We start from the raw sequence: 72,089 nt of genomic DNA on the forward strand, positions 1-72,089 counted from the left end.
GAAAGCACTCCCTAGGAGCACACTTAGGGCCAGTTCACACCACTTGCGGTGCCATTGAAAACCATATAACCTACTATCAATGCGTTTTTGATGCAGAGAAAAAACGCACTGTACCGCATGTGGTGTGAGTTGACCCTAAGAAAAAAGAGGGGAGAAAAATGCACTAAAAATACAATTCAATAAAGAAGGAATAGGAGGGCCCTGCTGGTAGAGCTTACAATCCAAAGGGGGGCATTTTTTATTCTTTGTCCTCTGACCCTGTCCACTGGGTCGTCCTCACACGGGCAAAAGATTCAGCGTACTTTGCTTTACACCATCTAGGGGGGCTGGACTGTCTTTTCCTGGTTTTTGTAGAATTGATTTGGTGTAAGAAAAAAACTTGTTGTGAATGCGTTCCATATTTTTTTTATGCTCTGCCTAACACAGAACACAAATAAAATCAAGGTTTTCAGCACTATTTATACCCTATGATATTAAACATGGTCAACTTAGGGAGAGGGTACCATTTTTTTTTTTTCTTCTATACGTCCCAAACTGATTGTATAATAAGCTTCTATCGAGGAATAATGTCTGTGAAGTAAAAAGTTGATTATAAGATACAAAAAAATAAGGCAAATCACCGTTTGTAAATCAGGAGATGCATATTGGGAGCAAGCCGTTTTCAAAGACCATACTAGACTGTTTACTGGCTGGTGGGCGGGGTCTGTGCTCCAAAAATGCTTCCGGTTGGCTGGTGGGCGGGGTATGTTTTTTTGGCTGGGCCGCTAACTTCCATACAGCGATTTGCCCTCACACAATATGCTTTATTCTTATTAAAATCAAATTTTCATTTCACAGACATTATTCCTCAGGAAGACGGTCATTTATAGAATGAGTTTGGAATGTATAGATAAAAATATTACAATTCTACCCCCTCCCTAAGTTCAAAATTTATTTTGGTCTGGGCCGGCCATTTTTCTGACAATTTAAAATCAGTTTAGGGATTTTTTGGCTAGAAAATGACTTAAACCCCCCCAAAGAATATATATTTCTTTTTAGCAGAGACCCTAGAGAATAAGCTCAGCTCAGTTAAAAAAAAAAAAGTGTTCAGTCATCGGTTGCTATGACTTCAACTGGTCAGTAATAAATCTGTGATGCTTCGGCGCCATCTATTGGTTTGTTATGAATTCAACCGGTCAGTAATACATCTGTACTACCTCTAGCGCCATCTATTGGTTTATTACTGCAGGAGGTTAATAACTGTGACCCTTTAGCGCAATCCATTAGTTTATTACTTAAGCGGGTCAGCAATAAATCTGTACCTTTAGCGCCATCTATTGGTTTGCTAATAATGCCGCAGTTCAATAATACATCCGTGACCCTTCATTGCCATCTATTGGTTTAATATAACTTCAGCCCGTCAGTATTACATTTGTGCTCCCTTCAGCGCCATCTATTGGTTTTCTATTACTGCTGCAGTTCAACAATAAATCTGTGACCCTTTAGCGCCATCTATAGGTTTGTTAGGACTTCAGCCAGGGCCAGTCATAAATCTGTACTACCTTTAGCGCCATCTATTGGTTTACTATTGCCAGGCTTCATACACATTTTTACCAATAAAATTCCATGACTTTTTATGACTTCAAGTAAATATTCATGACCTAATGTTTTATGAAATGTCTATGTATACATGTTAAATAAGAAGAAAATCCATGTTACACCCAGCATATTTTTACTAAAATAAATGACAAGCTTTGTAGTGTACAGTAGCTGAAACTGCGTTACCCCCATAGACTGTAAAAAAGGTTACCCCACGCAGAGAACGTCACGTGACGGATCACGCAAAAGTTAACTATTGTAATTTAACCAATATAATAATATAATTTAACCAACTATAATCGAATACATGTGAGGTGGTTGCTAGACTGAAAAACCGGCAAACACTCACCCAGCGCTTAAATTCCAATAGATGTTTCGCAAATATGAACTCTCAAAATTAATAATAAAAACAATACCTATTAATACTGTTTCAAAAATTGAACAGCCGCTGTGCAAATTCAAACATGTAATAAAATGTAATCAACACTATTGTGCTCAAAGATACACCTCAGTATTAATAACATTCATCAGCGCTTAAAGAGGTTGTAAACTCATTTAACATTTTTTTTTTCACAACCTGAAAGAGAAACACATAATGAGCTAGTATTCATCGCATACTAGCTCATTATGAAATACTTACCTTAGAACGAGCCCCCGCCGTGCCGCCCGCTTACCTGTATGACGGGCGACATGTTCAGTCGCCCGTCTTCCGGGATCGCGGCATCTGGCCATCTGATTGGCCGGCACCGCAATTACGTCACTCCCGCGCATGCGCGTGGGAGCCTACGGTCACGGCACGGGGCTCTGAAGGAACGCACCAGCGGCCGCTCCTTCAGAGCGCATGCGCCAGTGACGTCACTGGCTGCATGTAAGGTAAATATCTCCTAAACGATGCATGTTTAGGAGATATTTACAGTACCTATAGGTAAGCCTTATCATAGGCTTACCTATAGGTAAAAGTGTCAGAGGAGGGTTTACTTCCTCTTTAAAGTCCCTAAACAAACTGCAAAATCTCTTTTCCTGACAGACTCCATGGCAGCACACGTATGGGTAGGCTCCGCCTCCTCTCCTACCCTATAGGACCCCACTCCCATAAATTTTTGCTCCAAGCCAGGAGCCGTGTTCCTTTTTTGTCCTCCTTCCGCAAGAGAAGTCTTACCTTATAGGATGCGTTTTCTTACATACCTGGTGGCGTGTGGCTTTCCTGGATGATGCCTTTCTACCTTAGTCCAGCAATCTCAGTACTACTGGGTGGACCCGGGCAATTTGAAATGATGCCGGAAGATGCCATAAATCCTGAATGAGAGGTGGGCTGCATCGCTTGGCCAAACGTCCTTGCTACTAGCGGGAGGCCCTTATGCCCTGACGCACACGCTAGTCTCCGGTTGAGGAGCGTTCCAGGTCCTTCTGTCGGTATTGGTGGTAATGTATTGCTTACTTTATACTTTATATCGTTTTGCTTCCTGGTTAGTATGGCGGCTGGAGCGCTCCTGCGTTCCAGGCCGTCGCTCTCGGCTCCTCCCCCTGCCTCCTGATTCCCAGTTGGGTGTTCATTGCGAGGCTTGGTTCCTAAGTGGTCTGCGCATGTGCGCACGCCACTTCCGGTCCTCCATGGCGCGGTGGCGTCGGGGGGGGCGTGGCTTTACGGCTCCCGGGAAATTTAAACAGCTGATGGAGCTGTCATTCTTGGGATGTCTGTGGGCTTTTGCGGCGGCCTCCCCACGCTGTGTCTCTGCCTGTGTTTGGTAAGTCCTGTGCTGGGTCAGTCCTGCTTGAATGGGGGAGGGGAAAGGCGGCTATGGGAAGGTAAGATTGAGTTCTTACATCCTTCCTATTGCAGGTTATCTCGCTGTGATTTGCAATGGATGCCTCACCGCCCCCCGGTGGCCAGTCCCTGCGCAACAGGTGAGCTTTAGCTTTTAACTCTCGCTTGTCTGCCAGCTGGCTTACTGTAGCCTGAGCTTTTCTTTCCTTTGTTTTCAGCCCTTTTAGGTCTGACCAACGTCCTGCATCGGGATCAAAGGATAGATCACCTTCAGGCCATCACCATGCATCATCCAAATCCAGGCACCATAGATCCAGGTCTAGGTCTAGGCGCCATGATGATTGTCCAAGCCGGTCTTCCCGACATGCTGACCGCCCCGCACACAAATCTTGCTGGGGTTGTAGGGCTGTAGTCCCTGAGGATAGATCCTTGTGTGATGCCTGCTATTCTCGGGCAATCAAGGAAAAACAAGTCCCAGATCCACCAGTGGAAACCCTGGTCAGACGGATCGTGCAAGAATCCTTAAGGGATTGGGATTCCAACCGGCTGTCTGGGCATACAACCGATACTCCTGTTCTCCCTCAGAGGGAAGACGTAGAGCCAGGCACTTCCCAGCCGAGTCGCTTCTCGGATTCCTCTGAAAGTGAGGATGACCTAGAAGACCAAAGTTCAGGTTTTGATTTTGCCATGATCTCTCCGCTAGTAAGAGCGGTAAAAGAGGCGTTAAAATGGGAAGAGCCAGCAGACTCCCCAGCAAAACAGAAGAAATACTTTAAACATCTCAAGAAAGAACGGGATCATTTCCCTTTTCTGAATGAGCTGGGGGAAATCATTACAGACGAATGGCATGGAGTTGAGAGAAAGAATTCCTTATCGTCCAAATTTTCCAGGTTATATCCTTTTAAGACCGACAAGGTGAAGCATCTTGATTCTGCACCTACAATAGACGCAGCCTTGATGAGGCTAGTCAAACACGTTACCCTACCTTTGGAAGATTCCGTCTCATTTAAAGATGGTCTGGATAGACGAATTGATACGGATCTCAAAAAGATCTATCTGTTAGCTGGTATGACCTGCAAGCCAGCCCTAGCCCTTGCAGCCACATCCAAAGCTATGGAGGCTTGGGTAGATAACGTGGAGACCACACTGAAAGGTGTCTCAGAAGAAGCAGCCAGAAGCTCGGCTGTGTATGAACTAAGGTTGGCAACGGCCTTTTTGGGAGAGGCTTCCATTGATATCATTCGCCTGGTGGCGCGGGTCATGCTCTCTTCTGTCACGGCCAAACGTGCTTTATGGTTACGTCCCTGGCTGGCCGATCCTGCTTCCAAACAAGCCTGGTGCAGGATTCCGTTTGAGGGTGCGTCCCTTTTTGGCAACAAGCTGGACAGTGCCATTACCCGTGCCACTGGTGGTAAATCAGGTTTCCTCCCTCAGGATCGCCGTTTGTTTGACCGCAGAAGATTTCAGCACAAACCAAGTTCGGATCGATCCAGAGAAGCTCGATCTTACAGGCCTGGACGTGAGTTCAGAAAGAATTGGAAAAGATCTCAACCTACAGGTCAGAAGTTCAACAAGGGAACACCTTCTAGTGGTCGGGAGACCACAAAGTCTTTTTGATATCAGGCCTGCTCAAGCGTTGCGAGTAGGCGCTCGTCTACGTCAGTTTGCGCACGTTTGGGCAGCCTTGATTACGGACCAGTGGACCGTCAAGACTGTGTCTCATGGTCACGTTTGGTCTTTCGAAGAAACTCCAATTCTGCGGTTCATCCCTACGGCTCTACCTCGCGTGGAAGAAAAGAAGTCAATTCTTCTGTCATACGTAGATTCCCTGATCTCTCAAGGTGCTGTCATCCCAGTTCCGGCCGAAGAAAGGTTTCAAGGCCTTTATTCACCTCTATTCATGGTGCTAAAGAAAAACGGTTCTTGGAGACCGGTCATAGACCTGACTCATCTGAACTCTTTCATAAAGAAAGAGAGGTTCAGGATGGAGACACTCTTCACTATCCGCCAAGTGGTGCAACCAGAAGATTGGATGATCTCCATAGATCTAAAAGATGCCTATTTCCATGTCCCAGTGGCAGCAGAACTACAAAAGTTTCTTCGCTTTGCCGTGGGTCAAGTGCATCTCCAGTTTACCTGTCTCCCTTTCGGGCTTACCACCTCACCTCGAGTCTTTTCAAAGGTCTTACTGGCTATTGTAGCTCTGATCAGATCGAAAGGGATCCGACTGTTTCACTACTTAGACGATCTGCTTCTTCTTTCTCAAGACCAAGCACAGATTCTGCAACACAGATCTCAGGTAATCTCCACCCTTCAAGAATTCGGGTGGCTCTTGAATCTGGAGAAAAGCCATCTGGATCCGTCAAAATCCTTGATCTTCCTGGGGGCACTCTTCAACACCTCCAGAGGCACCATCTCTCTTCCAGTGGAGAAGATTCCGGTGATCCGCAGCAGAATACAACCGGCAATGTCAACTCCTTATCTTCGGGCATCACAGTGTCTGAAAATAATAGGGACCATGGTCTCCACGGCCCCCATGGTCAAGTGGGCACAGTGGAGGATGAGGCCCTTTCAAATCGGTTTCCTCCGCCAATGGAGCTCTGGGAATCCAGACACTCCTGTACGGATAACATCCTCTATGAGGGCGAGTCTGTCTTGGTGGCTACAACGGGAAAATCTCCTGAATTGTCATTCGATCGTTCCCGTTCCTTGGATCGTTGTGACATCGGATGCCAGCCAGACGGGCTGGGGTGCGCACTGCCTGTCAGAGGTGGCCCAGGGCAGGTGGGACTTTCCCACCCTCGGGTTGGTCTCAAATGTCCTGGAGCTTCGGGCAGCTTTTCGTGCCATCATGGCTTTCCGTCACTTGGTGAAAGGGTCCTCGGTCCTTCTACGGCTAGACAATACGACGGCAGTCGCATATATCAAGAGGCAAGGGGGCACCCGCAGTTCCTCCCTTCTGGAAGAAGTGAAACCGATCATGGCATGGGCCCAACGGAATCTTGCCAATCTATCAGCTGCTTATCTTCCAGGAGTCCAGAACGTTCAGGCAGATTTTCTGTCAAGAACCAATCTAGACAACAACGAATGGTCTCTTCATCCAGAAACCTTCAAGTGGGTCATCTCTCTGGGGATTCTTCCGGAAGTAGACCTGTTTGCCTCTCCAAACAATGCCAAACTGACGAAATTCTACTCGAGATGGCGTTATCCCCAAGCCTACGGGGTAGATGCTCTGACGGACCACTGGAAGTTCCACAAAGCATATGCTTTTCCCCCGGTCCCAGTGATATTCAAGTTCCTGCAGAGACTCAGGAGAGAGAGGGTAGAAATCATAGCAATTCTTCCGTTTTGGCCAAGGAGGCCCTGGTTTCCTCTGCTGCTCCAACTGAGCTTTCGGGATCCTGTTCCCCTGCCATTCAGGTCGGACCTTCTATCTCAGGGTCCAGTGCTGCATCCATGCCCAGCGCAGTTACATCTCATGGCATGGTCCTTGAGAGGGAAAGACTAAAGGCTCTTGGCTGTCCAAGTGCGGCAATGTCCACAATGATGAGTGCCAGGAGACCGGGCACCAACAAAGTCTACGAGAGGATCTGGTCTAAGTTTGAGGATTACATGTCTAATGAATCCGATTTCATCACTAATCCTAAGATCCATCACATTCTGGGGTTCCTCCAGACAGGCTTAGACCTATCTCTGGCTGTTGGCTCTCTCAGAGTACAGATCTCAGCAATCTCTGCCTTCACGGGGACCTCATGGGCAAAACATCCTCTGGTCCGGCAGTTTTTCAGAGGTGCGTCAAGAATGAGACCTCCCAGGAAACCCAGGTTCCCCAAATGGGACCTTCCACTAGTCCTTGAGTTTCTCTCAACAACAGTTTTGGAACATGGAGATTCCTTCTTCCTTAAGAATCTGTCTATGAAGACGGCCTTTTTAGTAGCCATCACATCGGCTAAACGTGTCTCTGAAATTAGTGACCTAGGTTGCAAAGAACCTTTTCTGACATTTTTTCCTGATCGGGTTGTCCTGGTCCCTATGCTAGGGTCCAATCCGAAGGTAAATTCAGTTTTTCATGTCAACCAAGAGATTGTTTTACCTACATTCAAGTCTCAAGATGACCAGAGTACCCATCCGTTGGATGTGGGCGAAGTCCTTCAAACATACTTGAAGTTCACAGCTTCCTTTCGCAAGTCAGACTATCTATTTGTTCTCTTTTATGGAAAGAACAGAGGCAAGAGGGCTTCTTCCAGAACAATTTCTAGCTGGATAGTTCAGACCATCCAGTGGGCATATAGAGCCAAGGGACTGGCTCCTCCGGAAGTGGTGACGGCTCATTCCACCAGAGGGATTTCTACGTCTTGGGCGGCTTCCCTTCATGTTGCACCAGATGTCATTTGCAGAGCGGCCTCATGGTCCTCAATTAACACTTTCATGTCACACTATTGTGTTGAACCTGCTTCTTTATCCTCAGTTGATTTTGGTTTAAAAATTTTGTCTGTTGACGGTGCAAATTAAACCTATTTCTGTTTGACCAGCAGTTGCCCACCCGGGTGTGTATGGCTAGTTATTTCCCATACGTGTGCTGCCATGGAGTCTGTCAGGAAAACGGAAAATTTATATCAATACTTACCGTAATTTTCCTTTCCTGATAGAACTCCATGGCAGCAGGAGTTCCCTCCCATCTGCTGGAGTAGTCTATATATGGAACACGGCTCCTGGCTTGGAGCAAAAATTTATGGGAGTGGGGTCCTATAGGGTAGGAGAGGAGGCGGAGCCTACCCATACGTGTGCTGCCATGGAGTTCTATCAGGAAAGGAAAATTACGGTAAGTATTGATATAAATTTTCCGTTATTGCAACCTGAGAAGATAATTTCAGTGCATAAATCCTGATAGTATCTGTCCATACAAATATACAATACTCGGTATATAAACTTTGTTTGTGTGTCCTTTAGGGTTAATCATTGCACAATAAACGGTTAAGCCAAGAATTCCCGGTGCTCAAAGTTCCTAATGGACTGCAAAACACCTCCACTACACCGTCTGTGCTCTCCCCGTGACAATGGCCACTCACTGAATGCTACCAGGAATCTGCGCTTAATTTAATCTGCTTTTCTCTCCTCTCCACTTCAAAATCCTCCTCCTCTATTCCTGTAAATGGCTGGAATCTCCCACACAAGATGGCACTCACATAGATAGTGGATATACATCTGTCAGTTCTCAGCCATATCATGTGACCAATATATAGGCGGGGAATGAAAACAAATAAGGGGTGCCGATAGTGCAGTATTGTTTTAAATAATTTTATCACATATAGTACACTCCCCTTCCCCTTATAAAAACTACTCACAATACAAATAAGGCATGCATATAGCGTTATGTGTACCGGACACTGCTGTAAATCAATAAAATGATTTACATCTGCTACACTGAATGGTGCCTTTCTCTCAAATTTCCATGACTTTTCCAAAACTTTCTGGGCTTAAGTATTTTCCAAAACGTATCCAGGCTTGGAAATTGCCATTGTAAAATTCCATAACTTTTCCAGGTTTTTCATGACCGTACGAACCCTGTGTAAAGCATCACCCTAATGATACTCCCCTCCCCAACACAGCCACTGGGGGGAGCTGCAGAGCCACTTCACTGATCATGTGACAGGGCTCAGGCAATATGATTGGGCGCTAGACCCAAGCCCTGTCACATGGTCCATCATTCCAGAAAGTACCGGGCATTGTCATCAGCTGTGGTAGAGGTGGTAAAGTGAGTAACAGTGGCTCAGGAAAAGACAGTGACACTGTCCTGTACCTGGCATTCTCTACACCCCACATCCACTATAATTCCCCCCCCCATCCTTTATAATACCCTCTATAATCCCCCCCTATACGCCCCTCATCCTCCATAATCCCCCCCCCAAACGCCCCTCATCCTCCATAATTCCCCCCCCCTATACGCCCCTCATCCTCCATAATCCCCCCCCCCATACGCCCCTCATCCTCCATAATTCTCCCCCCCATACGCCCCTCATCCTCCATAATTCCCCCCCCCCATACGCCCCTCATCCTCCATAATTCTCCCCCCCATACGCCCCTCATCCTCCATAATTCCCCCCCCCCATACACCCCTCATCCTCCATAATTCCCCCCCATACACCCCTCATCCTCATTTTTTAACATTTCAGGCCAATTTGTTTTCTGCTACATATTTTTGGTAAAAAAAAAAAAAAATCGCAATTAGCGTATTTTGATTGGTTTGCGCGAAATATTTTGCGTCTACTAACTACAGGAAAGATTTATGTCATTTTAATTGTTTTTTTTTTTTTTTTTTACTAGTAATGGCGGCAATCTGCTATTTTTTGCGGGACTTCGACATTGCGGCGGACAAATCGGACCTCTAACTGATATATTTGACACTTTTTGGGGGACCAGTGACATTACTACAGTAATCAGTGCTAAAAATATGCACTGTTACTGTAATAATGACACTGGCAGGGAAGGGGTTAACAGTATAGGTGATCAAGGGGTTAAATGTGTACCTAGGGGCGTGTTTCTAACTTTTGGGGGCGTGGCTTGTGGAATGACCATAGAGACCTGTGATCCTATATAGGAGGATCACAGGGGCTCTATTATCATTCCAGGGAGAACGGTCAGCTGTGTTTACAACAGCTGACCGTTCTTCTCTCTCAGCGGGGAACGATTGCGGGTGTCAAGCGGCAATCTGAGCCACCTACCAGGACTGGCCCAGGACATTGTGCTGCCTGGGTCCGAGAATGAAATGCTGCCCCCCCCTCCCAAAAAAAAAAAAAAATTCACGCCCTCCAAGAGGCCCCCATATTCTATAGGACTATGAAAGCAGTCAGAGGAGTGTGAGTGTGTACGGAGTGACAGCAGGAGCAGGACAGAGCAGTAGACACTGGGCAGATGAGCTCACCAGGCTTTCTACTGTCTATAGTGCCACAGTGCCCTGCAGGGCTGCGGGCATGGTACAGGAGAATGCAGTGCTGCGGGAATGGTACAGAAGAATGCAGGGCTGCGGGCATGGTACAGGAGAATGCGGGGCTGCGGGCATGGTACAGGAGAATGCAGGGCTGCGGGCATGGTACAGGAGAATGCAGTGCTGCGGGCATGGTACAGGAGAATGCAGTGCTGCGGGCATGGTACAGGAGAATGCAGGGCTGCGGGCATGGTACAGGAGAATGCAGGGCTGCGGGCATGGTACAGGAGAATGCGGGGCTGTAGGCATGGTACAGGAGAATGCAGGACTGCGGGCAGGGAAGAGGAGAATGCAGGGCTGCGGGCATGGTACAGGAGAATGCAGAGCTGCGGGCATGGTACAGGAGAATGCAGTGCTGCGGGCATGGTACAGGAGAATGCAGTGCTGCGGGCATGGTACAGAAGAATGCAGGGCTGCGGGCATGGTACAGGAGAATGCGGGGCTGCGGGCATGGTACAGGAGAATGCAGGGCTGCGGGCATGGTACAGGAGAATGCAGTGCTGCGGGCATGGTACAGGAGAATGCAGGGCTGCTGGCATGGTACAGGAGAATGCAGGGCTGCGGGCATGGTACAGGAGAATGCAGGGCTGCGGGCATGGTACAGGAGAATGCGGGGCTGTAGGCATGGTACAGGAGAATGCAGGGCTGCGGGCAGGGAACAGGAGAATGCAGGGCTGCGGGCATGGTACAGGAGAATGCGGAGCTGCGGGCATGGTACAGGAGAATGCAGTGCTGCGGGCATGGTACAGAAGAATGCAGGGCTGCGGGCATGGTACAGGAGAATGCAGTGCTGCGGGAACGGAACAGAAGAATGCAGGGCTGCGGGCATGGTACAGGAGAATGCAAGGCTGCGGGCATGGTACAGGAGAATGCGGGGCTGCGGGCATGGTACAGGAGAATGCGGGGCTGCGGGCATGGTGCATGAGAATGCGGGGCTGCGGGCATGGTGCATGAAAATGCAGGGCTGCGGTGCACTCTCTGCCACTGTCTGTGTGTCTGACTCTCTGACCTAAGTCAAGCAGGCTGCTCGCCTCATCATCATGAGTTTGATCACATGGCTGGCGCGGCGCGTGTCTGTCATGTTGTCACGTGTTGTTTGTTGTTGTGTCGGGACTGGACAGTGGCGGCCGCATTGCACGTCATCAGTGTGGAGGGAGGGATCATCATCGGCTTCGGCGCGCCCGTGAGTCATCATCACCAGTCGGCAGTCGCAGCCTCCCTCCACTCACTCAGCCACCAGTCATTTCCCAGCCGCTGAGCCGCCCCGTCCCCGTGACCGTCGGCGCGGTGACGTAATGCCGCTCACAGCGGCTGACGTCACGCGTGACGCGGGTAATATCGGACGAACGGACGGACTGTCACAGTCCAATGTTTAAAGCGGCGCTGCGGCTGCGCCGGCCATTAAAGCGGCGCTGCGGCTGCGCCGGCCATTAAAGCTGCCCCAGGGCTGGTAGGCCAGTCCGGCCCTGGCAAAACCGCCGCTGGGACCACCCTTATGTTCACATATTGCGGTTAGATTGCTGCACTTTTTTGCCGCGCTCTATGGCCAGTCTTGGGAAAAGGCCCACTGGCAACGAGGGTGAGGATGCAAAAGTGCACCCCCCTCCCCCAGCTCCCTAATTCAGGAAAACAAAAAAGGGAACAAAGGAACAATAAAATAGGGGCTCCCTTACACCAGAAGCTGCATCCAGGCATGCGCATTGACGAACGGCGCTCTTAGCTCAGCCCACTATTTTCAATGGGCCTAAAATGGGCAAAAATAGCGCAGACACGATTCCTAAAATCTCGCTTCACCAAACCACACAGTACTGCGGTACCCTGCATTTTTCCAGGCTGCAAACACATGCATGTTTACCAGATGAGTCGGTTGACTATTAGGGATTAATGGCACCCCCAGGCATCTGCAGAAGACAGCGCATTTTGTTTTTTGTTTTTGAGCGTGGTGTGGGAAAAGATGCAATCTCATGCATTCCCACACCTGGTGTGATCCAGGCCTAAGAAGAGTCTAACTCCTCCCTGTACATTACCACTTATGGAGCACCCCACGCAGATGTACTGCGGCAGGGCGGCGCTCCTGCGCCAAATCGTGTACCTGTACGTGACTTCGTGTGCAGGGTGTGGATCACGCACCACAGGCAACCTGCTCCCACTGTAGCCAATCAGCGGCTCCGGTGGACGTGATGTCCACTGGGACCCGCCGATCGTTCACAGGAGAGGAAGAACAGCGGTCTGTCAAAGGGCAAGATGGAGATCTTGTGTTTCTGCTAAGCAGTTCCTCCAGTTAAGCACCTCCCCTGCAGTTAGAAAGCACTCCCTAGGAGCACACTTAGGGCCAGTTCACACCACTTGCGGTGCCATTGAAAACCATATAACCTACTATCAATGCGTTTTTGATGCAGAGAAAAAACGCACTGTACCGCATGTGGTGTGAGTTGACCCTAAGAAAAAAGAGGGGAGAAAAATGCACTAAAAATACAATTCAATAAAGAAGGAATAGGAGGGCCCTGCTGGTAGAGCTTACAATCCAAAGGGGGGCATTTTTTATTCTTTGTCCTCTGACCCTGTCCACTGGGTCGTCCTCACACGGGCAAAAGATTCAGCGTACTTTGCTTTACACCATCTAGGGGGGCTGGACTGTCTTTTCCTGGTTTTTGTAGAATTGATTTGGTGTAAGAAAAAAACTTGTTGTGAATGCGTTCCATATTTTTTTTATGCTCTGCCTAACACAGAACACAAATAAAATCAAGGTTTTCAGCACTATTTATACCCTATGATATTAAACATGGTCAACTTAGGGAGAGGGTACCATTTTTTTTTTTTCTTCTATACGTCCCAAACTGATTGTATAATAAGCTTCTATCGAGGAATAATGTCTGTGAAGTAAAAAGTTGATTATAAGATACAAAAAAATAAGGCAAATCACCGTTTGTAAATCAGGAGATGCATATTGGGAGCAAGCCGTTTTCAAAGACCATACTAGACTGTTTACTGGCTGGTGGGCGGGGTCTGTGCTCCAAAAATGCTTCCGGTTGGCTGGTGGGCGGGGTATGTTTTTTTGGCTGGGCCGCTAACTTCCATACAGCGATTTGCCCTCACACAATATGCTTTATTCTTATTAAAATCAAATTTTCATTTCACAGACATTATTCCTCAGGAAGACGGTCATTTATAGAATGAGTTTGGAATGTATAGATGAAAATATTACAATTCTACCCCCTCCCTAAGTTCAAAATTTATTTTGGTCTGGGCTGGCCATTTTTCTGACAATTTAAAATCAGTTTAGGGATTTTTTGGCTAGAAAATGACTTAAACCCCCCCAAAGAATATATATTTCTTTTTAGCAGAGACCCTAGAGAATAAGCTCAGCTCAGTTAAAAAAAAAAAAGTGTTCAGTCATCGGTTGCTATGACTTCAACTGGTCAGTAATAAATCTGTGATGCTTCGGCGCCATCTATTGGTTTGTTATGAATTCAACCGGTCAGTAATACATCTGTACTACCTCTAGCGCCATCTATTGGTTTATTACTGCAGGAGGTTAATAACTGTGACCCTTTAGCGCAATCCATTAGTTTATTACTTAAGCGGGTCAGCAATAAATCTGTACCTTTAGCGCCATCTATTGGTTTGCTAATAATGCCGCAGTTCAATAATACATCCGTGACCCTTCATTGCCATCTATTGGTTTAATATAACTTCAGCCCGTCAGTATTACATTTGTGCTCCCTTCAGCGCCATCTATTGGTTTTCTATTACTGCTGCAGTTCAACAATAAATCTGTGACCCTTTAGCGCCATCTATAGGTTTGTTAGGACTTCAGCCAGGGCCAGTCATAAATCTGTACTACCTTTAGCGCCATCTATTGGTTTACTATTGCCAGGCTTCATACACATTTTTACCAATAAAATTCCATGACTTTTTATGACTTCAAGTAAATATTCATGACCTAATGTTTTATGAAATGTCTATGTATACATGTTAAATAAGAAGAAAATCCATGTTACACCCAGCATATTTTTACTAAAATAAATGACAAGCTTTGTAGTGTACAGTAGCTGAAACTGCGTTACCCCCATAGACTGTAAAAAAGGTTACCCCACGCAGAGAACGTCACGTGACGGATCACGCAAAAGTTAACTATTGTAATTTAACCAATATAATAATATAATTTAACCAACTATAATCGAATACATGTGAGGTGGTTGCTAGACTGAAAAACCGGCAAACACTCACCCAGCGCTTAAATTCCAATAGATGTTTCGCAAATATGAACTCTCAAAATTAATAATAAAAACAATACCTATTAATACTGTTTCAAAAATTGAACAGCCGCTGTGCAAATTCAAACATGTAATAAAATGTAATCAACACTATTGTGCTCAAAGATACACCTCAGTATTAATAACATTCATCAGCGCTTAAAGAGGTTGTAAACTCATTTAACATTTTTTTTTTCACAACCTGAAAGAGAAACACATAATGAGCTAGTATGCATCGCATACTAGCTCATTATGAAATACTTACCTTAGAACGAGCCCCCGCCGTGCCGCCCGCTTACCTGTATGACGGGCGACATGTTCAGTCGCCCGTCTTCCGGGATCGCGGCATCTGGCCATCTGATTGGCCGGCACCGCAATTACGTCACTCCCGCGCATGCGCGTGGGAGCCTACGGTCACGGCACGGGGCTCTGAAGGAACGCACCAGCGGCCGCTCCTTCAGAGCGCATGCGCCAGTGACGTCACTGGCTGCATGTAAGGTAAATATCTCCTAAACGATGCATGTTTAGGAGATATTTACAGTACCTATAGGTAAGCCTTATCATAGGCTTACCTATAGGTAAAAGTGTCAGAGGAGGGTTTACTTCCTCTTTAAAGTCCCTAAACAAACTGCAAAATCTCTTATTGCAACCTGAGAAGATAATTTCAGTGCATAAATCCTGATAGTATCTGTCCATACAAATATACAATACTCGGTATATAAACTTTGTTTGTGTGTCCTTTAGGGTTAATCATTGCACAATAAACGGTTAAGCCAAGAATTCCCGGTGCTCAAAGTTCCTAATGGACTGCAAAACACCTCCACTACACCGTCTGTGCTCTCCCCGTGACAATGGCCACTCACTGAATGCTACCAGGAATCTGCGCTTAATTTAATCTGCTTTTCTCTCCTCTCCACTTCAAAATCCTCCTCCTCTATTCCTGTAAATGGCTGGAATCTCCCACACAAGATGGCACTCACATAGATAGTGGATATACATCTGTCAGTTCTCAGCCATATCATGTGACCAATATATAGGCGGGGAATGAAAACAAATAAGGGGTGCCGATAGTGCAGTATTGTTTTAAATAATTTTATCACATATAGTACACTCCCCTTCCCCTTATAAAAACTACTCACAATACAAATAAGGCATGCATATAGCGTTATGTGTACCGGACACTGCTGTAAATCAATAAAATGATTTACATCTGCTACACTGAATGGTGCCTTTCTCTCAAATTTCCATGACTTTTCCAAAACTTTCTGGGCTTAAGTATTTTCCAAAACGTATCCAGGCTTGGAAATTGCCATTGTAAAATTCCATAACTTTTCCAGGTTTTTCATGACCGTACGAACCCTGTGTAAAGCATCACCCTAATGATACTCCCCTCCCCAACACAGCCACTGGGGGGAGCTGCAGAGCCACTTCACTGATCATGTGACAGGGCTCAGGCAATATGATTGGGCGCTAGACCCAAGCCCTGTCACATGGTCCATCATTCCAGAAAGTACCGGGCATTGTCATCAGCTGTGGTAGAGGTGGTAAAGTGAGTAACAGTGGCTCAGGAAAAGACAGTGACACTGTCCTGTACCTGGCATTCTCTACACCCCACATCCACTATAATTCCCCCCCCCATCCTTTATAATACCCTCTATAATCCCCCCCTATACGCCCCTCATCCTCCATAATCCCCCCCCCAAACGCCCCTCATCCTCCATAATTCCCCCCCCCTATACGCCCCTCATCCTCCATAATTCCCCCCCATACACCCCTCATCCTCATTTTTTAACATTTCAGGCCAATTTGTTTTCTGCTACATATTTTTGGTAAAAAAAAAAAAAAATCGCAATTAGCGTATTTTGATTGGTTTGCGCGAAATATTTTGCGTCTACTAACTACAGGAAAGATTTATGTCATTTTAATTGTTTTTTTTTTTTTTTTTTACTAGTAATGGCGGCAATCTGCTATTTTTTGCGGGACTTCGACATTGCGGTGGACAAATCGGACCTCTAACTGATATATTTGACACTTTTTGGGGGACCAGTGACATTACTACAGTAATCAGTGCTAAAAATATGCACTGTTACTGTAATAATGACACTGGCAGGGAAGGGGTTAACAGTATAGGTGATCAAGGGGTTAAATGTGTACCTAGGGGCGTGTTTCTAACTTTTGGGGGCGTGGCTTGTGGAATGACCATAGAGACCTGTGATCCTATATAGGAGGATCACAGGGGCTCTATTATCATTCCAGGGAGAACGGTCAGCTGTGTTTACAACAGCTGACCGTTCTTCTCTCTCAGCGGGGAACGATTGCGGGTGTCAAGCGGCAATCTGAGCCACCTACCAGGACTGGCCCAGGACATTGTGCTGCCTGGGTCCGAGAATGAAATGCTGCCCCCCCCTCCCAAAAAAAAAAAAAAATTCACGCCCTCCAAGAGGCCCCCATATTCTATAGGACTATGAAAGCAGTCAGAGGAGTGTGAGTGTGTACGGAGTGACAGCAGGAGCAGGACAGAGCAGTAGACACTGGGCAGATGAGCTCACCAGGCTTTCTACTGTCTATAGTGCCACAGTGCCCTGCAGGGCTGCGGGCATGGTACAGGAGAATGCAGTGCTGCGGGAATGGTACAGAAGAATGCAGGGCTGCGGGCATGGTACAGGAGAATGCGGGGCTGCGGGCATGGTACAGGAGAATGCAGGGCTGCGGGCATGGTACAGGAGAATGCAGTGCTGCGGGCATGGTACAGGAGAATGCAGTGCTGCGGGCATGGTACAGGAGAATGCAGGGCTGCGGGCATGGTACAGGAGAATGCAGGGCTGCGGGCATGGTACAGGAGAATGCGGGGCTGTAGGCATGGTACAGGAGAATGCAGGACTGCGGGCAGGGAAGAGGAGAATGCAGGGCTGCGGGCATGGTACAGGAGAATGCAGAGCTGCGGGCATGGTACAGGAGAATGCAGTGCTGCGGGCATGGTACAGGAGAATGCAGTGCTGCGGGCATGGTACAGAAGAATGCAGGGCTGCGGGCATGGTACAGGAGAATGCGGGGCTGCGGGCATGGTACAGGAGAATGCAGGGCTGCGGGCATGGTACAGGAGAATGCAGTGCTGCGGGCATGGTACAGGAGAATGCAGGGCTGCGGGCATGGTACAGGAGAATGCAGGGCTGCGGGCATGGTACAGGAGAATGCAGGGCTGCGGGCATGGTACAGGAGAATGCGGGGCTGTAGGCATGGTACAGGAGAATGCAGGGCTGCGGGCAGGGAACAGGAGAATGCAGGGCTGCGGGCATGGTACAGGAGAATGCGGAGCTGCGGGCATGGTACAGGAGAATGCAGTGCTGCGGGCATGGTACAGAAGAATGCAGGGCTGCGGGCATGGTACAGGAGAATGCAGTGCTGCGGGAACGGAACAGAAGAATGCAGGGCTGCGGGCATGGTACAGGAGAATGCAAGGCTGCGGGCATGGTACAGGAGAATGCGGGGCTGCGGGCATGGTACAGGAGAATGCGGGGCTGCGGGCATGGTACAGGAGAATGCGGGGCTGCGGGCATGGTGCATGAGAATGCGGGGCTGCGGGCATGGTGCATGAAAATGCAGGGCTGCGGTGCACTCTCTGCCACTGTCTGTGTGTCTGACTCTCTGACCTAAGTCAAGCAGGCTGCTCGCCTCATCATCATGAGTTTGATCACATGGCTGGCGCGGCGCGTGTCTGTCATGTTGTCACGTGTTGTTTGTTGTTGTGTCGGGACTGGACAGTGGCGGCCGCATTGCACGTCATCAGTGTGGAGGGAGGGATCATCATCGGCTTCGGCGCGCCCGTGAGTCATCATCACCAGTCGGCAGTCGCAGCCTCCCTCCACTCACTCAGCCACCAGTCATTTCCCAGCCGCTGAGCCGCCCCGTCCCCGTGACCGTCGGCGCGGTGACGTAATGCCGCTCACAGCGGCTGACGTCACGCGTGACGCGGGTAATATCGGACGAACGGACGGACTGTCACAGTCCAATGTTTAAAGCGGCGCTGCGGCTGCGTCGGCCATTAAAGCTGCCCCAGGGCTGGTAGGCCAGTCCGGCCCTGGCAAAACCGCCGCTGGGACCACCCTTATGTTCACATATTGCGGTTAGATTGCTGCACTTTTTTGCCGCGCTCTATGGCCAGTCTTGGGAAAAGGCCCACTGGCAACGAGGGTGAGGATGCAAAAGTGCACCCCCCTCCCCCAGCTCCCTAATTCAGGAAAACAAAAAAGGGAACAAAGGAACAATAAAATAGGGGCTCCCTTACACCAGAAGCTGCATCCAGGCATGCGCATTGACGAACGGCGCTCTTAGCTCAGCCCACTATTTTCAATGGGCCTAAAATGGGCAAAAATAGCGCAGACACGATTCCTAAAATCTCGCTTCACCAAACCACACAGTACTGCGGTACCCTGCATTTTTCCAGGCTGCAAACACATGCATGTTTACCAGATGAGTCGGTTGACTATTAGGGATTAATGGCACCCCCAGGCATCTGCAGAAGACAGCGCATTTTGTTTTTTGTTTTTGAGCGTGGTGTGGGAAAAGATGCAATCTCATGCATTCCCACACCTGGTGTGATCCAGGCCTAAGAAGAGTCTAACTCCTCCCTGTACATTACCACTTATGGAGCACCCCACGCAGATGTACTGCGGCAGGGCGGCGCTCCTGCGCCAAATCGTGTACCTGTACGTGACTTCGTGTGCAGGGTGTGGATCACGCACCACCGGCAACCTGCTCCCACTGTAGCCAATCAGCGGCTCCGGTGGACGTGATGTCCACTGGGACCCGCCGATCGTTCACAGGAGAGGAAGAACAGCGGTCTGTCAAAGGGCAAGATGGAGATCTTGTGTTTCTGCTAAGCAGTTCCTCCAGTTAAGCACCTCCCCTGCAGTTAGAAAGAACTCCCTAGGAGCACACTTAGGGCCAGTTCACACCACTTGCGGTGCCATTGAAAACCATATAACCTACTATCAATGCGTTTTTGATGCAGAGAAAAAACGCACTGTACCGCATGTGGTGTGAGTTGACCCTAAGAAAAAAGAGGGGAGAAAAATGCACTAAAAATACAATTCAATAAAGAAGGAATAGGAGGGCCCTGCTGGTAGAGCTTACAATCCAAAGGGGGGCATTTTTTATTCTTTGTCCTCTGACCCTGTCCACTGGGTCGTCCTCACACGGGCAAAAGATTCAGCGTACTTTGCTTTACACCATCTAGGGGGGCTGGACTGTCTTTTCCTGGTTTTTGTAGAATTGATTTGGTGTAAGAAAAAAACTTGTTGTGAATGCGTTCCATATTTTTTTTATGCTCTGCCTAACACAGAACACAAATAAAAACAAGGTTTTCAGCACTATTTATACCCTATGATATTAAACATGGTCAACTTAGGGAGAGGGTACCATTTTTTTTTTTTTTCCTCTATACGTCCCAAACTGATCGTATAATAAGCTTCTATCGAGGAATAATGTCTGTGAAATAAAAAGTTGATTATAAGATACAAAAAAATAAGGCAAATCACCGTTTGTAAATCAGGAGATGCATATTGGGAGCAAGCCGTTTTCAAAGACCATACTAGACTGTTTACTGGCTGGTGGGCGGGGTCTGTGCTCCAAAAATGCTTCCGGTTGGCTGGTGGGCGGGGTATGCTTTCCTAGCTGGGCAGCTAACTTCCATACAGCGATTTGCCCTCACACAATGTGCTTTATTCTTATTAAAATCAAATTTTCATTTCACAGACATTATTCCTCAGGAAGACGGTCATTTATAGAATGAGTTTGGAATGTATAGATGAAAATATTACAATTCTACCCCCTCCCTAAGTTCAAAATTTATTTTGGTCTAATCCGGCCATTTTTCTGACACTTGTTGCTTACAATTTAACATCAGTTTAGGGATTTTTTGGCTAGAAAATGACTTAAAACCCCCCAAAGAATATATATTTCTTTTTAGCAGAGACCCTAGAGAATAAAATGGAGATGGTTGCAATAATTTTTTAGCACACCGTATTTGCGCAGCGGTCTTACAAACGCAACTTTTTGGGAAAAAATTCACTTTTTTAAATTAAAAAATTAGAAAACAGTAAAGTCAGCCCAATTTTTTTTTATAATGTGAAAGATAATGTTACGCCGAGTAAATAGATACCCAACATGTCAAGCTTCAAAATTCCCACGCTCTTGGAATGGCGACAAACATTGGTACCTAAAAATCCCCATAGGCGACATTTTAAACATTTATGCAGGTTACCAGTTTACAGTTACAGAGGAGGTCTAGGGCTCAAACTATTGCTCTCGCTCTAACGATCGCGTTGATACCTCACGTGTGTGGTTTGAACACAGTTTACATATGTGGGTACGACTTGCATATGCATTCGCTTTTGCGCGCAAGCTAACGGGGACGGGGCGCTTTATTTATTTTTTTTCCTATTTATTTTATCTTTTATTTTTACAGTTTTTTAAAAAAAAAAATTTGATCACTTTTATTCCTATTAAAAGGAATGTAAACATCCCTTGTGATCGAAATAAGCATGACAGAAACTCTTTAATCTGAGATCTGGGGTCAAAGAAAATGGGCTCTTTAAATCCGTTGCTAGGAAGCGACGCATGACATTGCTCTGGTCCTCCAAGGCCATAGAGTGGAGTGGGGCCATCTTGCCCTCACTGAACTTCCTGCCTGACGGGAGAGCAGACCAAATCGCTTTCCCCGCTACCGGCGGGTCCAGTAAGCGGGAAAAATGACCGAGAAGCGGCAGGAGGGGGGGAGACATCTCTCCCTCCACCCATAAGGCTGTTCCTGTGGCAAAACCCAGGGCCGGACTGGGAATAAAATTCAGCCCTGGAAAAAATTTCATACCAGCCCCATAGCATTATTATACCGGCCCAACAGCATAACGCCATTACTTTCTTGTTCATAAAAGGGAAAACCATGCATTTTAAAGCAAATTTGAAGAGTGTACTATACATAGATACGATAGATATGAAAGCATATAAGAAGAGTCTCACTCCTCCCTGCACATTACCACTTATGGAGCACCCAACGCAGATGTACTGCGGCAGGGCGGCGCTCCTGCGCCAAATCGTGTACCTGTACGTGACTTCGTGCGCAGGGTCTGGATCACGCACCACCAGCAACCTGGGCTCCCGCTGTAGCCAATCAGCGGCTCCGGTGGACGTGATGTCCACTGGGACCCGCCGATCGTTCACAAGAGAGGAAGAACAGCGGTCTGTCAAAGGGCAAGATGGAGATCTTGTGTTTCTGCTAAGCAGTTCCTCCAGTTAAGCACCTCCCCTGCAGTTAGAAAGCACTCCCTAGGAGCACACTTAGGGCCAGTTCACACCACTTGCGGTGCAGTGTGTTTTTTTATCCGCATCAAAAAAAAAAAAAAATGCATGGAGAATAGGTTGTACGGTTTTCAACGGCATAGTTCACAGCAGTGCGGTCAGTTCCAGAAAAAAAAAAAAAAAAAAGAGTAGAACGTGCTGCATTTTTTCTGTACTGGAACGCTGAAAAACGCACCAAAAATGCACTGGAATGCACATGTCCTTATTTAGGGTTAAGGGCCAGTTCACACCATTGAAAAGCAGTCCGGGTGCCTTTCAGGAGACTTTTTTGCATGCGCGTTTTCACGTGTTTTTGATGCATTCCAGTGCGTTTTTGATACCTTTTTGGCACGTTCCGGTGCACTTTTTCCCTGCCTTTTTTCTTCACCGTAAAATAAGGATGTGTGTTCCAGTGCATTTTTGGTGCGTTTAGGTGCATTCCGGTGTGATTTTTATATGTTTTACAGCGTTCCAGTGCAGTTCGGTGCATGAAAAATGCAGCACGTTTTACTTTCTTTTTTTTTTTTCTGGAACTGGAACGCGCTGGAATGCTGCCTGCACTGGTGTGAACTATGCCATTGAAAACCATATAACCTACTATCCATGCGTTTTTGATGCAGAGAAAAAACGCACTGCACCGCATGTGGTGTGAATTGACCCTAAGAAAAAAGAGGGGAGAAAAATGCACTAAAAATACAATTCAATAAAGAAGGAAGAGGAGGGCCCTGCTCGTAGAGCTTACAATCCAAAGGGGGCCATTTTTTATTCTTTGTCCTCTGACCCTGTCCACTGGGTCGTCCTCACACGGGCAGAAGATTCAGCGTACTTTGCTTTACACCATCTAGGGGGGCTGGACTGTCTTTTCCTGGTTTTTGTAGAATTGATTTGGTGTAAGAAAAAAACTTGTTGTGAATGCTTTCCATATTTTTTTTATGCTCTGCCTAACACAGAACACAAATAAAAACAAGGTTTTCAGCACTATTTATACCCTATGATATTAAACATGGTCAACTTAGGGAGAGGGTACCATTTTTTTTTTTTTCCTCTATACGTCCCAAACTGATCGTATCTATCGAGGAATAATGTCTGTGAAATAAAAAGTTGATTATAAGATACAAAAAAATAAGGCAAATCACCGTTTGTAAATCAGGAGATGCATATTGGGAGCAAGCCGTTTTCAAAGACCATACTAGACTGTTTACTGGCTGGTGGGCGGGGTCTGTGCTCCAAAAATGCTTCCGGTTGGCTGGTGGGCGGGGTATGCTTTCCTAGCTGGGCAGCTAACTTCCATACAGCGATTTGCCCTCACACAATGTGCTTTATTCTTATTAAAATCAAATTTTCATTTCACAGACATTATTCCTCAGGAAGACGGTCATTTATAGAATGAGTTTGGAATGTATAGATGAAAATATTACAATTCTACCCCCTCCCTAAGTTCAAAATTTATTTTGGTCTAATCCGGCCATTTTTCTGACACTTGTTGCTTACAATTTAACATCAGTTTAGGGATTTTTTGGCTAGAAAATGACTTAAAACCCCCCAAAGAATATATATTTCTTTTTAGCAGAGACCCTAGAGAATAAAATGGAGATGGTTGCAATAATTTTTTAGCACACCGTATTTGCGCAGCGGTCTTACAAACGCAACTTTTTGGGAAAAAATTCACTTTTTTAAATTAAAAAATTAGAAAACAGTAAAGTCAGCCCAATTTTTTTTTATAATGTGAAAGATAATGTTACGCCGAGTAAATAGATACCCAACATGTCAAGCTTCAAAATTGCGCACGCTCTTGGAATGGCGACAAACATTGGTACCTAAAAATCCCCATAGGCGACATTTCAAACATTTATGCAGGTTACCAGTTTACAGTTACAGAGGAGGTCTAGGGCTCAAACTATTGCTCTCGCTCTAACGATCGCGTTGATACCTCACGTGTGTGGTTTGAACACAGTTTACATATGTGGGTACGACTTGCATATGCATTCGCTTTTGCGCGCAAGCTAACGGGGACGGGGCGCTTTATTTATTTTTTTTCCTATTTACTTTATCTTTTATTTTTACAGTTTTTAAAAAAAAAAAATTTGATCACTTTTATTCCTATTAAAAGGAATGTAAACATCCCTTGTGATCGAAATAAGCATGACAGAAACTCTTTAATCTGAGATCTGGGGTCAAAGAAAATGGGCTCTTTAAATCCGTTGCTAGGAAGCGACGCATGACATTGCTCTGGTCCTCCAAGGCCATAGAGTGGAGTGGGGCCATCTTGCCCTCACTGAACTTCCTGCCTGACGGGAGAGCAGACCAAATCTCTTTCCCCGCTACCGGCGGGTCCAGTAAGCGGGAAAAATGACCGGGAAGCGGCAGGAGGGAGGGGGGGAGACACCTCTCCCTCCACCCATAAGGCTGTTCCTGTGGCAAAACCCAGGGCCGGACTGGGAATAAAATTCAGCCCTGGAAAAAATTTCATACCAGCCCCATAGCATTATTATACCGGCCCAACAGCATAACGCCATTACTTTCTTGTTCATAAAAGGGAAAACCATGCATTTTAAAGCAAATTTGAAGAGTGTACTATACATAGATACGATAGATATGAAAGCATATAAGAAGAGTCTCACTCCTCCCTGTACATTACCACTTATGGAGCACCCAACGCAGATGTACTGCGGCAGGGCGGCGCTCCTGCGCCAAATCGTGTACCTGTACGTGACTTCGTGCGCAGGGTCTGGATCACGCACCACCAGCAACCTGGGCTCCCGCTGTAGCCAATCAGCGGCTCCAGTGGACGTGATGTCCACTGGGACCCGCCGATCGTTCACAAGAGAGGAAGAACAGCGGTCTGTCAAAGGGCAAGATGGAGATCTTGTGTTTCTGCTAAGCAGTTCCTCCAGTTAAGCACCTCCCCTGCAGTTAGAAAGCACTCCCTAGGAGCACACTTAGGGCCAGTTCACACCACTTGCGGTGCAGTGTGTTTTTTTATCCGCATCAAAAAAAAAAAAATGCATGGAGAATAGGTTGTACGGTTTTCAACGGCATAGTTCACAGCAGTGCGGTCAGTTCCAGAAAAAAAAAAAAAAAAAAAGAGTAGAACGTGCTGCATTTTTTCTGTACTGGAACGCTGAAAAACGCACCAAAAATGCACTGGAATGCACATGTCCTTATTTAGGGTTAAGGGCCAGTTCACACCATTGAAAAGCAGTCCGGGTGCCTTTCAGGAGACTTTTTTGCATGCGCGTTTTCACGTGTTTTTGATGCATTCCAGTGCGTTTTTGATACCTTTTTGGCACGTTCCGGTGCACTTTTTCCCTGCCTTTTTTCTTCACCTTAAATAAGGATGTGTGTTCCAGTGCATTTTTGGTGCGTTTAGGTGCATTCCGGTGTGATTTTTATATGTTTTACAGCGTTCCAGTGCAGTTCGGTGCAGGAAAAATGCAGCACGTTTTACTTTCTTTTTTTTTTTTTTCTGGAACTGGAACGCGCTGGAATGCTGCCTGCACTGGTGTGAACTATGCCATTGAAAACCATATAACCTACTATCCATGCGTTTTTGATGCAGAGAAAAAACGCACTGCACCGCATGTGGTGTGAATTGACCCTAAGAAAAAAGAGGGGAGAAAAATGCACTAAAAATACAATTCAATAAAGAAGGAAGAGGAGGGCCCTGCTCGTAGAGCTTACAATCCAAAGGGGGCCATTTTTTATTCTTTGTCCTCTGACCCTGTCCACTGGGTCGTCCTCACACGGGCAGAAGATTCAGCGTACTTTGCTTTACACCATCTAGGGGGGCTGGACTGTCTTTTCCTGGTTTTTGTAGAATTGATTTGGTGTAAGAAAAAACTTGTTGTGAATGCGTTCCATATTTTTTTTATGCTCTGCCTAACACAGAACACAAATAAAAACAAGGTTTTCAGCACTATTTATACCCTATGATATTAAACATGGTCAACTTAGGGAGAGGGTACCATTTTTTTTTTTTTTTCCTCTATACGTCCCAAACTGATCGTATCTATCGAGGAATAATGTCTGTGAAATAAAAAGTTGATTATAAGATACAAAAAAAATAAGGCAAATCACCGTTTGTAAATCAGGAGATGCATATTGGGAGCAAGCCGTTTTCAAAGACCATACTAGACTGTTTACTGGCTGATGGGCGGGGTCTGTGCTCCAAAAATGCTTCCGGTTGGCTGGTGGGCGGGGTATGCTTTCCTAGCTGGGCAGCTAACTTCCATACAGCGATTTGCCCTCACACAATGTGCTTTATTCTTATTAAAATCAAATTTTCATTTCACAGACATTATTCCTCAGGAAGACGGTCATTTATAGAATGAGTTTGGAATGTATAGATGAAAATATTACAATTCTACCCCCTCCCTAAGTTCAAAATTTATTTTGGTCTAATCCGGCCATTTTTCTGACACTTGTTGCTTACAATTTAACATCAGTTTAGGGATTTTTTGGCTAGAAAATGACTTAAAACCCCCCAAAGAATATATATTTCTTTTTAGCAGAGACCCTAGAGAATAAAATGGAGATGGTTGCAATAATTTTTTAGCACACCGTATTTGCGCAGCGGTCTTACAAACGCAACTTTTTGGGAAAAAATTCACTTTTTTAAATTAAAAAATTAGAAAACAGTAAAGTCAGCCCAATTTTTTTTTATAATGTGAAAGATAATGTTACGCCGAGTAAATAGATACCCAACATGTCAAGCTTCAAAATTGCGCACGCTCTTGGAATGGCGACAAACATTGGTACCTAAAAATCCCCATAGGCGACATTTTAAACATTTATGCAGGTTACCAGTTTACAGTTACAGAGGAGGTCTAGGGCTCAAACTATTGCTCTCGCTCTAACGATCGCGTTGATACCTCACGTGTGTGGTTTGAACACAGTTTACATATGTGGGTACGACTTGCATATGCATTCGCTTTTGCGCGCAAGCTAACGGGGACGGGGCGCTTTATTTATTTTTTTTCCTATTTATTTTATCTTTTATTTTTACAGTTTTTAAAAAAAAAAAAATTTGATCACTTTTATTCCTATTAAAAGGAATGTAAACATCCCTTGTGATCGAAATAAGCATGACAGAAACTCTTTAATCTGAGATCTGGGGTCAAAGAAAATGGGCTCTTTAAATCCGTTGCTAGGAAGCGACGCATGACATTGCTCTGGTCCTCCAAGGCCATAGAGTGGAGTGGGGCCATCTTGCCCTCACTGAACTTCCTGCCTGACGGGAGAGCAGACCAAATCGCTTTCCCCGCTACCGGCGGGTCCAGTAAGCGGGAAAAATGACCAGGAAGCGGCAGGAGGGAGGGGGGGAGACACCTCTCCCTCCACCCATAAGGCTGTTCCTGTGGCAAAACCCAGGGCCGGACTGGGAATAAAATTCAGCCCTGGAAAAAATTTCATACCAGCCCCATAGCATTATTATACCGGCCCAACAGCATAACGCCATTACTTTCTTGTTCATAAAAGGGAAAACCATGCATTTTAAAGCAAATTTGAAGAGTGTACTATACATAGATACGATAGATATGAAAGCATATAAGAAGAGTCTCACTCCTCCCTGTACATTACCACTTATGGAGCACCCAACGCAGATGTACTGCGGCAGGGCGGTGCTCCTGCACCAAATCGTGTACCTGTACGTGACTTCGTGCGCAGGGTCTGGATCACGCACCACCAGCAACCTGGGCTCCCGCTGTAGCCAATCAGCGGCTCCGGTGGACGTGATGTCCACTGGGACCCGCCGATCGTTCACAAGAGAGGAAGAACAGCGGTCTGTCAAAGGGCAAGATGGAGATCTTGTGTTTCTGCTAAGCAGTTCCTCCAGTTAAGCACCTCCCCTGCAGTTAGAAAGCACTCCCTAGGAGCACACTTAGGGCCAGTTCACACCACTTGCGGTGCAGTGTGTTTTTTTATCCGCATCAAAAAAAAAAAAAATGCATGGAGAATAGGTTGTACGGTTTTCAACGGCATAGTTCACAGCAGTGCGGTCAGTTCCAGAAAAAAAAAAAAAAAAGAGTAGAACGTGCTGCATTTTTTCTGTACTGGAACGCTGAAAAACGCACCAAAAATGCACTGGAATGCACATGTCCTTATTTAGGGTTAAGGGCCAGTTCACACCATTGAAAAGCAGTCCGGGTGCCTTTCAGGAGACTTTTTTGCATGCGCGTTTTCACGTGTTTTTGATGCATTCCAGTGCGTTTTTGATACCTTTTTGGCACGTTCCGGTGCACTTTTTCCCTGCCTTTTTTCTTCACCTTAAATAAGGATGTGTGTTCCAGTGCATTTTTGGTGCGTTTAGGTGCATTCCGGTGTGATTTTTATATGTTTTACAGCGTTCCAGTGCAGTTCGGTGCAGGAAAAATGCAGCACGTTTTACTTTCTTTTTTTTTTTTTCTGGAACTGGAACGCGCTGGAATGCTGCCTGCACTGGTGTGAACTATGCCATTGAAAACCATATAACCTACTATCCATGCGTTTTTGATGCAGAGAAAAAACGCACTGCACCGCATGTGGTGTGAATTGACCCTAAGAAAAAAGAGGGGAGAAAAATGCACTAAAAATACAATTCAATAAAGAAGGAAGAGGAGGGCCCTGCTCGTAGAGCTTACAATCCAAAGGGGGCCATTTTTTATTCTTTGTCCTCTGACCCTGTCCACTGGGTCGTCCTCACGCGGGCAGAAGATTCAGCGTACTTTGCTTTACACCATCTAGGGGGGCTGGACTGTCTTTTCCTGGTTTTTGTAGAATTGATTTGGTGTAAGAAAAAAACTTGTTGTGAATGCGTTCCATATTTTTTTTTATGCTCTGCCTAACACAGAACACAAATAAAAACAAGGTTTTCAGCACTATTTATACCCTATGATATTAAACATGGTCAACTTAGGGAGAGGGTACCATTTTTTTTTTTTTTCCTCTATACGTCCCAAACTGATCGTATCTATCGAGGAATAATGTCTGTGAAATAAAAAGTTGATTATAAGATACAAAAAAATAAGGCAAATCACCGTTTGTAAATCAGGAGATGCATATTGGGAGCAAGCCGTTTTCAAAGACCATACTAGACTGTTTACTGGCTGGTGGGCGGGGTCTGTGCTCCAAAAATGCTTCCGGTTGGCTGGTGGGCGGGGTATGCTTTCCTAGCTGGGCAGCTAACTTCCATACAGCGATTTGCCCTCACACAATGTGCTTTATTCTTATTAAAATCAAATTTTCATTTCACAGACATTATTCCTCAGGAAGACGGTCATTTATAGAATGAGTTTGGAATGTATAGATGAAAATATTACAATTCTACCCCCTCCCTAAGTTCAAAATTTATTTTGGTCTAATCCGGCCATTTTTCTGACACTTGTTGCTTACAATTTAACATCAGTTTAGGGATTTTTTGGCTAGAAAATGACTTAAAACTCCCCAAAGAATATATATTTCTTTTTAGCAGAGACCCTAGAGAATAAAATGGAGATGGTTGCAATAATTTTTTAGCACACCGTATTTGCGCAGCGGTCTTACAAACGCAACTTTTTGGGAAAAAATTCACTTTTTTAAATTAAAAAATTAGAAAACAGTAAAGTCAGCCCAATTTTTTTTTATAATGTGAAAGATAATGTTACGCCGAGTAAATAGATACCCAACATGTCAAGCTTCAAAATTGCGCACGCTCTTGGAATGGCGACAAACATTGGTACCTAAAAATCCCCATAGGCGACATTTTAAACATTTATGCAGGTTACCAGTTTACAGTTACAGAGGAGGTCTAGGGCTCAAACTATTGCTCTCGCTCTAACGATCGCGTTGATACCTCACGTGTGTGGTTTGAACACAGTTTACATATGTGGGTACGACTTGCATATGCATTCGCTTTTGCGCGCAAGCTAACGGGGACGGGGCGCTTTATTTATTTTTTTTCCTATTTATTTTATCTTTTATTTTTACAGTTTTTAAAAAAAAAAAATTTGATCACTTTTATTCCTATTAAAAGGAATGTAAACATCCCTTGTGATCGAAATAAGCATGACAGAAACTCTTTAATCTGAGATCTGGGGTCAAAGAAAATGGGCTCTTTAAATCCGTTGCTAGGAAGCGACGCATGACATTGCTCTGGTCCTCCAAGGCCATAGAGTGGAGTGGGGCCATCTTGCCTTCACTGAACTTCCTGCCTGACGGGAGAGCAGACCAAATCGCTTTCCCCGCTACCGGCGGGTCCAGTAAGAGGGAAAAATGACCGGGAAGCGGCAGGAGGGAGGGGGGGAGACACCTCTCCCTCCACCCATAAGGCTGTTCCTGTGGCAAAACCCAGGGCCGGACTGGGAATAAAATTCAGCCCTGGAAAAAATTTCATACCAGCCCCATAGCATTATTATACCGGCCCAACAGCATAACGCCATTACTTTCTTGTTCATAAAAGGGAAAACCATGCATTTTAAAGCAAATTTGAAGAGTGTACTATACATAGATACGAGAGATATGAAAGCATATAAGAAGAGTCTCACTCCTCCCTGTACATTACCACTTATGGAGCACCCAACGCAGATGTACTGCGGCAGGGCGGCGCTCCTGCGCCAAATCGTGTACCTGTACGTGACTTCGTGCGCAGGGTCTGGATCACGCACCACCAGCAACCTGGGCTCCCGCTGTAGCCAATCAGCGGCTCCGGTGGACGTGATGTCCACTGGGACCCGCCGATCGTTCACAAGAGAGGAAGAACAGTGGTCTGTCAAAGGGCAAGATGGAGATCTTGTGTTTCTGCTAAGCAGTTCCTCCAGTTAAGCACCTCCCCTGCAGTTAGAAAGCACTCCCTAGGAGCACACTTAGGGCCAGTTCACACCACTTGCGGTGCAGTGTGTTTTTTTATCCGCATCAAAAAAAAAAAAATGCATGGAGAATAGGTTGTACGGTTTTCAACGGCATAGTTCACAGCAGTGCGGTCAGTTCCAGAAAAAAAAAAAAAAAAGAGTAGAACGTGCTGCATTTTTTCTGTACTGGAACGCTGAAAAACGCACCAAAAATGCACTGGAATGCACATGTCCTTATTTAGGGTTAAGGGCCAGTTCACACCATTGAAAAGCAGTCCGGGTGCCTTTCAGGAGACTTTTTTGCATGCGCGTTTTCACGTGTTTTTGATGCATTCCAGTGCGTTTTTGATACCTTTTTGGCACGTTCCGGTGCACTTTTTCCCTGCCTTTTTTCTTCACCTTAAATAAGGATGTGTGTTCCAGTGCATTTTTGGTGCGTTTAGGTGCATTCCGGTGTGATTTTTATATGTTTTACAGCGTTCCAGTGCAGTTCGGTGCAGGAAAAATGCAGCACGTTTTACTTTCTTTTTTTTTTTTTTCTGGAACTGGAACGCGCTGGAATGCTGCCTGCACTGGTGTGAACTATGCCATTGAAAACCATATAACCTACTATCCATGCGTTTTTGATGCAGAGAAAAAACGCACTGCACCGCATGTGGTGTGAATTGACCCTAAGAAAAAAGAGGGGAGAAAAATGCACTAAAAATACAATTCAATAAAGAAGGAAGAGGAGGGCCCTGCTCGTAGAGCTTACAATCCAAAGGGGGCCATTTTTTATTCTTTGTCCTCTGACCCTGTCCACTGGGTCGTCCTCACACGGGCAGAAGATTCAGCGTACTTTGCTTTACACCATCTAGGGGGGCTGGACTGTCTTTTCCTGGTTTTTGTAGAATTGATTTGGTGTAAGAAAAAACTTGTTGTGAATGCGTTCCATATTTTTTTTATGCTCTGCCTAACACAGAACACAAATAAAAACAAGGTTTTCAGCACTATTTATACCCTATGATATTAAACATGGTCAACTTAGGGAGAGGGTACCATTTTTTTTTTTTTTTCCTCTATACGTCCCAAACTGATCGTATCTATCGAGGAATAATGTCTGTGAAATAAAAAGTTGATTATAAGATACAAAAAAAATAAGGCAAATCACCGTTTGTAAATCAGGAGATGCATATTGGGAGCAAGCCGTTTTCAAAGACCATACTAGACTGTTTACTGGCTGATGGGCGGGGTCTGTGCTCCAAAAATGCTTCCGGTTGGCTGGTGGGCGGGGTATGCTTTCCTAGCTGGGCAGCTAACTTCCATACAGCGATTTGCCCTCACACAATGTGCTTTATTCTTATTAAAATCAAATTTTCATTTCACAGACATTATTCCTCAGGAAGACGGTCATTTATAGAATGAGTTTGGAATGTATAGATGAAAATATTACAATTCTACCCCCTCCCTAAGTTCAAAATTTATTTTGGTCTAATCCGGCCATTTTTCTGACACTTGTTGCTTACAATTTAACATCAGTTTAGGGATTTTTTGGCTAGAAAATGACTTAAAACCCCCCAAAGAATATATATTTCTTTTTAGCAGAGACCCTAGAGAATAAAATGGAGATGGTTGCAATAATTTTTTAGCACACCGTATTTGCGCAGCGGTCTTACAAACGCAACTTTTTGGGAAAAAATTCACTTTTTTAAATTAAAAAATTAGAAAACAGTAAAGTCAGCCCAATTTTTTTTTATAATGTGAAAGATAATGTTACGCCGAGTAAATAGATACCCAACATGTCAAGCTTCAAAATTGCGCACGCTCTTGGAATGGCGACAAACATTGGTACCTAAAAATCCCCATAGGCGACATTTTAAACATTTATGCAGGTTACCAGTTTACAGTTACAGAGGAGGTCTAGGGCTCAAACTATTGCTCTCGCTCTAACGATCGCGTTGATACCTCACGTGTGTGGTTTGAACACAGTTTACATATGTGGGTACGACTTGCATATGCATTCGCTTTTGCGCGCAAGCTAACGGGGACGGGGCGCTTTATTTATTTTTTTTCCTATTTATTTTATCTTTTATTTTTACAGTTTTTAAAAAAAAAAAAATTTGATCACTTTTATTCCTATTAAAAGGAATGTAAACATCCCTTGTGATCGAAATAAGCATGACAGAAACTCTTTAATCTGAGATCTGGGGTCAAAGAAAATGGGCTCTTTAAATCCGTTGCTAGGAAGCGACGCATGACATTGCTCTGGTCCTCCAAGGCCATAGAGTGGAGTGGGGCCATCTTGCCCTCACTGAACTTCCTGCCTGACGGGAGAGCAGACCAAATCGCTTTCCCCGCTACCGGCGGGTCCAGTAAGCGGGAAAAATGACCAGGAAGCGGCAGGAGGGAGGGGGGGAGACACCTCTCCCTCCACCCATAAGGCTGTTCCTGTGGCAAAACCCAGGGCCGGACTGGGAATAAAATTCAGCCCTGGAAAAAATTTCATACCAGCCCCATAGCATTATTATACCGGCCCAACAGCATAACGCCATTACTTTCTTGTTCATAAAAGGGAAAACCATGCATTTTAAAGCAAATTTGAAGAGTGTACTATACATAGATACGATAGATATGAAAGCATATAAGAAGAGTCTCACTCCTCCCTGTACATTACCACTTATGGAGCACCCAACGCAGATGTACTGCGGCAGGGCGGCGCTCCTGCGCCAAATCGTGTACCTGTACGTGACTTCGTGCGCAGGGTCTGGATCACGCACCACCAGCAACCTGGGCTCCCGCTGTAGCCAATCAGCGGCTCCGGTGGACGTGATGTCCACTGGGACCCGCCGATCGTTCACAAGAGAGGAAGAACAGCGGTCTGTCAAAGGGCAAGATGGAGATCTTGTGTTTCTGCTAAGCAGTTCCTCCAGTTAAGCACCTCCCCTGCAGTTAGAAAGCACTCCCTAGGAGCACACTTAGGGCCAGTTCACACCACTTGCGGTGCAGTGTGTTTTTTTATCCGCATCAAAAAAAAAAAAAAAAATGCATGGAGAATAGGTTGTACGGTTTTCAACGGCATAGTTCACAGCAGTGCGGTCAGTTCCAGAAAAAAAAAAAAAAAAAAGAGTAGAACGTGCTGCATTTTTTCTGCACTGGAACGCTGAAAAACGCACCAAAAATGCACTGGAATGCACATGTCCTTATTTAGGGTTAAGGGCCAGTTCACACCATTGAAAAGCAGTCCGGGTGCCTTTCAGGAGACTTTTTTGCATGCGCGTTTTCACGTGTTTTTGATGCATTCCAGTGCGTTTTTGATACCTTTTTGGCACGTTCCGGTGCACTTTTTCCCTGCCTTTTTCTTCACCGTAAAATAAGGATGTGTGTTCCAGTGCATTTTTGGTGCGTTTAGGTGCATTCCGGTGTGATTTTTATATGTTTTACAGCGTTCCAGTGCAGTTCGGTGCAGGAAAAATGCAGCACGTTTTACTTTCTTTTTTTTTTTTTTTCTGGAACTGGAACGCGCTGGAATGCTGCCTGCACTGGTGTGAACTATGCCATTGAAAACCATATAACCTACTATCCATGCGTTTTTGATGCAGAGAAAAAACGCACTGTACCGCATGTGTTGTGAATTGACCCTAAGAAAAAAGAGGGGAGAAAAATGCACTAAAAATACAATTCAATAAAGAAGGAAGAGGAGGGCCCTGCTCGTAGAGCTTACAATCCAAAGGGGGCCATTTTTTATTCTTTGTCCTCTGACCCTGTCCACTGGGTCGTCCTCACACGGGCAGAAGATTCAGCGTACTTTGCTTTACACCATCTAGGGGGGCTGGACTGTCTTTTCCTGGTTTTTGTAGAATTGATTTGGTGTAAGAAAAAAACTTGTTGTGAATGCGTTCCATTTTTTTTTTATGCTCTGCCTAACACAGAACACAAATAAAAACAAGGTTTTCAGCACTATTTATACCCTATGATATTAAACATGGTCAACTTAGGGAGAGGGTACCATTTTTTTTTTTTTCCTCTATACGTCCCAAACTGATTGTATCTATCGAGGAATAATGTCTGTGAAATAAAAAGTTGATTATAAGATACAAAAAAATAAGGCAAATCACCGTTTGTAAATCAGGAGATGCATATTGGGAGCAAGCCGTTTTCAAAGACCATACTAGACTGTTTACTGTCTGGTGGGCGGGGTCTGTGCTCCAAAAATGCTTCCGGTTGGCTGGTGGGCGGGGTATGCTTTCCTAGCTGGGCAGCTAACTTCCATACAGCGATTTGCCCTCACACAATGTGCTTTATTCTTATTAAAATCAAATTTTCATTTCACAGACATTATTCCTCAGGAAGACGGTCATTTATAGAATGAGTTTGGAATGTATAGATGAAAATATTACAATTCTACCCCCTCCCTAAGTTCAAAATTTATTTTGGTCTAATCCGGCCATTTTTCTGACACTTGTTGCTTACAATTTAACATCAGTTTAGGGATTTTTTGGCTAGAAAATGACTTAAAACCCCCCAAAGAATATATATTTCTTTTTAGCAGAGACCCTAGAGAATAAAATGGAGATGGTTGCAATAATTTTTTAGCACACCGTATTTGCGCAGCGGTCTTACAAACACAACTTTTTGGGAAAAAATTCACTTTTTTAAATTAAAAAATTAGAAAACAGTAAAGTCAGCCCAATTTTTTTTTATAATGTGAAAGATAATGTTACGCCGAGTAAATAGATACCCAACATGTCAAGCTTCAAAATTGCGCACGCTCTTGGAATGGCGACAAACATTGGTACCTAAAAATCCCCATAGGCGACATTTTAAACATTTATGCAGGTTACCAGTTTACAGTTACAGAGGAGGTCTAGGGCTCAAACTATTGCTCTCGCTCTAACGATCGCGTTGATACCTCACGTGTGTGGTTTGAACACAGTTTACATATGTGGGTACGACTTGCATATGCATTCGCTTTTGCGCGCAAGCTAACGGGGACGGGGCGCTTTATTTATTTTTTTTCCTATTTATTTTATCTTTTATTTTTACAGTTTTTAAAAAAAAAAAATTTGATCACTTTTATTCCTATTAAAAGGAATGTAAACATCCCTTGTGATCGAAATAAGCATGACAGAAACTCTTTAATCTGAGATCTGGGGTCAAAGAAAATGGGCTCTTTAAATCCGTTGCTAGGAAGCGACGCATGACATTGCTCTGGTCCTCCAAGGCCATAGAGTGGAGTGGGGCCATCTTGCCCTCACTGAACTTCCTGCCTGACGGGAGAGCAGACCAAATCGCTTTCCCCGCTACCGGCGGGTCCAGTAAGCGGGAAAAATGACCGGGAAGCGGCAGGAGGGAGGGGGGGGAGACACCTCTCCCTCCACCCATAAGGCTGTTCCTGTGGCAAAACCCAGGGCCGGACTGGGAATAAAATTCAGCCCTGGAAAAAATTTCATACCAGCCCCATAGCATTATTATACCGGCCCAACAGCATAACGCCATTACTTTCTTGTTCATAAAAGGGAAAACCATGCATTTTAAAGCAAATTTGAAGAGTGTACTATACATAGATACGATAGATATGAAAGCATATAAGAAGAGTCTCACTCCTCCCTGTACATTACCACTTATGGAGCACCCAACGCAGATGTACTGCGGCAGGGCGGCGCTCCTGCGCCAAATCGTGTACCTGTACGTGACTTCGTGCGCAGGGTCTGGATCACGCACCACCAGCAACCTGGGCTACCGCTGTAGCCAATCAGCGGCTCCGGTGGACGTGATGTCCACTGGGACCCGCCGATCGTTCACAAGAAAGGAAGAACAGCGGTCTGTCAAAGGGCAAGATGGAGATCTTGTGTTTCTGCTAAGCAGTTCCTCCAGTTAAGCACCTCCCCTGCAGTTAGAAAGCACTCCCTAGGAGCACACTTAGGGCCAGTTCACACCACTTGCGGTGCAGTGTGTTTTTTTATCCGCATCAAAAAAAAAAAAAAAAAAAATGCATGGAGAATAGGTTGTACGGTTTTCAACGGCATAGTTCACAGCAGTGCGGTCAGTTCCAGAAAAAAAAAAAAAAAAAAGAGTAGAACGTGCTGCATTTTTTCTGCACTGGAACGCTGAAAAACGCACCAAAAATGCACTGGAATGCACATGTCCTTATTTAGGGTTAAGGGCCAGTTCACACCATTGAAAAGCAGTCCGGGTGCCTTTCAGGAGACTTTTTTGCATGCGCGTTTTCACGTGTTTTTGATGCATTCCAGTGCGTTTTTGATACCTTTTTGGCACGTTCCGGTGCACTTTTTCCCTGCCTTTTTCTTCACCGTAAAATAAGGATGTGTGTTCCAGTGCATTTTTGGTGCGTTTAGGTGCATTCCGGTGTGATTTTTATATGTTTTACAGCGTTCCAGTGCAGTTCGGTGCAGGAAAAATGCAGCACGTTTTACTTTCTTTTTTTTTTTTTTCTGGAACTGGAACGCGCTGGAATGCTGCCTGCACTGGTGTGAACTATGCCATTGAAAACCATATAACCTACTATCCATGCGTTTTTGATGCAGAGAAAAAACGCACTGTACCGCATGTGTTGTGAATTGACCCTAAGAAAAAAGAGGGGAGAAAAATGCACTAAAAATACAATTCAATAAAGAAGGAAGAGGAGGGCCCTGCTGGTAGAGCTTACAATCCAAAGGGGGCCATTTTTTATTCTTTGTCCTCTGACCCTGTCCACTGGGTCGTCCTCACACGGGCAGAAGATTCAGCGTACTTTGCTTTACACCATCTAGGGGGGCTGGACTGTCTTTTCCTGGTTTTTGTAGAATTGATTTGGTGTAAGAAAAAAACTTGTTGTGAATGCGTTCCATATTTTTTTTATGCTTTGCCTAACACAGAACACAAATAAAAACAAGGTTTTCAGCACTATTTATACCCTATGATATTAAACATGGTCAACTTAGGGAGAGGGTACCATTTTTTTTTTTTCCTCTATACGTCCCAAACTGATTGTATCTATCGAGGAATAATGTCTGTGAAATAAAAAGTTGATTATAAGATACAAAAAAATAAGGCAAATCACCGTTTGTAAATCAGGAGATGCATATTGGGAGCAAGCCGTTTTCAAAGACCATACTAGACTGTTTACTGGCTGGTGGGCGGGGTCTGTGCTCCAAAAATGCTTCCGGTTGGCTGGTGGGCGGGGTATGCTTTCCTAGCTGGGCAGCTAACTTCCATACAGCGATTTGCCCTCACACAATGTGCTTTATTCTTATTAAAATCAAATTTTCATTTCACAGACATTATTCCTCAGGAAGACGGTCATTTATAGAATGAGTTTGGAATGTATAGATGAAAATATTACAATTCTACCCCCTCCCTAAGTTCAAAATTTATTTTGGTCTAATCCGGCCATTTTTCTGACACTTGTTGCTTACAATTTAACATCAGTTTAGGGATTTTTTGGCTAGAAAATGACTTAAAACCCCCCAAAGAATATATATTTCTTTTTAGCAGAGACCCTAGAGAATAAAATGGAGATGGTTGCAATCATTTTTTAGCACACCGTATTTGCGCAGCGGTCTTACAAACGCAACTTTTTGGGAAAAAATTCACTTTTTTAAATTAAAAAATTAGAAAACAGTAAAGTCAGCCCAATTTTTTTTTATAATGTGAAAGATAATGTTACGCCGAGTAAATAGATACCCAACATGTCAAGCTTCAAAATTGCGCACGCTCTTGGAATGGCGACAAACATTGGTACCTAAAAATCCCCATAGGCGACATTTTAAACATTTATGCAGGTTACCAGTTTACAGTTACAGAGGAGGTCTAGGGCTCAAACTATTGCTCTCGCTCTAACGATCGCGTTGATACCTCACGTGTGTGGTTTGAACACAGTTTACATATGTGGGTACGACTTGCATATGCATTCGCTTTTGCGCGCAAGCTAACGGGGACGGGGCGCTTTATTTATTTTTTTTCCTATTTATTTTATCTTTTATTTTTACAGTTTTTAAAAAAAAAAAATTTGATCACTTTTATTCCTATTAAAAGGAATGTAAACATCCCTTGTGATCGAAATAAGCATGACAGAAACTCTTTAATCTGAGATCTGGGGTCAAAGAAAATGGGCTCTTTAAATCCGTTGCTAGGAAGCGACGCATGACATTGCTCTGGTCCTCCAAGGCCATAGAGTGGAGTGGGGCCATCTTGCCCTCACTGAACTTCCTGCCTGACGGGAGAGCAGACCAAATCGCTTTCCCCGCTACCGGCGGGTCCAGTAAGCGGGAAAAATGACCGGGAAGCGTCAGGAGGGAGTGGGGGAGACACCTCTCCCTCCACCCATAAGGCTGTTCCTGTGGCAAAACCCAGGGCCGGACTGGGAATAAAATTCAGCCCTGGAAAAAATTTCATACCAGCCCCATAGCATTATTATACCGGCCCAACAGCATAACGCCATTACTTTCTTGTTCATAAAAGGGAAAACCATGCATTTTAAAGCAAATTTGAAGAGTGTACTATACATAGATACGATAGATATGAAAGCATATAAGAAGAGTCTCACTCCTCCCTGTACATTACCACTTATGGAGCACCCAACGCAGATGTACTGCGGCAGGGCGGCGCTCCTGCGCCAAATCGTGTACCTGTACGTGACTTCGTGCGCAGGGTCTGGATCACGCACCACCAGCAACCTGGGCTCCCGCTGTAGCCAATCAGCGGCTCCGGTGGACGTGATGTCCACTGGGACCCGCCGATCGTTCACAAGAGAGGAAGAACAGCGGTCTGTCAAAGGGCAAGATGGAGATCTTGTGTTTCTGCTAAGCAGTTCCTCCAGTTAAGCACCTCCCCTGCAGTTAGAAAGCACTCCCTAGGAGCACACTTAGGGCCAGTTCACACCACTTGCGGTGCAGTGTGTTTTTTTATCCGCATCAAAAAAAAAAAAAAAAAATGCATGGAGAATAGGTTGTACGGTTTTCAACGGCATAGTTCACAGCAGTGCGGTCAGTTCCAGAAAAAAAAAAAAAAAAAAAAGAGTAGAACGTGCTGCATTTTTTCTGCACTGGAACGCTGAAAAACGCACCAAAAATGCACTGGAATGCACATGTCCTTATTTAGGGTTAAGGGCCAGTTCACACCATTGAAAAGCAGTCCGGGTGCCTTTCAGGAGACTTTTTTGCATGCGCGTTTTCACGTGTTTTTGATGCATTCCAGTGCGTTTTTGATACCTTTTTGGCACGTTCCGGTGCACTTTTTCCCTGCCTTTTTCTTCACCGTAAAATAAGGATGTGTGTTCCAGTGCATTTTTGGTGCGTTTAGGTGCATTCCGGTGTGATTTTTATATGTTTTACAGCGTTCCAGTGCAGTTCGGTGCAGGAAAAATGCAGCACGTTTTACTTTCTTTTTTTTTTTTTTCTGGAACTGGAACGCGCTGGAATGCTGCCTGCACTGGTGTGAACTATGCCATTGAAAACCATATAACCTACTATCCATGCGTTTTTGATGCAGAGAAAAAACGCACTGTACCGCATGTGTTGTGAATTGACCCTAAGAAAAAAGAGGGGAGAAAAATGCACTAAAAATACAATTCAATAAAGAAGGAAGAGGAGGGCCCTGCTGGTAGAGCTTACAATCCAAAGGGGGCCATTTTTTATTCTTTGTCCTCTGACCCTGTCCACTGGGTCGTCCTCACACGGGCAGAAGATTCAGCGTACTTTGCTTTACACCATCTAGGGGGGCTGGACTGTCTTTTCCTGGTTTTTGTAGAATTGATTTGGTGTAAGAAAAAAACTTGTTGTGAATGCGTTCCATATTTTTTTTATGCTTTGCCTAACACAGAACACAAATAAAAACAAGGTTTTCAGCACTATTTATACCCTATGATATTAAACATGGTCAACTTAGGGAGAGGGTACCATTTTTTTTTTTTTTCCTCTATACGTCCCAAACTGATTGTATCTATCGAGGAATAATGTCTGTGAAATAAAAAGTTGATTATAAGATACAAAAAAATAAGGCAAATCACCGTTTGTAAATCAGGAGATGCATATTGGGAGCAAGCCGTTTTCAAAGACCATACTAGACTGTTTACTGGCTGGTGGGCGGGGTCTGTGCTCCAAAAATGCTTCCGGTTGGCTGGTGGGCGGGGTATGCTTTCCTAGCTGGGCAGCTAACTTCCATACAGCGATTTGCCCTCACACAATGTGCTTTATTCTTATTAAAATCAAATTTTCATTTCACAGACATTATTCCTCAGGAAGACGGTCATTTATAGAATGAGTTTGGAATGTATAGATGAAAATATTACAATTCTACCCCCTCCCTAAGTTCAAAATTTATTTTGGTCTAATCCGGCCATTTTTCTGACACTTGTTGCTTACAATTTAACATCAGTTTAGGGATTTTTTGGCTAGAAAATGACTTAAAACCCCCCAAAGAATATATATTTCTTTTTAGCAGAGACCCTAGAGAATAAAATGGAGATGGTTGCAATAATTTTTTAGCACTCCGTATTTGCGCAGCGGTCTTACAAACGCAACTTTTTGGGAAAAAATTCACTTTTTTAAATTAAAAAATTAGAAAACAGTAAAGTCAGCCCAATTTTTTTTTATAATGTGAAAGATAATGTTACGCCGAGTAAATAGATACCCAACATGTCAAGCTTCAAAATTGCGCACGCTCTTGGAATGGCGACAAACATTGGTACCTAAAAATCCCCATAGGCGACATTTTAAACATTTATGCAGGTTACCAGTTTACAGTTACAGAGGAGGTCTAGGGCTCAAACTATTGCTCTCGCTCTAACGATCGCGTTGATACCTCACGTGTGTGGTTTGAACACAGTTTACATATGTGGGTACGACTTGCATATGCATTCGCTTTTGCGCGCAAGCTAACGGGGACGGGGCGCTTTATTTATTTTTTTTCCTATTTATTTTATCTTTTATTTTTACAGTTTTTTTAAAAAAAAAATTTGATCACTTTTATTCCTATTAAAAGGAATGTAAACATCCCTTGTGATCGAAATAAGCATGACAGAAACTCTTTAATCTGAGATCTGGGGTCAAAGAAAATGGGCTCTTTAAATCCGTTGCTAGGAAGCGACGCATGACATTGCTCTGGTCCTCCAAGGCCATAGAGTGGAGTGGGGCCATCTTGCCCTCACTGAACTTCCTGCCTGACGGGAGAGCAGACCAAATCGCTTTCCCCGCTACCGGCGGGTCCAGTAAGCGGGAAAAATGACCGGGAAGCGGCAGGAGGGAGGGGGGGGAGACACCTCTCCCTCCACCCATAAGGCTGTTCCTGTGGCAAAACCCAGGGCCGGACTGGGAATAAAATTCAGCCCTGGAAAAAATTTCATACCAGCCCCATAGCATTATTATACCGGCCCAACAGCATAACGCCATTACTTTCTTATTCATAAAAGGGAAAACCATGCATTTTAAAGCAAATTTGAAGAGTGTACTATACATAGATACGATAGATATGAAAGCATATAAGAAGAGTCTCACTCCTCCCTGTACATTACCACTTATGGAGCACCCAACGCAGATGTACTGCGGCAGGGCGGCGCTCCTGCGCCAAATCGTGTACCTGTACGTGACTTCGTGCGCAGGGTCTGGATCACGCACCACCAGCAACCTGGGCTCCCGCTGTAGCCAATCAGCGGCTCCGGTGGACGTGATGTCCACTGGGACCCGCCGATCGTTCACAAGAGAGGAAGAACAGCGGTCTGTCAAAGGGCAAGATGGAGATCTTGTGTTTCTGCTAAGCAGTTCCTCCAGTTAAGCACCTCCCCTGCAGTTAGAAAGCACTCCCTAGGAGCACACTTAGGGCCAGTTCACACCACTTGCGGTGCAGTGTGTTTTTTTATCCGCATCAAAAAAACAAAAAAAAAAATGCATGGAGAATAGGTTGTACGGTTTTCAACGGCATAGTTCACAGCAGTGCGGTCAGTTCCAGAAAAAAAAAAAAAAAAAAAAGAGTAGAACGTGCTGCATTTTTTCTGCACTGGAACGCTGAAAAACGCACCAAAAATGCACTGGAATGCACATGTCCTTATTTAGGGTTAAGGGCCAGTTCACACCATTGAAAAGCAGTCCGGGTGCCTTTCAGGAGACTTTTTTGCATGCGCGTTTTCACGTGTTTTTGATGCATTCCAGTGCGTTTTTGATACCTTTTTGGCACGTTCCGGTGCACTTTTTCCCTGCCTTTTTCTTCACCGTAAAATAAGGATGTGTGTTCCAGTGCATTTTTGGTGCGTTTAGGTGCATTCCGGTGTGATTTTTATATGTTTTACAGCGTTCCAGTGCAGTTCGGTGCAGGAAAAATGCAGCACGTTTTACTTTCTTTTTTTTTTTTTTCTGGAACTGGAACGCGCTGGAATGCTGCCTGCACTGGTGTGAACTATGCCATTGAAAACCATATAACCTACTATCCATGCGTTTTTGATGCAGAGAAAAAACGCACTGTACCGCATGTGTTGTGAATTGACCCTAAGAAAAAAGAGGGGAGAAAAATGCACTAAAAATACAATTCAATAAAGAAGGAAGAGGAGGGCCCTGCTCGTAGAGCTTACAATCCAAAGGGGGCCATTTTTTATTCTTTGTCCTCTGACCCTGTCCACTGGGTCGTCCTCACACGGGCAGAAGATTCAGCGTACTTTGCTTTACACCATCTAGGGGGGCTGGACTGTCTTTTCCTGGTTTTTGTAGAATTGATTTGGTGTAAGAAAAAAACTTGTTGTGAATGCGTTCCATATTTTTTTTATGCTCTGCCTAACACAGAACACAAATAAAAACAAGGTTTTCAGCACTATTTATACCCTATGATATTAAACATGGTCAACTTAGGGAGAGGGTACCATTTTTTTTTTTTTCCTCTATACGTCCCAAACTGATTGTATCTATCGAGGAATAATGTCTGTGAAATAAAAAGTTGATTATAAGATACAAAAAAATAAGGCAAATCACCTTTTGTAAATCAGGAAATGCATATTGGGAGCAAGCCGTTTTCAAAGACCATACTAGACTGTTTACTGGCTGGTGGGCGGGGTCTGTGCTCCAAAAATGCTTCCGGTTGGCTGGTGGGCGGGGTATGCTTTCCTAGCTGGGCAGCTAACTTCCATACAGCGATTTGCCCTCACACAATGTGCTTTATTCTTATTAAAATCAAATTTTCATTTCACAGACATTATTCCTCAGGAAGACGGTCATTTATAGAATGAGTTTGGAATGTATAGATGAAAATATTACAATTCTACCCCCTCCCTAAGTTCAAAATTTATTTTGGTCTAATCCGGCCATTTTTCTGACACTTGTTGCTTACAATTTAACATCAGTTTAGGGATTTTTTGGCTAGAAAATGACTTAAAACCCCCCAAAGAATATATATTTCTTTTTAGCAGAGACCCTAGAGAATAAAATGGAGATGGTTGCAATAATTTTTTAGCACACCGTATTTGCGCAGCGGTCTTACAAACGCAACTTTTTGGGAAAAAATTCACTTTTTTAAATTAAAAAATTAGAAAACAGTAAAGTCAGCCCAATTTTTTTTTATAATGTGAAAGATAATGTTACGCCGAGTAAATAGATACCCAACATGTCAAGCTTCAAAATTGCGCACGCTCTTGGAATGGCGACAAACATTGGTACCTAAAAATCCCCATAGGCGACATTTTAAACATTTATGCAGGTTACCAGTTTACAGTTACAGAGGAGGTCTAGGGCTCAAACTATTGCTCTCGCTCTAACGATCGCGTTGATACCTCACGTGTGTGGTTTGAACACAGTTTACATATGTGGGTACGACTTGCATATGCATTCGCTTTTGCGCGCAAGCTAACGGGGACGGGGCGCTTTATTTATTTTTTTTCCTATTTATTTTATCTTTTATTTTTACAGTTTTTAAAAAAAAAAAAATTGATCACTTTTATTCCTATTAAAAGGAATGTAAACATCCCTTGTGATCGAAATAAGCATGACAGAAACTCTTTAATCTGAGATCTGGGGTCAAAGAAAATGGGCTCTTTAAATCCGTTGCTAGGAAGCGACGCATGACATTGCTCTGGTCCTCCAAGGCCATAGAGTGGAGTGGGGCCATCTTGCCCTCACTGAACTTCCTGCCTGACGGGAGAGCAGACCAAATCGCTTTCCCCGCTACCGGCGGGTCCAGTAAGCGGGAAAAATGACCGGGAAGCGGCAGGAGGGAGGGGGGGGAGACACCTCTCCCTCCACCCATAAGGCTGTTCCTGTGGCAAAACCCAGGGCCGGACTGGGAATAAAATTCAGCCCTGGAAAAAATTTCATACCAGCCCCATAGCATTATTATACCGGCCCAACAGCATAACGCCATTACTTTCTTGTTCATAAAAGGGAAAACCATGCATTTTAAAGCAAATTTGAAGAGTGTACTATACATAGATACGATAGATATGAAAGCATATAAGAAGAGTCTCACTCCTCCCTGTACATTACCACTTATGGAGCACCCAACGCAGATGTACTGCGGCAGGGCGGCGCTCCTGCGCCAAATCGTGTACCTGTACGTGACTTCGTGCGCAGGGTCTGGATCACGCACCACCAGCAACCTGGGCTACCGCTGTAGCCAATCAGCGGCTCCGGTGGACGTGATGTCCACTGGGACCCGCCGATCGTTCACAAGAAAGGAAGAACAGCGGTCTGTCAAAGGGCAAGATGGAGATCTTGTGTTTCTGCTAAGCAGTTCCTCCAGTTAAGCACCTCCCCTGCAGTTAGAAAGCACTCCCTAGGAGCACACTTAGGGCCAGTTCACACCACTTGCGGTGCAGTGTGTTTTTTTATCCGCATCAAAAAAAAAAAAAAAAAAAATGCATGGAGAATAGGTTGTACGGTTTTCAACGGCATAGTTCACAGCAGTGCGGTCAGTTCCAGAAAAAAAAAAAAAAAAAAGAGTAGAACGTGCTGCATTTTTTCTGCACTGGAACGCTGAAAAACGCACCAAAAATGCACTGGAATGCACATGTCCTTATTTAGGGTTAAGGGCCAGTTCACACCATTGAAAAGCAGTCCGGGTGCCTTTCAGGAGACTTTTTTGCATGCGCGTTTTCACGTGTTTTTGATGCATTCCAGTGCGTTTTTGATACCTTTTTGGCACGTTCCGGTGCACTTTTTCCCTGCCTTTTTCTTCACCGTAAAATAAGGATGTGTGTTCCAGTGCATTTTTGGTGCGTTTAGGTGCATTCCGGTGTGATTTTTATATGTTTTACAGCGTTCCAGTGCAGTTCGGTGCAGGAAAAATGCAGCACGTTTTACTTTCTTTTTTTTTTTTTTCTGGAACTGGAACGCGCTGGAATGCTGCCTGCACTGGTGTGAACTATGCCATTGAAAACCATATAACCTACTATCCATGCGTTTTTGATGCAGAGAAAAAACGCACTGTACCGCATGTGTTGTGAATTGACCCTAAGAAAAAAGAGGGGAGAAAAATGCACTAAAAATACAATTCAATAAAGAAGGAAGAGGAGGGCCCTGCTGGTAGAGCTTACAATCCAAAGGGGGCCATTTTTTATTCTTTGTCCTCTGACCCTGTCCACTGGGTCGTCCTCACACGGGCAGAAGATTCAGCGTACTTTGCTTTACACCATCTAGGGGGGCTGGACTGTCTTTTCCTGGTTTTTGTAGAATTGATTTGGTGTAAGAAAAAAACTTGTTGTGAATGCGTTCCATATTTTTTTTATGCTTTGCCTAACACAGAACACAAATAAAAACAAGGTTTTCAGCACTATTTATACCCTATGATATTAAACATGGTCAACTTAGGGAGAGGGTACCATTTTTTTTTTTTCCTCTATACGTCCCAAACTGATTGTATCTATCGAGGAATAATGTCTGTGAAATAAAAAGTTGATTATAAGATACAAAAAAATAAGGCAAATCACCGTTTGTAAATCAGGAGATGCATATTGGGAGCAAGCCGTTTTCAAAGACCATACTAGACTGTTTACTGGCTGGTGGGCGGGGTCTGTGCTCCAAAAATGCTTCCGGTTGGCTGGTGGGCGGGGTATGCTTTCCTAGCTGGGCAGCTAACTTCCATACAGCGATTTGCCCTCACACAATGTGCTTTATTCTTATTAAAATCAAATTTTCATTTCACAGACATTATTCCTCAGGAAGACGGTCATTTATAGAATGAGTTTGGAATGTATAGATGAAAATATTACAATTCTACCCCCTCCCTAAGTTCAAAATTTATTTTGGTCTAATCCGGCCATTTTTCTGACACTTGTTGCTTACAATTTAACATCAGTTTAGGGATTTTTTGGCTAGAAAATGACTTAAAACCCCCCAAAGAATATATATTTCTTTTTAGCAGAGACCCTAGAGAATAAAATGGAGATGGTTGCAATCATTTTTTAGCACACCGTATTTGCGCAGCGGTCTTACAAACGCAACTTTTTGGGAAAAAATTCACTTTTTTAAATTAAAAAATTAGAAAACAGTAAAGTCAGCCCAATTTTTTTTTATAATGTGAAAGATAATGTTACGCCGAGTAAATAGATACCCAACATGTCAAGCTTCAAAATTGCGCACGCTCTTGGAATGGCGACAAACATTGGTACCTAAAAATCCCCATAGGCGACATTTTAAACATTTATGCAGGTTACCAGTTTACAGTTACAGAGGAGGTCTAGGGCTCAAACTATTGCTCTCGCTCTAACGATCGCGTTGATACCTCACGTGTGTGGTTTGAACACAGTTTACATATGTGGGTACGACTTGCATATGCATTCGCTTTTGCGCGCAAGCTAACGGGGACGGGGCGCTTTATTTATTTTTTTTCCTATTTATTTTATCTTTTATTTTTACAGTTTTTAAAAAAAAAAAATTTGATCACTTTTATTCCTATTAAAAGGAATGTAAACATCCCTTGTGATCGAAATAAGCATGACAGAAACTCTTTAATCTGAGATCTGGGGTCAAAGAAAATGGGCTCTTTAAATCCGTTGCTAGGAAGCGACGCATGACATTGCTCTGGTCCTCCAAGGCCATAGAGTGGAGTGGGGCCATCTTGCCCTCACTGAACTTCCTGCCTGACGGGAGAGCAGACCAAATCGCTTTCCCCGCTACCGGCGGGTCCAGTAAGCGGGAAAAATGACCGGGAAGCGTCAGGAGGGAGTGGGGGAGACACCTCTCCCTCCACCCATAAGGCTGTTCCTGTGGCAAAACCCAGGGCCGGACTGGGAATAAAATTCAGCCCTGGAAAAAATTTCATACCAGCCCCATAGCATTATTATACCGGCCCAACAGCATAACGCCATTACTTTCTTGTTCATAAAAGGGAAAACCATGCATTTTAAAGCAAATTTGAAGAGTGTACTATACATAGATACGATAGATATGAAAGCATATAAGAAGAGTCTCACTCCTCCCTGTACATTACCACTTATGGAGCACCCAACGCAGATGTACTGCGGCAGGGCGGCGCTCCTGCGCCAAATCGTGTACCTGTACGTGACTTCGTGCGCAGGGTCTGGATCACGCACCACCAGCAACCTGGGCTCCCGCTGTAGCCAATCAGCGGCTCCGGTGGACGTGATGTCCACTGGGACCCGCCGATCGTTCACAAGAGAGGAAGAACAGCGGTCTGTCAAAGGGCAAGATGGAGATCTTGTGTTTCTGCTAAGCAGTTCCTCCAGTTAAGCACCTCCCCTGCAGTTAGAAAGCACTCCCTAGGAGCACACTTAGGGCCAGTTCACACCACTTGCGGTGCAGTGTGTTTTTTTATCCGCATCAAAAAAAAAAAAAAAAAATGCATGGAGAATAGGTTGTACGGTTTTCAACGGCATAGTTCACAGCAGTGCGGTCAGTTCCAGAAAAAAAAAAAAAAGAGTAGAACGTGCTGCATTTTTTCTGCACTGGAACGCTGAAAAACGCACCAAAAATGCACTGGAATGCACATGTCCTTATTTAGGGTTAAGGGCCAGTTCACACCATTGAAAAGCAGTCCGGGTGCCTTTCAGGAGACTTTTTTGCATGCGCGTTTTCACGTGTTTTTGATGCATTCCAGTGCGTTTTTGATACCTTTTTGGCACGTTCCGGTGCACTTTTTCCCTGCCTTTTTCTTCACCGTAAAATAAGGATGTGTGTTCCAGTGCATTTTTGGTGCGTTTAGGTGCATTCCGGTGTGATTTTTATATGTTTTACAGCGTTCCAGTGCAGTTCGGTGCAGGAAAAATGCAGCACGTTTTACTTTCTTTTTTTTTTTTTTCTGGAACTGGAACGCGCTGGAATGCTGCCTGCACTGGTGTGAACTATGCCATTGAAAACCATATAACCTACTATCCATGCGTTTTTGATGCAGAGAAAAAACGCACTGTACCGCATGTGTTGTGAATTGACCCTAAGAAAAAAGAGGGGAGAAAAATGCACTAAAAATACAATTCAATAAAGAAGGAAGAGGAGGGCCCTGCTGGTAGAGCTTACAATCCAAAGGGGGCCATTTTTTATTCTTTGTCCTCTGACCCTGTCCACTGGGTCGTCCTCACACGGGCAGAAGATTCAGCGTACTTTGCTTTACACCATCTAGGGGGGCTGGACTGTCTTTTCCTGGTTTTTGTAGAATTGATTTGGTGTAAGAAAAAAACTTGTTGTGAATGCGTTCCATATTTTTTTTATGCTCTGCCTAACACAGAACACAAATAAAAACAAGGTTTTCAGCACTATTTATACCCTATGATATTAAACATGGTCAACTTAGGGAGAGGGTACCATTTTTTTTTTTTTTCCTCTATACGTCCCAAACTGATTGTATCTATCGAGGAATAATGTCTGTGAAATAAAAAGTTGATTATAAGATACAAAAAAATAAGGCAAATCACCGTTTGTAAATCAGGAGATGCATATTGGGAGCAAGCCGTTTTCAAAGACCATACTAGACTGTTTACTGGCTGGTGGGCGGGGTCTGTGCTCCAAAAATGCTTCCGGTTGGCTGGTGGGCGGGGTATGCTTTCCTAGCTGGGCAGCTAACTTCCATACAGCGATTTGCCCTCACACAATGTGCTTTATTCTTATTAAAATCAAATTTTCATTTCACAGACATTATTCCTCAGGAAGACGGTCATTTATAGAATGAGTTTGGAATGTATAGATGAAAATATTACAATTCTACCCCCTCCCTAAGTTCAAAATTTATTTTGGTCTAATCCGGCCATTTTTCTGACACTTGTTGCTTACAATTTAACATCAGTTTAGGGATTTTTTGGCTAGAAAATGACTTAAAACCCCCCAAAGAATATATATTTCTTTTTAGCAGAGACCCTAGAGAATAAAATGGAGATGGTTGCAATAATTTTTTAGCACACCGTATTTGCGCAGCGGTCTTACAAACGCAACTTTTTGGGAAAAAATTCACTTTTTTAAATTAAAAAATTAGAAAACAGTAAAGTCAGCCCAATTTTTTTTTATAATGTGAAAGATAATGTTACGCCGAGTAAATAGATACCCAACATGTCAAGCTTCAAAATTGCGCACGCTCTTGGAATGGCGACAAACATTGGTACCTAAAAATCCCCATAGGCGACATTTTAAACATTTATGCAGGTTACCAGTTTACAGTTACAGAGGAGGTCTAGGGCTCAAACTATTGCTCTCGCTCTAACGATCGCGTTGATACCTCACGTGTGTGGTTTGAACACAGTTTACATATGTGGGTACGACTTGCATATGCATTCGCTTTTGCGCGCAAGCTAACGGGGACGGGGCGCTTTATTTATTTTTTTTCCTATTTATTTTATCTTTTATTTTTACAGTTTTTAAAAAAAAAAAATTTGATCACTTTTATTCCTATTAAAAGGAATGTAAACATCCCTTGTGATCGAAATAAGCATGACAGAAACTCTTTAATCTGAGATCTGGGGTCAAAGAAAATGGGCTCTTTAAATCCGTTGCTAGGAAGCGACGCATGACATTGCTCTGGTCCTCCAAGGCCATAGAGTGGAGTGGGGCCATCTTGCCCTCACTGAACTTCCTGCCTGACGGGAGAGCAGACCAAATCGCTTTCCCCGCTACCGGCGGGTCCAGTAAGCGGGAAAAATGACCGGGAAGCGGCAGGAGGGAGGGGGGGGAGACACCTCTCCCTCCACCCATAAGGCTGTTCCTGTGGCAAAACCCAGGGCCGGACTGGGAATAAAATTCAGCCCTGGAAAAAATTTCATACCAGCCCCATAGCATTATTATACCGGCCCAACAGCATAACGCCATTACTTTCTTGTTCATAAAAGGGAAAACCATGCATTTTAAAGCAAATTTGAAGAGTGTACTATACATAGATACGATAGATATGAAAGCATATAAGAAGAGTCTCACTCCTCCCTGTACATTACCACTTATGGAGCACCCAACGCAGATGTACTGCGGCAGGGCGGTGCTCCTGCACCAAATCGTGTACCTGTACGTGACTTCGTGCGCAGGGTCTGGATCACGCACCACCAGCAACCTGGGCTCCCGCTGTAGCCAATCAGCGGCTCCGGTGGACGTGATGTCCACTGGGACCCGCCGATCGTTCACAAGAGAGGAAGAACAGCGGTCTGTCAAAGGGCAAGATGGAGATCTTGTGTTTCTGCTAAGCAGTTCCTCCAGTTAAGCACCTCCCCTGCAGTTAGAAAGCACTCCCTAGGAGCACACTTAGGGCCAGTTCACACCACTTGCGGTGCAGTGTGTTTTTTTATCCGCATCAAAAAAAAAAAAAATGCATGGAGAATAGGTTGTACGGTTTTCAACGGCATAGTTCACAGCAGTGCGGTCAGTTCCAGAAAAAAAAAAAAAAAAGAGTAGAACGTGCTGCATTTTTTCTGTACTGGAACGCTGAAAAACGCACCAAAAATGCACTGGAATGCACATGTCCTTATTTAGGGTTAAGGGCCAGTTCACACCATTGAAAAGCAGTCCGGGTGCCTTTCAGGAGACTTTTTTGCATGCGCGTTTTCACGTGTTTTTGATGCATTCCAGTGCGTTTTTGATACCTTTTTGGCACGTTCCGGTGCACTTTTTCCCTGCCTTTTTTCTTCACCTTAAATAAGGATGTGTGTTCCAGTGCATTTTTGGTGCGTTTAGGTGCATTCCGGTGTGATTTTTATATGTTTTACAGCGTTCCAGTGCAGTTCGGTGCAGGAAAAATGCAGCACGTTTTACTTTCTTTTTTTTTTTTTCTGGAACTGGAACGCGCTGGAATGCTGCCTGCACTGGTGTGAACTATGCCATTGAAAACCATATAACCTACTATCCATGCGTTTTTGATGCAGAGAAAAAACGCACTGCACCGCATGTGGTGTGAATTGACCCTAAGAAAAAAGAGGGGAGAAAAATGCACTAAAAATACAATTCAATAAAGAAGGAAGAGGAGGGCCCTGCTCGTAGAGCTTACAATCCAAAGGGGGCCATTTTTTATTCTTTGTCCTCTGACCCTGTCCACTGGGTCGTCCTCACGCGGGCAGAAGATTCAGCGTACTTTGCTTTACACCATCTAGGGGGGCTGGACTGTCTTTTCCTGGTTTTTGTAGAATTGATTTGGTGTAAGAAAAAGACTTGTTGTGAATGCGTTCCATATTTTTTTTTATGCTCTGCCTAACACAGAACACAAATAAAAACAAGGTTTTCAGCACTATTTATACCCTATGATATTAAACATGGTCAACTTAGGGAGAGGGTACCATTTTTTTTTTTTTTCCTCTATACGTCCCAAACTGATCGTATCTATCGAGGAATAATGTCTGTGAAATAAAAAGTTGATTATAAGATACAAAAAAATAAGGCAAATCACCGTTTGTAAATCAGGAGATGCATATTGGGAGCAAGCCGTTTTCAAAGACCATACTAGACTGTTTACTGGCTGGTGGGCGGGGTCTGTGCTCCAAAAATGCTTCCGGTTGGCTGGTGGGCGGGGTATGCTTTCCTAGCTGGGCAGCTAACTTCCATACAGCGATTTGCCCTCACACAATGTGCTTTATTCTTATTAAAATCAAATTTTCATTTCACAGACATTATTCCTCAGGAAGACGGTCATTTATAGAATGAGTTTGGAATGTATAGATGAAAATATTACAATTCTACCCCCTCCCTAAGTTCAAAATTTATTTTGGTCTAATCCGGCCATTTTTCTGACACTTGTTGCTTACAATTTAACATCAGTTTAGGGATTTTTTGGCTAGAAAATGACTTAAAACTCCCCAAAGAATATATATTTCTTTTTAGCAGAGACCCTAGAGAATAAAATGGAGATGGTTGCAATAATTTTTTAGCACACCGTATTTGCGCAGCGGTCTTACAAACGCAACTTTTTGGGAAAAAATTCACTTTTTTAAATTAAAAAATTAGAAAACAGTAAAGTCAGCCCAATTTTTTTTTATAATGTGAAAGATAATGTTACGCCGAGTAAATAGATACCCAACATGTCAAGCTTCAAAATTGCGCACGCTCTTGGAATGGCGACAAACATTGGTACCTAAAAATCCCCATAGGCGACATTTTAAACATTTATGCAGGTTACCAGTTTACAGTTACAGAGGAGGTCTAGGGCTCAAACTATTGCTCTCGCTCTAACGATCGCGTTGATACCTCACGTGTGTGGTTTGAACACAGTTTACATATGTGGGTACGACTTGCATATGCATTCGCTTTTGCGCGCAAGCTAACGGGGACGGGGCGCTTTATTTATTTTTTTTCCTATTTATTTTATCTTTTATTTTTACAGTTTTTAAAAAAAAAAAATTTGATCACTTTTATTCCTATTAAAAGGAATGTAAACATCCCTTGTGATCGAAATAAGCATGACAGAAACTCTTTAATCTGAGATCTGGGGTCAAAGAAAATGGGCTCTTTAAATCCGTTGCTAGGAAGCGACGCATGACATTGCTCTGGTCCTCCAAGGCCATAGAGTGGAGTGGGGCCATCTTGCCTTCACTGAACTTCCTGCCTGACGGGAGAGCAGACCAAATCGCTTTCCCCGCTACCGGCGGGTCCAGTAAGAGGGAAAAATGACCGGGAAGCGGCAGGAGGGAGGGGGGGAGACACCTCTCCCTCCACCCATAAGGCTGTTCCTGTGGCAAAACCCAGGGCCGGACTGGGAATAAAATTCAGCCCTGGAAAAAATTTCATACCAGCCCCATAGCATTATTATACCGGCCCAACAGCATAACGCCATTACTTTCTTGTTCATAAAAGGGAAAACCATGCATTTTAAAGCAAATTTGAAGAGTGTACTATACATAGATACGAGAGATATGAAAGCATATAAGAAGAGTCTCACTCCTCCCTGTACATTACCACTTATGGAGCACCCAACGCAGATGTACTGCGGCAGGGCGGCGCTCCTGCGCCAAATCGTGTACCTGTACGTGACTTCGTGCGCAGGGTCTGGATCACGCACCACCAGCAACCTGGGCTCCCGCTGTAGCCAATCAGCGGCTCCGGTGGACGTGATGTCCACTGGGACCCGCCGATCGTTCACAAGAGAGGAAGAACAGTGGTCTGTCAAAGGGCAAGATGGAGATCTTGTGTTTCTGCTAAGCAGTTCCTCCAGTTAAGCACCTCCCCTGCAGTTAGAAAGCACTCCCTAGGAGCACACTTAGGGCCAGTTCACACCACTTGCGGTGCAGTGTGTTTTTTTATCCGCATCAAAAAAAAAAAAATGCATGGAGAATAGGTTGTACGGTTTTCAACGGCATAGTTCACAGCAGTGCGGTCAGTTCCAGAAAAAAAAAAAAAAAAGAGTAGAACGTGCTGCATTTTTTCTGTACTGGAACGCTGAAAAACGCACCAAAAATGCACTGGAATGCACATGTCCTTATTTAGGGTTAAGGGCCAGTTCACACCATTGAAAAGCAGTCCGGGTGCCTTTCAGGAGACTTTTTTGCATGCGCGTTTTCACGTGTTTTTGATGCATTCCAGTGCGTTTTTGATACCTTTTTGGCACGTTCCGGTGCACTTTTTCCCTGCCTTTTTTCTTCACCTTAAATAAGGATGTGTGTTCCAGTGCATTTTTGGTGCGTTTAGGTGCATTCCGGTGTGATTTTTATATGTTTTACAGCGTTCCAGTGCAGTTCGGTGCAGGAAAAATGCAGCACGTTTTACTTTCTTTTTTTTTTTTTCTGGAACTGGAACGCGCTGGAATGCTGCCTGCACTGGTGTGAACTATGCCATTGAAAACCATATAACCTACTATCCATGCGTTTTTGATGCAGAGAAAAAATGCACTGCACCGCATGTGGTGTGAATTGACCCTAAGAAAAAAGAGGGGAGAAAAATGCACTAAAAATACAATTCAATAAAGAAGGAAGAGGAGGGCCCTGCTCGTAGAGCTTACAATCCAAAGGGGGCCATTTTTTATTCTTTGTCCTCTGACCCTGTCCACTGGGTCGTCCTCACACGGGCAGAAGATTCAGCGTACTTTGCTTTACACCATCTAGGGGGGCTGGACTGTCTTTTCCTGGTTTTTGTAGAATTGATTTGGTGTAAGAAAAAAACTTGTTGTGAATGCGTTCCATATTTTTTTTATGCTCTGCCTAACACAGAACACAAATAAAAACAAGGTTTTCAGCACTATTTATACCCTATGATATTAAACATGGTAAACTTAGGGAGAGGGTACCATTTTTTTTTTTTTCCTCTATACGTCCCAAACTGATTGTATCTATCGAGGAATAATGTCTGTGAAATAAAAAGTTGATTATAAGATACAAAAAAATAAGGCAAATCACCGTTTGTAAATCAGGAGATGCATATTGGGAGCAAGCCGTTTTCAAAGACCATACTAGACTGTTTACTGGCTGGTGGGCGGGGTCTGTGCTCCAAAAATGCTTCCGGTTGGCTGGTGGGCGGGGTATGCTTTCCTAGCTGGGCAGCTAACTTCCATACAGCGATTTGCCCTCACACAATGTGCTTTATTCTTATTAAAATCAAATTTTCATTTCACAGACATTATTCCTCAGGAAGACGGTCATTTATAGAATGAGTTTGGAATGTATAGATGAAAATATTACAATTCTACCCCCTCCCTAAGTTCAAAATTTATTTTGGTCTAATCCGGCCATTTTTCTGACACTTGTTGCTTACAATTTAACATCAGTTTAGGGATTTTTTGGCTAGAAAATGACTTAAAACCCCCCAAAGAATATATATTTCTTTTTAGCAGAGACCCTAGAGAATAAAATGGAGATGGTTGCAATAATTTTTTAGCACACCGTATTTGCGCAGCGGTCTTACAAACGCAACTTTTTGGGAAAAAATTCACTTTTTTAAATTAAAAAATTAGAAAACAGTAAAGTCAGCCCAATTTTTTTTTATAATGTGAAAGATAATGTTACGCCGAGTAAATAGATACCCAACATGTCAAGCTTCAAAATTGCGCACGCTCTTGGAATGGCGACAAACATTGGTACCTAAAAATCCCCATAGGCGACATTTCAAACATTTATGCAGGTTACCAGTTTACAGTTACAGAGGAGGTCTAGGGCTCAAACTATTGCTCTCGCTCTAACGATCGCGTTGATACCTCACGTGTGTGGTTTGAACACAGTTTACATATGTGGGTACGACTTGCATATGCATTCGCTTTTGCGCGCAAGCTAACGGGGACGGGGCGCTTTATTTATTTTTTTTCCTATTTATTTTATCTTTTATTTTTACAGTTTTTTAAAAAAAAAAATTTGATCACTTTTATTCCTATTAAAAGGAATGTAAACATCCCTTGTGATCGAAATAAGCATGACAGAAACTCTTTAATCTGAGATCTGGGGTCAAAGAAAATGGGCTCTTTAAATCCGTTGCTAGGAAGCGACGCATGACATTTCTCTGGTCCTCCAAGGCCATAGAGTGGAGTGGGGCCATCTTGCCCTCACTGAACTTCCTGCCTGACGGGAGAGCAGACCAAATCGCTTTCCCCGCTACCGGCGAGTCCAGTAAGCGGGAAAAATGACCGGGAAGCGGCAGGAGGGAGGGGGGGAGACACCTCTCCCTCCACCCATAAGGCTGTTCCTGTGGCAAAACCCAGGGCCGGACTGGGAATAAAATTCAGCCCTGGAAAAAATTTCATACCAGCCCCATAGCATTATTATACCGGCCCAACAGCATAACGCCATTACTTTCTTGTTCATAAAAGGGAAAACCATGCATTTTAAAGCAAATTTGAAGAGTGTACTATACATAGATACGATAGATATGAAAGCATATAAGAAGAGTCTCACTCCTCCCTGTACATTACCACTTATGGAGCACCCAACGCAGATGTACTGCGGCAGGGCGGCGCTCCTGCGCCAAATCGTGTACCTGTACGTGACTTCGTGCGCAGGGTCTGGATCACGCACCACCAGCAACCTGGGCTCCCGCTGTAGCCAATCAGCGGCTCCGGTGGACGTGATGTCCACTGGGACCCGCCGATCGTTCACAAGAGAGGAAGAACAGCGGTCTGTCAAAGGGCAAGATGGAGATCTTGTGTTTCTGCTAAGCAGTTCCTCCAGTTAAGCACCTCCCCTGCAGTTAGAAAGCACTCCCTAGGAGCACACTTAGGGCCAGTTCACACCACTTGCGGTGCAGTGTGTTTTTTTATCCGCATCAAAAAAAAAAAAAAAAATGCATGGAGAATAGGTTGTACGGTTTTCAACGGCATAGTTCACAGCAGTGCGGTCAGTTCCAGAAAAAAAAAAAAAAAAAAGAGTAGAACGTGCTGCATTTTTTCTGCACTGGAACGCTGAAAAACGCACCAAAAATGCACTGGAATGCACATGTCCTTATTTAGGGTTAAGGGCCAGTTCACACCATTGAAAAGCAGTCCGGGTGCCTTTCAGGAGACTTTTTTGCATGCGCGTTTTCACGTGTTTTTGATGCATTCCAGTGCGTTTTTGATACCTTTTTGGCACGTTCCGGTGCACTTTTTCCCTGCCTTTTTCTTCACCGTAAAATAAGGATGTGTGTTCCAGTGCATTTTTGGTGCGTTTAGGTGCATTCCGGTGTGATTTTTATATGTTTTACAGCGTTCCAGTGCAGTTCGGTGCAGGAAAAATGCAGCACGTTTTACTTTCTTTTTTTTTTTTTTTCTGGAACTGGAACGCGCTGGAATGCTGCCTGCACTGGTGTGAACTATGCCATTGAAAACCATATAACCTACTATCCATGCGTTTTTGATGCAGAGAAAAAACGCACTGTACCGCATGTGTTGTGAATTGACCCTAAGAAAAAAGAGGGGAGAAAAATGCACTAAAAATACAATTCAATAAAGAAGGAAGAGGAGGGCCCTGCTCGTAGAGCTTACAATCCAAAGGGGGCCATTTTTTATTCTTTGTCCTCTGACCCTGTCCACTGGGTCGTCCTCACACGGGCAGAAGATTCAGCGTACTTTGCTTTACACCATCTAGGGGGGCTGGACTGTCTTTTCCTGGTTTTTGTAGAATTGATTTGGTGTAAGAAAAAAACTTGTTGTGAATGCGTTCCATTTTTTTTTTATGCTCTGCCTAACACAGAACACAAATAAAAACAAGGTTTTCAGCACTATTTATACCCTATGATATTAAACATGGTCAACTTAGGGAGAGGGTACCATTTTTTTTTTTTTCCTCTATACGTCCCAAACTGATTGTATCTATCGAGGAATAATGTCTGTGAAATAAAAAGTTGATTATAAGATACAAAAAAATAAGGCAAATCACCGTTTGTAAATCAGGAGATGCATATTGGGAGCAAGCCGTTTTCAAAGACCATACTAGACTGTTTACTGTCTGGTGGGCGGGGTCTGTGCTCCAAAAATGCTTCCGGTTGGCTGGTGGGCGGGGTATGCTTTCCTAGCTGGGCAGCTAACTTCCATACAGCGATTTGCCCTCACACAATGTGCTTTATTCTTATTAAAATCAAATTTTCATTTCACAGACATTATTCCTCAGGAAGACGGTCATTTATAGAATGAGTTTGGAATGTATAGATGAAAATATTACAATTCTACCCCCTCCCTAAGTTCAAAATTTATTTTGGTCTAATCCGGCCATTTTTCTGACACTTGTTGCTTACAATTTAACATCAGTTTAGGGATTTTTTGGCTAGAAAATGACTTAAAACCCCCCAAAGAATATATATTTCTTTTTAGCAGAGACCCTAGAGAATAAAATGGAGATGGTTGCAATAATTTTTTAGCACACCGTATTTGCGCAGCGGTCTTACAAACACAACTTTTTGGGAAAAAATTCACTTTTTTAAATTAAAAAATTAGAAAACAGTAAAGTCAGCCCAATTTTTTTTTATAATGTGAAAGATAATGTTACGCCGAGTAAATAGATACCCAACATGTCAAGCTTCAAAATTGCGCACGCTCTTGGAATGGCGACAAACATTGGTACCTAAAAATCCCCATAGGCGACATTTTAAACATTTATGCAGGTTACCAGTTTACAGTTACAGAGGAGGTCTAGGGCTCAAACTATTGCTCTCGCTCTAACGATCGCGTTGATACCTCACGTGTGTGGTTTGAACACAGTTTACATATGTGGGTACGACTTGCATATGCATTCGCTTTTGCGCGCAAGCTAACGGGGACGGGGCGCTTTATTTATTTTTTTTCCTATTTATTTTATCTTTTATTTTTACAGTTTTTAAAAAAAAAAAATTTGATCACTTTTATTCCTATTAAAAGGAATGTAAACATCCCTTGTGATCGAAATAAGCATGACAGAAACTCTTTAATCTGAGATCTGGGGTCAAAGAAAATGGGCTCTTTAAATCCGTTGCTAGGAAGCGACGCATGACATTGCTCTGGTCCTCCAAGGCCATAGAGTGGAGTGGGGCCATCTTGCCCTCACTGAACTTCCTGCCTGACGGGAGAGCAGACCAAATCGCTTTCCCCGCTACCGGCGGGTCCAGTAAGCGGGAAAAATGACCGGGAAGCGGCAGGAGGGAGGGGGGGGAGACACCTCTCCCTCCACCCATAAGGCTGTTCCTGTGGCAAAACCCAGGGCCGGACTGGGAATAAAATTCAGCCCTGGAAAAAATTTCATACCAGCCCCATAGCATTATTATACCGGCCCAACAGCATAACGCCATTACTTTCTTGTTCATAAAAGGGAAAACCATGCATTTTAAAGCAAATTTGAAGAGTGTACTATACATAGATACGATAGATATGAAAGCATATAAGAAGAGTCTCACTCCTCCCTGTACATTACCACTTATGGAGCACCCAACGCAGATGTACTGCGGCAGGGCGGCGCTCCTGCGCCAAATCGTGTACCTGTACGTGACTTCGTGCGCAGGGTCTGGATCACGCACCACCAGCAACCTGGGCTACCGCTGTAGCCAATCAGCGGCTCCGGTGGACGTGATGTCCACTGGGACCCGCCGATCGTTCACAAGAAAGGAAGAACAGCGGTCTGTCAAAGGGCAAGATGGAGATCTTGTGTTTCTGCTAAGCAGTTCCTCCAGTTAAGCACCTCCCCTGCAGTTAGAAAGCACTCCCTAGGAGCACACTTAGGGCCAGTTCACACCACTTGCGGTGCAGTGTGTTTTTTTATCCGCATCAAAAAAAAAAAAAAAAAAAATGCATGGAGAATAGGTTGTACGGTTTTCAACGGCATAGTTCACAGCAGTGCGGTCAGTTCCAGAAAAAAAAAAAAAAAAAAGAGTAGAACGTGCTGCATTTTTTCTGCACTGGAACGCTGAAAAACGCACCAAAAATGCACTGGAATGCACATGTCCTTATTTAGGGTTAAGGGCCAGTTCACACCATTGAAAAGCAGTCCGGGTGCCTTTCAGGAGACTTTTTTGCATGCGCGTTTTCACGTGTTTTTGATGCATTCCAGTGCGTTTTTGATACCTTTTTGGCACGTTCCGGTGCACTTTTTCCCTGCCTTTTTCTTCACCGTAAAATAAGGATGTGTGTTCCAGTGCATTTTTGGTGCGTTTAGGTGCATTCCGGTGTGATTTTTATATGTTTTACAGCGTTCCAGTGCAGTTCGGTGCAGGAAAAATGCAGCACGTTTTACTTTCTTTTTTTTTTTTTTCTGGAACTGGAACGCGCTGGAATGCTGCCTGCACTGGTGTGAACTATGCCATTGAAAACCATATAACCTACTATCCATGCGTTTTTGATGCAGAGAAAAAACGCACTGTACCGCATGTGTTGTGAATTGACCCTAAGAAAAAAGAGGGGAGAAAAATGCACTAAAAATACAATTCAATAAAGAAGGAAGAGGAGGGCCCTGCTGGTAGAGCTTACAATCCAAAGGGGGCCATTTTTTATTCTTTGTCCTCTGACCCTGTCCACTGGGTCGTCCTCACACGGGCAGAAGATTCAGCGTACTTTGCTTTACACCATCTAGGGGGGCTGGACTGTCTTTTCCTGGTTTTTGTAGAATTGATTTGGTGTAAGAAAAAAACTTGTTGTGAATGCGTTCCATATTTTTTTTATGCTTTGCCTAACACAGAACACAAATAAAAACAAGGTTTTCAGCACTATTTATACCCTATGATATTAAACATGGTCAACTTAGGGAGAGGGTACCATTTTTTTTTTTTCCTCTATACGTCCCAAACTGATTGTATCTATCGAGGAATAATGTCTGTGAAATAAAAAGTTGATTATAAGATACAAAAAAATAAGGCAAATCACCGTTTGTAAATCAGGAGATGCATATTGGGAGCAAGCCGTTTTCAAAGACCATACTAGACTGTTTACTGGCTGGTGGGCGGGGTCTGTGCTCCAAAAATGCTTCCGGTTGGCTGGTGGGCGGGGTATGCTTTCCTAGCTGGGCAGCTAACTTCCATACAGCGATTTGCCCTCACACAATGTGCTTTATTCTTATTAAAATCAAATTTTCATTTCACAGACATTATTCCTCAGGAAGACGGTCATTTATAGAATGAGTTTGGAATGTATAGATGAAAATATTACAATTCTACCCCCTCCCTAAGTTCAAAATTTATTTTGGTCTAATCCGGCCATTTTTCTGACACTTGTTGCTTACAATTTAACATCAGTTTAGGGATTTTTTGGCTAGAAAATGACTTAAAACCCCCCAAAGAATATATATTTCTTTTTAGCAGAGACCCTAGAGAATAAAATGGAGATGGTTGCAATCATTTTTTAGCACACCGTATTTGCGCAGCGGTCTTACAAACGCAACTTTTTGGGAAAAAATTCACTTTTTTAAATTAAAAAATTAGAAAACAGTAAAGTCAGCCCAATTTTTTTTTATAATGTGAAAGATAATGTTACGCCGAGTAAATAGATACCCAACATGTCAAGCTTCAAAATTGCGCACGCTCTTGGAATGGCGACAAACATTGGTACCTAAAAATCCCCATAGGCGACATTTTAAACATTTATGCAGGTTACCAGTTTACAGTTACAGAGGAGGTCTAGGGCTCAAACTATTGCTCTCGCTCTAACGATCGCGTTGATACCTCACGTGTGTGGTTTGAACACAGTTTACATATGTGGGTACGACTTGCATATGCATTCGCTTTTGCGCGCAAGCTAACGGGGACGGGGCGCTTTATTTATTTTTTTTCCTATTTATTTTATCTTTTATTTTTACAGTTTTTAAAAAAAAAAAATTTGATCACTTTTATTCCTATTAAAAGGAATGTAAACATCCCTTGTGATCGAAATAAGCATGACAGAAACTCTTTAATCTGAGATCTGGGGTCAAAGAAAATGGGCTCTTTAAATCCGTTGCTAGGAAGCGACGCATGACATTGCTCTGGTCCTCCAAGGCCATAGAGTGGAGTGGGGCCATCTTGCCCTCACTGAACTTCCTGCCTGACGGGAGAGCAGACCAAATCGCTTTCCCCGCTACCGGCGGGTCCAGTAAGCGGGAAAAATGACCGGGAAGCGTCAGGAGGGAGTGGGGGAGACACCTCTCCCTCCACCCATAAGGCTGTTCCTGTGGCAAAACCCAGGGCCGGACTGGGAATAAAATTCAGCCCTGGAAAAAATTTCATACCAGCCCCATAGCATTATTATACCGGCCCAACAGCATAACGCCATTACTTTCTTGTTCATAAAAGGGAAAACCATGCATTTTAAAGCAAATTTGAAGAGTGTACTATACATAGATACGATAGATATGAAAGCATATAAGAAGAGTCTCACTCCTCCCTGTACATTACCACTTATGGAGCACCCAACGCAGATGTACTGCGGCAGGGCGGCGCTCCTGCGCCAAATCGTGTACCTGTACGTGACTTCGTGCGCAGGGTCTGGATCACGCACCACCAGCAACCTGGGCTCCCGCTGTAGCCAATCAGCGGCTCCGGTGGACGTGATGTCCACTGGGACCCGCCGATCGTTCACAAGAGAGGAAGAACAGCGGTCTGTCAAAGGGCAAGATGGAGATCTTGTGTTTCTGCTAAGCAGTTCCTCCAGTTAAGCACCTCCCCTGCAGTTAGAAAGCACTCCCTAGGAGCACACTTAGGGCCAGTTCACACCACTTGCGGTGCAGTGTGTTTTTTTATCCGCATCAAAAAAAAAAAAAAAAAATGCATGGAGAATAGGTTGTACGGTTTTCAACGGCATAGTTCACAGCAGTGCGGTCAGTTCCAGAAAAAAAAAAAAAAAAAAAAGAGTAGAACGTGCTGCATTTTTTCTGCACTGGAACGCTGAAAAACGCACCAAAAATGCACTGGAATGCACATGTCCTTATTTAGGGTTAAGGGCCAGTTCACACCATTGAAAAGCAGTCCGGGTGCCTTTCAGGAGACTTTTTTGCATGCGCGTTTTCACGTGTTTTTGATGCATTCCAGTGCGTTTTTGATACCTTTTTGGCACGTTCCGGTGCACTTTTTCCCTGCCTTTTTCTTCACCGTAAAATAAGGATGTGTGTTCCAGTGCATTTTTGGTGCGTTTAGGTGCATTCCGGTGTGATTTTTATATGTTTTACAGCGTTCCAGTGCAGTTCGGTGCAGGAAAAATGCAGCACGTTTTACTTTCTTTTTTTTTTTTTTCTGGAACTGGAACGCGCTGGAATGCTGCCTGCACTGGTGTGAACTATGCCATTGAAAACCATATAACCTACTATCCATGCGTTTTTGATGCAGAGAAAAAACGCACTGTACCGCATGTGTTGTGAATTGACCCTAAGAAAAAAGAGGGGAGAAAAATGCACTAAAAATACAATTCAATAAAGAAGGAAGAGGAGGGCCCTGCTGGTAGAGCTTACAATCCAAAGGGGGCCATTTTTTATTCTTTGTCCTCTGACCCTGTCCACTGGGTCGTCCTCACACGGGCAGAAGATTCAGCGTACTTTGCTTTACACCATCTAGGGGGGCTGGACTGTCTTTTCCTGGTTTTTGTAGAATTGATTTGGTGTAAGAAAAAAACTTGTTGTGAATGCGTTCCATATTTTTTTTATGCTTTGCCTAACACAGAACACAAATAAAAACAAGGTTTTCAGCACTATTTATACCCTATGATATTAAACATGGTCAACTTAGGGAGAGGGTACCATTTTTTTTTTTTTTCCTCTATACGTCCCAAACTGATTGTATCTATCGAGGAATAATGTCTGTGAAATAAAAAGTTGATTATAAGATACAAAAAAATAAGGCAAATCACCGTTTGTAAATCAGGAGATGCATATTGGGAGCAAGCCGTTTTCAAAGACCATACTAGACTGTTTACTGGCTGGTGGGCGGGGTCTGTGCTCCAAAAATGCTTCCGGTTGGCTGGTGGGCGGGGTATGCTTTCCTAGCTGGGCAGCTAACTTCCATACAGCGATTTGCCCTCACACAATGTGCTTTATTCTTATTAAAATCAAATTTTCATTTCACAGACATTATTCCTCAGGAAGACGGTCATTTATAGAATGAGTTTGGAATGTATAGATGAAAATATTACAATTCTACCCCCTCCCTAAGTTCAAAATTTATTTTGGTCTAATCCGGCCATTTTTCTGACACTTGTTGCTTACAATTTAACATCAGTTTAGGGATTTTTTGGCTAGAAAATGACTTAAAACCCCCCAAAGAATATATATTTCTTTTTAGCAGAGACCCTAGAGAATAAAATGGAGATGGTTGCAATAATTTTTTAGCACTCCGTATTTGCGCAGCGGTCTTACAAACGCAACTTTTTGGGAAAAAATTCACTTTTTTAAATTAAAAAATTAGAAAACAGTAAAGTCAGCCCAATTTTTTTTTATAATGTGAAAGATAATGTTACGCCGAGTAAATAGATACCCAACATGTCAAGCTTCAAAATTGCGCACGCTCTTGGAATGGCGACAAACATTGGTACCTAAAAATCCCCATAGGCGACATTTTAAACATTTATGCAGGTTACCAGTTTACAGTTACAGAGGAGGTCTAGGGCTCAAACTATTGCTCTCGCTCTAACGATCGCGTTGATACCTCACGTGTGTGGTTTGAACACAGTTTACATATGTGGGTACGACTTGCATATGCATTCGCTTTTGCGCGCAAGCTAACGGGGACGGGGCGCTTTATTTATTTTTTTTCCTATTTATTTTATCTTTTATTTTTACAGTTTTTTTAAAAAAAAAATTTGATCACTTTTATTCCTATTAAAAGGAATGTAAACATCCCTTGTGATCGAAATAAGCATGACAGAAACTCTTTAATCTGAGATCTGGGGTCAAAGAAAATGGGCTCTTTAAATCCGTTGCTAGGAAGCGACGCATGACATTGCTCTGGTCCTCCAAGGCCATAGAGTGGAGTGGGGCCATCTTGCCCTCACTGAACTTCCTGCCTGACGGGAGAGCAGACCAAATCGCTTTCCCCGCTACCGGCGGGTCCAGTAAGCGGGAAAAATGACCGGGAAGCGGCAGGAGGGAGGGGGGGGAGACACCTCTCCCTCCACCCATAAGGCTGTTCCTGTGGCAAAACCCAGGGCCGGACTGGGAATAAAATTCAGCCCTGGAAAAAATTTCATACCAGCCCCATAGCATTATTATACCGGCCCAACAGCATAACGCCATTACTTTCTTATTCATAAAAGGGAAAACCATGCATTTTAAAGCAAATTTGAAGAGTGTACTATACATAGATACGATAGATATGAAAGCATATAAGAAGAGTCTCACTCCTCCCTGTACATTACCACTTATGGAGCACCCAACGCAGATGTACTGCGGCAGGGCGGCGCTCCTGCGCCAAATCGTGTACCTGTACGTGACTTCGTGCGCAGGGTCTGGATCACGCACCACCAGCAACCTGGGCTCCCGCTGTAGCCAATCAGCGGCTCCGGTGGACGTGATGTCCACTGGGACCCGCCGATCGTTCACAAGAGAGGAAGAACAGCGGTCTGTCAAAGGGCAAGATGGAGATCTTGTGTTTCTGCTAAGCAGTTCCTCCAGTTAAGCACCTCCCCTGCAGTTAGAAAGCACTCCCTAGGAGCACACTTAGGGCCAGTTCACACCACTTGCGGTGCAGTGTGTTTTTTTATCCGCATCAAAAAAACAAAAAAAAAAATGCATGGAGAATAGGTTGTACGGTTTTCAACGGCATAGTTCACAGCAGTGCGGTCAGTTCCAGAAAAAAAAAAAAAAAAAAAAGAGTAGAACGTGCTGCATTTTTTCTGCACTGGAACGCTGAAAAACGCACCAAAAATGCACTGGAATGCACATGTCCTTATTTAGGGTTAAGGGCCAGTTCACACCATTGAAAAGCAGTCCGGGTGCCTTTCAGGAGACTTTTTTGCATGCGCGTTTTCACGTGTTTTTGATGCATTCCAGTGCGTTTTTGATACCTTTTTGGCACGTTCCGGTGCACTTTTTCCCTGCCTTTTTCTTCACCGTAAAATAAGGATGTGTGTTCCAGTGCATTTTTGGTGCGTTTAGGTGCATTCCGGTGTGATTTTTATATGTTTTACAGCGTTCCAGTGCAGTTCGGTGCAGGAAAAATGCAGCACGTTTTACTTTCTTTTTTTTTTTTTTCTGGAACTGGAACGCGCTGGAATGCTGCCTGCACTGGTGTGAACTATGCCATTGAAAACCATATAACCTACTATCCATGCGTTTTTGATGCAGAGAAAAAACGCACTGTACCGCATGTGTTGTGAATTGACCCTAAGAAAAAAGAGGGGAGAAAAATGCACTAAAAATACAATTCAATAAAGAAGGAAGAGGAGGGCCCTGCTGGTAGAGCTTACAATCCAAAGGGGGCCATTTTTTATTCTTTGTCCTCTGACCCTGTCCACTGGGTCGTCCTCACACGGGCAGAAGATTCAGCGTACTTTGCTTTACACCATCTAGGGGGGCTGGACTGTCTTTTCCTGGTTTTTGTAGAATTGATTTGGTGTAAGAAAAAAACTTGTTGTGAATGCGTTCCATATTTTTTTTATGCTCTGCCTAACACAGAACACAAATAAAAACAAGGTTTTCAGCACTATTTATACCCTATGATATTAAACATGGTCAACTTAGGGAGAGGGTACCATTTTTTTTTTTTTCCTCTATACGTCCCAAACTGATTGTATCTATCGAGGAATAATGTCTGTGAAATAAAAAGTTGATTATAAGATACAAAAAAATAAGGCAAATCACCTTTTGTAAATCAGGAAATGCATATTGGGAGCAAGCCGTTTTCAAAGACCATACTAGACTGTTTACTGGCTGGTGGGCGGGGTCTGTGCTCCAAAAATGCTTCCGGTTGGCTGGTGGGCGGGGTATGCTTTCCTAGCTGGGCAGCTAACTTCCATACAGCGATTTGCCCTCACACAATGTGCTTTATTCTTATTAAAATCAAATTTTCATTTCACAGACATTATTCCTCAGGAAGACGGTCATTTATAGAATGAGTTTGGAATGTATAGATGAAAATATTACAATTCTACCCCCTCCCTAAGTTCAAAATTTATTTTGGTCTAATCCGGCCATTTTTCTGACACTTGTTGCTTACAATTTAACATCAGTTTAGGGATTTTTTGGCTAGAAAATGACTTAAAACCCCCCAAAGAATATATATTTCTTTTTAGCAGAGACCCTAGAGAATAAAATGGAGATGGTTGCAATAATTTTTTAGCACACCGTATTTGCGCAGCGGTCTTACAAACGCAACTTTTTGGGAAAAAATTCACTTTTTTAAATTAAAAAATTAGAAAACAGTAAAGTCAGCCCAATTTTTTTTTATAATGTGAAAGATAATGTTACGCCGAGTAAATAGATACCCAACATGTCAAGCTTCAAAATTGCGCACGCTCTTGGAATGGCGACAAACATTGGTACCTAAAAATCCCCATAGGCGACATTTTAAACATTTATGCAGGTTACCAGTTTACAGTTACAGAGGAGGTCTAGGGCTCAAACTATTGCTCTCGCTCTAACGATCGCGTTGATACCTCACGTGTGTGGTTTGAACACAGTTTACATATGTGGGTACGACTTGCATATGCATTCGCTTTTGCGCGCAAGCTAACGGGGACGGGGCGCTTTATTTATTTTTTTTCCTATTTATTTTATCTTTTATTTTTACAGTTTTTAAAAAAAAAAAATTTGATCACTTTTATTCCTATTAAAAGGAATGTAAACATCCCTTGTGATCGAAATAAGCATGACAGAAACTCTTTAATCTGAGATCTGGGGTCAAAGAAAATGGGCTCTTTAAATCCGTTGCTAGGAAGCGACGCATGACATTGCTCTGGTCCTCCAAGGCCATAGAGTGGAGTGGGGCCATCTTGCCCTCACTGAACTTCCTGCCTGACGGGAGAGCAGACCAAATCGCTTTCCCCGCTACCGGCGGGTCCAGTAAGCGGGAAAAATGACCGGGAAGCGGCAGGAGGGAGGGGGGGGAGACACCTCTCCCTCCACCCATAAGGCTGTTCCTGTGGCAAAACCCAGGGCCGGACTGGGAATAAAATTCAGCCCTGGAAAAAATTTCATACCAGCCCCATAGCATTATTATACCGGCCCAACAGCATAACGCCATTACTTTCTTGTTCATAAAAGGGAAAACCATGCATTTTAAAGCAAATTTGAAGAGTGTACTATACATAGATACGATAGATATGAAAGCATATAAGAAGAGTCTCACTCCTCCCTGTACATTACCACTTATGGAGCACCCAACGCAGATGTACTGCGGCAGGGCGGCGCTCCTGCGCCAAATCGTGTACCTGTACGTGACTTCGTGCGCAGGGTCTGGATCACGCACCACCAGCAACCTGGGCTCCCGCTGTAGCCAATCAGCGGCTCCGGTGGACGTGATGTCCACTGGGACCCGCCGATCGTTCACAAGAGAGGAAGAACAGCGGTCTGTCAAAGGGCAAGATGGAGATCTTGTGTTTCTGCTAAGCAGTTCCTCCAGTTAAGCACCTCCCCTGCAGTTAGAAAGCACTCCCTAGGAGCACACTTAGGGCCAGTTCACACCACTTGCGGTGCAGTGTGTTTTTTTATCCGCATCAAAAAAAAAAAAAAAAAATGCATGGAGAATAGGTTGTACGGTTTTCAACGGCATAGTTCACAGCAGTGCGGTCAGTTCCAGAAAAAAAAAAAAAAAAAAAAAGAGTAGAACGTGCTGCATTTTTTCTGCACTGGAACGCTGAAAAACGCACCAAAAATGCACTGGAATGCACATGTCCTTATTTAGGGTTAAGGGCCAGTTCACACCATTGAAAAGCAGTCCGGGTGCCTTTCAGGAGACTTTTTTGCATGTGCGTTTTCACGTGTTTTTGATGCATTCCAGTGCGTTTTTGATACCTTTTTGGCACGTTCCGGTGCACTTTTTCCCTGCCTTTTTCTTCACCGTAAAATAAGGATGTGTGTTCCAGTGCATTTTTGGTGCGTTTAGGTGCATTCCGGTGTGATTTTTATATGTTTTACAGCGTTCCAGTGCAGTTCGGTGCAGGAAAAATGCAGCACGTTTTACTTTCTTTTTTTTTTTTTTTTCTGGAACTGGAACGCGCTGGAATGCTGCCTGCACTGGTGTGAACTATGCCATTGAAAACCATATAACCTACTATCCATGCGTTTTTGATGCAGAGAAAAAACGCACTGTACCGCATGTGTTGTGAATTGACCCTAAGAAAAAAGAGGGGAGAAAAATGCACTAAAAATACAATTCAATAAAGAAGGAAGAGGAGGGCCCTGCTCGTAGAGCTTACAATCCAAAGGGGGCCATTTTTTATTCTTTGTCCTCTGACCCTGTCCACTGGGTCGTCCTCACACGGGCAGAAGATTCAGCGTACTTTGCTTTACACCATCTAGGGGGGCTGGACTGTCTTTTCCTGGTTTTTGTAGAATTGATTTGGTGTAAGAAAAAAACTTGTTGTGAATGCGTTCCATATTTTTTTTATGCTCTGCCTAACACAGAACACAAATAAAAACAAGGTTTTCAGCACTATTTATACCCTATGATATTAAACATGGTCAACTTAGGGAGAGGGTACCATTTTTTTTTTTTTCCTCTATACGTCCCAAACTGATTGTATCTATCGAGGAATAATGTCTGTGAAATAAAAAGTTGATTATAAGATACAAAAAAATAAGGCAAATCACCTTTTGTAAATCAGGAAATGCATATTGGGAGCAAGCCGTTTTCAAAGACCATACTAGACTGTTTACTGGCTGGTGGGCGGGGTCTGTGCTCCAAAAATGCTTCCGGTTGGCTGGTGGGCGGGGTATGCTTTCCTAGCTGGGCAGCTAACTTCCATACAGCGATTTGCCCTCACACAATGTGCTTTATTCTTATTAAAATCAAATTTTCATTTCACAGACATTATTCCTCAGGAAGACGGTCATTTATAGAATGAGTTTGGAATGTATAGATGAAAATATTACAATTCTACCCCCTCCCTAAGTTCAAAATTTATTTTGGTCTAATCCGGCCATTTTTCTGACACTTGTTGCTTACAATTTAACATCAGTTTAGGGATTTTTTGGCTAGAAAATGACTTAAAACCCCCCAAAGAATATATATTTCTTTTTAGCAGAGACCCTAGAGAATAAAATGGAGATGGTTGCAATAATTTTTTAGCACACCGTATTTGCGCAGCGGTCTTACAAACGCAACTTTTTGGGAAAAAATTCACTTTTTTAAATTAAAAAATTAGAAAACAGTAAAGTCAGCCCAATTTTTTTTTATAATGTGAAAGATAATGTTACGCCGAGTAAATAGATACCCAACATGTCAAGCTTCAAAATTGCGCACGCTCTTGGAATGGCGACAAACATTGGTACCTAAAAATCCCCATAGGCGACATTTTAAACATTTATGCAGGTTACCAGTTTACAGTTACAGAGGAGGTCTAGGGCTCAAACTATTGCTCTCGCTCTAACGATCGCGTTGATACCTCACGTGTGTGGTTTGAACACAGTTTACATATGTGGGTACGACTTGCATATGCATTCGCTTTTGCGCGCAAGCTAACGGGGACGGGGCGCTTTATTTATTTTTTTTCCTATTTATTTTATCTTTTATTTTTACAGTTTTTAAAAAAAAAAAATTTGATCACTTTTATTCCTATTAAAAGGAATGTAAACATCCCTTGTGATCGAAATAAGCATGACAGAAACTCTTTAATCTGAGATCTGGGGTCAAAGAAAATGGGCTCTTTAAATCCGTTGCTAGGAAGCGACGCATGACATTGCTCTGGTCCTCCAAGGCCATAGAGTGGAGTGGGGCCATCTTGCCCTCACTGAACTTCCTGCCTGACGGGAGAGCAGACCAAATCGCTTTCCCCGCTACCGGCGGGTCCAGTAAGCGGGAAAAATGACCGGGAAGCGGCAGGAGGGAGGGGGGGAGACACCTCTCCCTCCACCCATAAGGCTGTTCCTGTGGCAAAACCCAGGGCCGGACTGGGAATAAAATTCAGCCCTGGAAAAAATTTCATACCAGCCCCATAGCATTATTATACCGGCCCAACAGCATAACGCCATTACTTTCTTGTTCATAAAAGGGAAAACCATGCATTTTAAAGCAAATTTGAAGAGTGTACTATACATAGATACGATAGATATGAAAGCATATAAGAAGAGTCTCACTCCTCCCTGTACATTACCACTTATGGAGCACCCAACGCAGATGTACTGCGGCAGGGCGGCGCTCCTGCGCCAAATCGTGTACCTGTACGTGACTTCGTGCGCAGGGTCTGGATCACGCACCACCAGCAACCTGGGCTACCGCTGTAGCCAATCAGCGGCTCCGGTGGACGTGATGTCCACTGGGACCCGCCGATCGTTCACAAGAAAGGAAGAACAGCGGTCTGTCAAAGGGCAAGATGGAGATCTTGTGTTTCTGCTAAGCAGTTCCTCCAGTTAAGCACCTCCCCTGCAGTTAGAAAGCACTCCCTAGGAGCACACTTAGGGCCAGTTCACACCACTTGCGGTGCAGTGTGTTTTTTTATCCGCATCAAAAAAAAAAAAAAAAAAAATGCATGGAGAATAGGTTGTACGGTTTTCAACGGCATAGTTCACAGCAGTGCGGTCAGTTCCAGAAAAAAAA

This window comes from Pelophylax lessonae (assembly GCF_965119305.1).
Source record: "Pelophylax lessonae genome assembly, chromosome: 2".
Taxonomy (NCBI): domain Eukaryota; kingdom Metazoa; phylum Chordata; class Amphibia; order Anura; family Ranidae; genus Pelophylax; species Pelophylax lessonae.